Source organism: Salvelinus namaycush, chromosome 10, assembly GCF_016432855.1.
Source record: "Salvelinus namaycush isolate Seneca chromosome 10, SaNama_1.0, whole genome shotgun sequence".
NCBI lineage: Eukaryota > Metazoa > Chordata > Actinopteri > Salmoniformes > Salmonidae > Salvelinus > Salvelinus namaycush.
Window position 1 is genome coordinate 4,483,632 of NC_052316.1, and position 72,089 is coordinate 4,555,720.

Consider the following 72,089-nt stretch of genomic DNA (forward strand, 5'->3'; position numbering starts at 1 on the left):
AGTGAAGATCATTTTCTGAGTCAAAATGCCGAGATCTACCCAGATTCTTTTTACAACTTAAAAACATAAGCCTTTGCAAAATTAACCAATTAAAAGTAGTACTGTTGCAATGAGGTTTGTGCAGTAAGCTATAGTCCCAATACATTATCACCACATATTGGCTTTGCTTGAATTGCCCTGCCAATTAATTGTTGTTTGGGCAATGTTTTGAAATTATATTTCAACATTTGAGTTAGGCTATTTGATCACACCAGTAATAGATCCGCTGTTGTATTGCTTATGAGTCACAGCTGAGTGAGCATACATTTAAATAATTTGCTTTTTATTTTCCTGGGATGATGGTTGCTGTGTCTGATGGCCAGTTTCAGCGGAGGGAGAGAGCAGCAGACTGAGGGTCCGCCTCTCAACATCCCTCTGTTCTCCCTTTCCTTCACTGACACTGACCAAAAAGGGACACCGTCTTCCAGTTGATGGTGAAACTCTTGTCACACCGCAATTTCTGCCTCATGCACAAATTCATGTTGTTACTCCTATGAACAGAGAATGTAAATATTCCTCGATATTAAAAAAGACATATGCCGCTAATAATAACATCGCAAGCCTATCGATATACTCTCCTACTCATTCATTACTGCTGCAGTGCTTGTTGTAGCGCTGAGTGGAAATAGGAAGAATGCGCATTTTATGGCTTATGAAAGCATTGAATACAAAGTGTTGACAGTGCTGAGTAAGAACTTAAACATGAACTCACTCGTTGACAGTTTCTCTCTAGTCATGGTTTTAAAAAGTGTCACTTGTGCTCCCTCTCCGGCCTCTAGCTCAGCAGGCTGCTCGTTATGGCGCACACCTGCCACCATCGTTACATGCATCAGCGCATAATGACACTCACCTGGACTCCATCACCTCCTTGATTACCTGCCTTATTTATGTCACTCGCTTTGGTTCCTTCCCCGGGCGTTATTGTTTCTGTTTGTTGTCTTTGCGTTGTTCTTGTTTTGTATTATGTTTTCATTTATTTATTATATGATTCACTCCCTGAACTTGCTTCCCAGCGCACATGTTACAAAAAGTATACATTTTGCCGTAGCTTTGGCCAGTGGTAGGCCTATTGTGCACTCTCCAGAGTTTGTACCTTCAGACACATGAAATGGTTCAAAACGGCAGCTGAATCGGGTGCACCTACTGTACCACCAAGACGAATAACAAAAAAAAGGCTTTATCGTTGGGTTTTTTACAGAAATGTCGACTAGGAATGTGATCGACCGGTTGTTGACCACTGCTCTAGAAAGTTGAGTGAAGTTCAATATTGTGCTTCTCTCTGTGGGCTGATATTTATTCTGCACTGCTGTCCTGGGGAGCTGCAAGGCAGTCTCAGGTTACTGCGCAACCGCGCACACTTTAGTGAGGACAATGGTTGTAGGTAGAACCATGTACAGGAGGTTCTATGAAGAACCTTACATATACAAAGACCTAACCCTCAAAGAAGTTTCCCTATGGGGACAAACCAAAAAAACCTATATGGTTCTACTTAGTAGTGTATCTGTTCTTTTCCCAATATTGGTGTAGGCCTGAGAGCAATTTAAATTCAAACTGCAGCTATTTAGTGCATGAGTTGAGCCAGTACTCATCTGTTAAAGAATACTGGCTCTAAAATATGAACACCCGTACTGTAAAATGGGTATCTGCAGCTAAAATAAGCACCCACATTTATTTCATTCCACTTCAAGCACTGCTGTAATTTAACGTTATATAGAGAATCTCTATGAAAACATTGTATTGACAGGTTATTTTGTCAACACCCTAGAAACTGGATTGTTTAATGTAGCAGAAAAACATTAATCACCTTGGAAAATCCACAGTAAAACGATTTTGATATGAATGTTTTAATCAGTTAGATATTCCTCGCCAGAGAGCCATCTTTTGACAGTACATTGCAACGGTCAAAATGAACAACGTTACTAAAGCAGAATGAGATTTGTCTCTATCTTAAAAACAGATTGTTGTGTTTCCTAAATGCCAGCCAGGAGTAAGTCCACCAAATGCTGTGCTTCAGACGACGGCCCCGAGGGACCTGGACACACGCACACACACACATCTGTTGTGTGTAGTCCACACGCCAAGGGTCACTGTGGACCAAGTCTAACAGCATCTCCCTTCAGCTTTAAAGACCTATAGGTTTGGCCCCAAAGTCACATTGGGGACTGGCATGGCATCTGTCCCCAAACCATGAGCCAACGGCTGGGGTGAGGGAGGGAGGACCAGGTCCTGTAGCCCAGATAAAGACAGCCTCCCCTGTCCATGGCAGTAGGGGACTGGGGGGCATGGTGGACAGGCCTTTGGGTTCAGCTGAAGACTGCTGATAATAATCCACATGGGTGTGAAAAGCCTTAATCAGAATACCACATTGGGGTAAGGAAAGACCTGCAGGAGAACGAGGCCTAGGAAAACAAGATTAAAATGAGTCTGTGCTCAATGCTCAGGACTATAACGCATTACGGAAGCCATAATCCATCCTCCATTGCACTGCTGCTACTTCTACTACTGTATGTCATTACCATTTTTACACAGAGAAAATGTTATACGGCGAATGCACTAGCCTTCATGAGTACACTTCTGCTAAGTTTTCTACTAACGCTCATTGGTTTGCTGTAAACAAATCAAGCCATTCTCGTTCATTGAATTTAATATTGGATTTAATAATGTAGTGTTTATTTAATAGGATTTTAATCGAGCCAGTTTACTGTCTCAGCGAACAAGCACTCTGCTTTTCTTTCCTTATCATTCCACTTGTATAATCAACATTTTAATTCAACAATCAAAGGAGTTAAGGGTCACTTTATTACATGAACCAGTGAGGTGAATCACATAAATTCTGGGCTCATGGATAGTCCAGGGTACAGTGTATTATAATTAATAAAATGTGATATGCTGTACTGACTGTTCAATTTATATGGCAAATAATTGGATGTATACCTCACAGTTAGTACTTACAGGGGATTTATACATCAAATGATAGCTTATGTGTAATATGAAAAAGTAAATGAGGTAATCAATGTCGCTTATTGTAACATTTCATTGAATAACACAATAGCTGTGACAATATGAAACATTTAAAAACTGTGAAAGTATTAACCGTATGACGTACACAGTCAAGCTCAATGTCAGTTTACCAGTGATATACTGTATGCAGGTCAGCTGTGAGGCGTCAGCTGGAGTAGAGGAGGCTACACCTGTCAGTGCCCATGGGCCTCTTTCTTTCTCTCTGTCTCTCTCCCTCCCTCCATACATCCTGCTCTTTCTAGCTGGATGTGCAGCAACCCCTCACCCCAGATAGATCCAGGCTGCGTCAGCCAGTCCAGCTCAGCCATGCGCGTCCTACTCCGGGAATTCACTCCGGGAGCTTCCGTTACATCCCTCTCTCTCTGTCTCTCTGTCTGTTATTAACCTCCCACATTGCTGTGTCTCTTCCCTTTCTCTCTCACAGTGACTGCCCTCTCACTTTTTCTTTCCCTCCCTCCATCTCTTTATCATTCTCTCCTCATGCTCTCTTCCACTGGTCTCTCTGTATCTCTGTCTGTTGTCTCTTCCTCTCCTCTCTTTGCATCTACATTATCTCTCTACCCACTTCCCTCATTCTCTCTCTTTCTCCCTCATTCTTACCGAGCTCTCTCTCCGACCTTAGTCACCCCAATCCCTCTCAACAGTAGTCCAACAGGAGTGAGCGAATCCGGTGGTGACGATGAAAATGAGTTGGTTGCAGTAGGAATGTGTAGCCTTGGCTTGTTGATGGAAACCCTGCCATTAGGCCCTGGCCCAGAAAGGTTGAGAAACAGAGCGTAAACAATGGCTCTCCCAAAGGAGGCCACTCACTTCCTGGATGGGATGCGAGGCACACACACACACACACCGGCAAAAATCATCACATTCATCATCAGCTGTGTACACACACACACACATATTCTGTAGTAAGAATTCATTACATTTTGTGAAAAAATTGCCCTACCATCTAACCCTGCACCCATTAAAACCGCACCACCATTCCACTACATTGGCCCTATCTGATCCTACTCCAGGCCAGCAGACTGGGAGGACGGGACAACATCGTTCAAAACATCTTGTAACTCTTCTGCTGTAAAATCTCGTACACTCAAATAGTTTTCTGCAGCTGCCACCACATTATCTATCCTTTTATGATTTACCTTCAATTCCTGTGGTACAATTGACAACCATGGCCATAAATGCCACAAAAAAAAACTTACTGAAGCTCATGTTGTTCCTATCACTCTCTATTGGCCTTGGCCTAATCACAGAGATCCTCTCAGGATCTCTCACCCTGGACCCATCTTCCTCTACTACTCTCTCCACTGCCTCAGCAAATGACATCTTCTGCACTACTCTGATCGTGGCAACCTCAACTTCTCACTGGACACTTCTCACAGACAGTGTCTTCTCAGATGAAGCAGATGCTAAGCTACAGGACTGTTTTGCTAGCACTAACTGGAATATGTTCAGGGATTCTTCCGATGGCAGTGAGGACTACACATCAGTCACTGGCTTCATCAATAAGTGCATCAATAACATCGTCCCCACAGTGACTGTACGTACATACCACAACCAGAAGCCAAGGATTACAGGCAACATCCACACTGAGCTAAAGGGTAGAGCTGCCGCTTCCAAGGAACGGACTCTAACCCAGAAGCCTATAAGATATCCCGCTATGCCCTCTGATGAACCATCAAACAGGCAAAGCGTCAATACAGGACTAAGATCGAATCGTACTACAACGGCTCCGACGCTCGTCAGATGTGGCAGGGCTTGCAAACTATTACAGACTACAAAGGGAAGCACAGCCGAGAGCTGCCCAGTGACACGAGCCTACCAGATGAGCTAAATTACTTATATTCTAACTTCGAGGCAAGTAACATTGAAACATGCATGAGACCATCAGCTGCTCCAGACGACTGTGTGATCACGCTCTTCGCAGCCAATGTGAGTAAGACCTTTAAACAGGTCAACATTCACAAGGCCGGAGATCCAGACGGATTACCAGGACGTGTACTCCAAGCATGCGCTGACCAACTGGCAAGTGTCTTCATTGACATTTTCAACCTCTCCCTGTCTGAGTCTGTAATACCAACATGTTTTAAGCAGACCACCATAGTGCCTGTGCCCAAGAACACTAAGGTAACCTGCCTAAATAACTACCGACCTGTAGCACTCACGTCTGTAGCCAGGATGTGCTTTGAAAGTCTGGTCATGGCTCACATCAACACCATGATCACAGAAACCGTAGACCCACTCAAGTTTACATACCGCCCCAACAGATCCACAGATGATGCAATCTCTATTGCACTCCACACTGCCATTTCACACCTGGACAAAAGGAACACCTATGTGAGAATGCTATTCATTGACTACAGCTCAGCATTCAACACCATAGTGCCCTCAAAGCTCGTCAGTAAACTAAGGATCCTGGGACTAAACACCTCCCTCTGCAACTGGATCCTGGACTTCCTGACGGGCCGCCCCCAGGTGGTAAGGGTTAGTAACAACACATTCGCCACGCTATTCCTCAACACGGATGCCCCTCAGGGGTGCGTGCTCCTGTACTCCCTGTTCACTCATGACTGCACGGCCATGCACAACTCCAACACCATCATTAAGTTTGCCGATGACACAACAGTGGTAGGCTTGGTCACCAACAATGACGAGATTGCATATAGGGAGGAGGTCAGAGACCTGGCCGTGTGATGCCACCAGGACAACAACCTCTTCCTCAACGTGATCAATACAAAGGAGATGATTGTGGTCTACAGTAATGGAGGACCGAGCATGCCCCCATTCTCATCGATGGGGCTGTGGTGGAGCAGGGTGAGAGTTTCAAGTTTCTTGGTCTCCACATCACCAACAAACTAACATGGTCCAAGCACACCAAGACAGTTGTGAAGAGGGCATGACACAACCTATTCCCCCTCAGTAGACTGAAAAGATTCGCATGGGTCCTCGGATCCTCAAAAGGTTTACAGCTGCACCATTGAGAGCATCCTGACGAGTTGCATCATTGCCTGGTATGGCAACTGCTCGGCCTCCGACCGCAAGGCACTACAGAGGGTAATCCATACGGCCCAGTACATCATGGGGCCAAGCTTCCTGCCATCCAGGACCTCTGTACCAGGCAGTTTCAGAGGAAGGCCCTAAAAATTGTCTAGCAGCTTCATTAAATAGTACCTGCAAAACACCAGTCTCAACGTCAACAGTGAAGAGGCGACTCCGGGATGCTGGCCTTCTTGGCAGAGTTGCAAAGAAAAAGCCATATCTCAAACTGGCCAATAAAAAGAAAAGTTTAAGATGGTCAAAAGAACACAGACACTGGGCAGAGGAACTCTGCCTAGAAGGCCAGCATCCCGGAGTCGCTTCTTCAATGTTGACGTTGAGACTGGTGTTTTGCGCATACTATTTAATGAAGCTGCCATTTGAGGACTTGTGAGGCATCTGTTTCTCAAACTAGACACTCTAATGTACTTGTCCTCTTGCTCAGTTGTGCACCGGGGCCTCCTACTCCTCTTTTTATTCTGGTTAGAGCCAGTTTGCGTTGTTCTGTGAAGGGAGTAGTAAACAGCGTTGTACGAGATCTTCAGTTTCTTGGCAATTTCTCGCATGGAATAGTCTTCATTTCTCAGAACAAGAATAGACTGACGAGTTTTAGGAGAAAGTTATTTGTTTCTGGCCATTTTGAGCCTGTAATCGAACACGCAAATGCTGATGTTCCAGATACTCAACTAGTCTAAAGAAGGCCAGTTTTATTGCTTCTTTAAATCAGAAAAAAGTTTTCAGCTGTGCTAACATAATTTCAAAAGGGTTTTCTCATGAACAATTAGCCTTTTAAAATTATAAACTTGGACTAGCTAACACAATGTGCCATTGGAACACAGGTTTGATGGTTGCTGATAATGGGCCTCTGTACGCCTATGTAGATATTGCATAACATTTCCATTTACAATAGTCATTTACAACAGTAACAATGTCTACTCTGTATTTCTGATCAATTTGATGTTATTTTAATAGACAATTTTTTTTGCTTTTCTTCTTTCAAATACAAGGACTTTTCTAAGTGACCCGAAACTTTTGAACTGTAGTGTATATATTACCTCAATTAACTCTGTACAGGTACCCCTTGTATATAGCCTCGCTATTGTTGTTTTACTGCTGCTCTTTAATTATTTGTTACTTTTATTTCTTTTTTTGTTGTATTTTTCTTAACTGCACTGTTGGTTAAGGGCTTGTAAGTAAGCATTTCACTGTAAGGTCTACACGTGTTTTATTCGGCTCATGTGACAAATATCATTGTATTTGATTTGATTCTCAGTTTCACCACGCTCTCCACCGGGTCTGTGTCGCACCAAACGGCAGGCATCATAGTCACCGAGAATCTTCAACTTCCGTTGATCCTCCTTAACACTTAACGCTACTCCAGTTATCACTCTTTTCAACGGCTCCCTGATCCGGAGAGGAAAGAAAGTCACAGCTATTGTCCCCATGCCTCTGGGTGGCAGAAATGTAAAAAATCTACACGATTGCACTTCATTTGACTTTCAACGACCCAACATTCGCCAAACTCTTGTCCCATTCAACCTGACACCACATATGGATCTGCCAAATATCTTACTCTCACTGGGCCAGAATCATCTTTGTCAACATCAGGACGATGCTCAAAATCGGCGGTCTTCACCACACCTGCCATTGTAATTAATTCATCCTCACTCTTGCCACCTTCAGTTTTCTTCTGTAGCTCTTCCAAAAGTTCTGTGTGATCCACCACTCCATATTCACTTAAAACATGTTCCACTTTTCATAAGAAAATCCTGTCTGCCATCTTTTCCTTCATCAGATCTTCCAGAGGGATTGTGCATTCCCCCATTCCATATTTACTTATAATATGTTCCACTATATTATGTAAAATTCACTGAACAGTTTACTTTGAAGCAGTGTGCCAATGCAGGTATCACTTTATCAGAAGCACTTGATCAATGACGTCCGAAGCTTTGTTTCGTTGAACAACCACCTGATTAGTTTGGTATTGGTTTCGGTCGAAGACAAAATGTTACCCCGCTCTACGGCGTGCACGACATCATCTATAATAATTTGGCTGTTCTACATTTTTTTGACCAGTAGGTGCCACTAGTGTAGAATGTGTCGATCAAAGCCTTGCGTAATGAACCTATTTTACAACAGAATTGGCTGGAAATGCTCAATGCTTCATTTCCCCCATCACTATTTCACTTTTCTCCTTTTTTTCCTGTCCACCATCTTACCCCCACCTCATAGCCACAACACAACATTCTTTAAGCTATAGGGAACACAATATGGTCTATACTGTACTTGGCATGTAGAGTTGAATACGGAAGTTTACATACACCTTTGCCAAAAACATTTAAACTAATTTTTTCACAATTCCTGACATTTAATCTCAGTAAAAATTGCCTGTCTTAGGTCAATTAGGATCACCACTTTAATTTAAGAATGTGAAATGTCAGAATAATAGTAGAGAGAATGATTATATTTCAGATTTTATTTCTTTCATCACATTCCCAGTGGGTCAGAAGTTTACATACACTCAATTAGTATTTGGTAGCATAGCCTTTAAATTGTTTTACTTGGGTCAAATGTTTCAGGTAGCCTTCCACAAGCTTCCCATAATAAGTTGGGTGAATTATGGCCCATTCCTCCTGACAGAGCTGGTGTCAGGTTTGTAGGCCTCCTTGCTCGCACATGCTTTTTCAGGTCTTCCGACAAATTTTCCATAGGGTTGAGGTCAGGTCTTCGTGATGGCCACTCCAATACCTTGACTTTGTTGTCCTTAAGCCATTTTGCCACAACTTTGGAAGTATGCTTGGGGTCATTGTTCTTTTGGAAGACCCATTTGTGACCAAGCTTTAGGTTCCTGACTGCTGTCTTAATTAAGATGTTGCTTCAATATATCCACATAATTTTCCTTCTCATGATGCCATCTATTTTGTGAAGTGCACCAGTCCCTTCTGCAGCAAAGCACCCCCACAACATGATGCTGCCACCCCCGTGCTTCACGGTTGGGATGGTGCTCTTCGGCTTGCAAGCCTTCCCCTTTCCTCTCCAAACATAACGATGGTCATTATGGCCAAACAGTTCTATTTTTGTTTCATCAGACCAGAGGACATTTCTCCAAAAAGAACGATCTTTGTCCCCATGTGCAGTTGCAAACCGTAGTCTGGCTTTTTTATGGCGGTTTTGGAGCAGTGGCATCTTCCTTTCTGAGCGGCCTTTCAGGTTATGTTGATATAGGACTCATTTTACTGTGGATATATATACTTTTGTATCCGTTTCCTCCAGCATCTTCACAAGGTCCATTGCTGTTGTTCTGGGATTGATTTGCAATTTTCGCACCAAAGTACATTCACCTTTAGGAGACAGAACGCGTCTCCATTCTGAGCGGTATGACGGCTGCATGGTCCCATGGTGTTTATACTTGTGTACTATTGTTTGTACAGATGAACGTGGTACCTTTAGGCTTTTGGAAATTGCTCCCAAGGATGTCTGGGCTGATTTATTTTGATTTCCCCATGATGTCTTAGTGTATATAATCTTCTGACCCACTGGAATTGTGATACAGTGAATTATAAGTGAAATAATCTGTTTGTAAACGATTGTTGGAAAAATGTATTGTGTCATGCACAAAGTAGATGTCCTAACCGACTTGCCAAAACTATAGTTTGTTAACAAGCGAGTTTTAATGACTCCAACCTAAGTGTATGTAAACTTCCGACCTCAACTGCAGGGTTCTCAAATATGCGTGGCACAAATTGCAACACGGGGAAGGGGAATGGGCAGGTTATATGCAAATGAAATAATGTAGTATTTGCTGTTTTTTTTAAGTGGAGCGTTTTTGTGGATTGTAGTGTTTTTGCGGATCGTAGTGTTGATGCGGACATTACCTTTGTATTTACTACAGTGTTTTTGGGGGATAATACTGTAGTATTCTACAGTATACTACCACATTCTACAATAAGTACCACACGTGATCGAGGGACACTACATTCTCCAGTTTACTATAACATTCTATAGTAAATAGTACATTTTCATATGGGTAGGCCTACACAATACACATTTATTTTTCATGGGTATTTTTTGTTGTGGGGTAAGTAGACACAAGTCAGATGTGGGGTAAGTAGACTTATTGCTCCACATATTATATCAGTAGTATGATTTTTTTATTTTATCTAACCAGGCAAGTCAGTTAAAGAGCAAATTCTTATTTACAATGACGGCCTACCGGGGAACAGTGGGTTAACTGCCTTGTTCAGGGGCAGAACGACAGATTTTTACCTTGTCAGCTCGGGGATGCCATCCAGCTACCTTTCGGTTACTTGCCCAACGCTCTAACCAATGTGTTTATTAAATGTGCCTGCATCGTAAATATTGAACTTTTAGGGGAAGGATGTTTTAGTCAGTTATATAAAGGCATGCTATTGTTGTGACACAATTACTATCATTGGCTTAGTTGCCCTCAAAGTATTTGTCATTTCATAACAGTTTTATGAAAACACTATACTGTTTTGCAGCATAGTGAAAAGCCTGGCTTGTATAGTGGTCAGTTAATTCTGCCGCTCGAAATAGAAACTCAAGAAGCACACTGCTGTGCATCTTGAAATATGACCATAACTAAACCTTTAACAGACGGTTTAAATTTACCATTTGGGATCCACAGCAACCCTGTATCCGGCCATTGTTAGCCAGGATATTTCAACCAGCTCTCCCTGGGTGGAACGTTACCTCAATGTCACCTCAACAACCACGTTGAGCCTAAACACTTCCAAAAGACGCAGCGAGGGCCACATTCATAATTCTCCGACACAATTATGAAAATATCACATTTTAAAAACTGCAAAAACGCCTTTCTATCCTTTCCTAAATCAAATAGGCCTGACTCAAGCTATTTCAAAAATTGCAAACAGTAGCCTACACAGTAATAAGGCTAGCACAGTTAGTGTTGTGCAATAGCCGTGGCGAAATCCTCACATCTTTCCAAAATGGGAATCGTAATATCTCCACCTTGCAGGCAGCAGCCGGAGGAAGGCTTAGCACTCGCTGCTTTTTTCTGCAGGAGGCTGTGAAGTGAAGTCTGATGGTGTCAGGGCTTTTTCTCTCCACCGAGGGAGTCGAGTATAGCGGGTGAGCCTGTCTGTGTGTGTTTGTGTGTATCCTTAAAAAGGGAACACTGTGAGACACTGATAAGAGCCTGAAAGCAGATATATACACACTGGCGTGAACAGCTAGCGGATGCAGACAGACAGAGACAGTAAACACATCACATGCATTAACCTTCTAGGATTTGCCCGTCTCAGGTGTAAGTGACAGCAACTGGAATTCATTAGCATGTTAGGTAGGTACATTTAAATCATAATGCAGAATTCTGTATCGTTAGCGGTAGCCATGCTATGCAAAGCTAACAGCTCCATGTTAGAAGTGCAAATACTTCTGTTGCTGCTTTAACCAGATTCTAGGTTAATTTCTTTCCCTTACAAATTGGATTGACCCCCTATCTCAGTGACAAAAAACTACTGGTTTGAGTAATAAACAGTGTGTGTGTTTATTTTGTGTTGAGTGCAGTCTGCAATTGCAGAACAAGCATTTACCTCTTTCCCCCAGAAGACCCTGCAATTTACTTTTCTGGTTTGATAACACCATGAATACCAATGCTACAATGCATATGTTCTTCCTCTGCATAGTTTTCCCCCTCCCTTTTTCTCCCCCCTGCTCAAATACAAAGTTGCCAGTCGTTGCCATGACTACAGTTGGAGTTCATAAATTCAGCTGCAGAGGGACTATTCATTCTCTGTAAATTATCTTTTTTTTGGGAGAGAGGATAAAGGATTTGGAAAGAGGGTGGAAGGAGGGGCTATAGACACTTACCTCTCTGTGCCCTGCTAAAACAGATGGTGGATATGAGAGAGAGAGCAAAAGAGAGAGAGAGAGACTGTGCGTATGGTGGCATCATAGCTGGGCCAACATAAGATGACAAATTGAACAAAGTGATGACGTACAGACAGACTGCAGACAAGGGAAGCTACCATTCTGTTTGTGTCACGGTCATTTAGCCAATCATATGCAAACCAAGTGTAAATGGCAAACATTCTTCACAAAATAAATATCGAATTCTGTGATTGACACTATCATCTGTTATCACTATCAGTTCTGTAAGCAGTTCAGTGAGGGAACACATCATGCGACATCCTGCACACAATCGAAAATGGTTTGCAACATATGAATGTTTTGCAATGAAACTTAGTGCTTCTTATTGGTCCAGATAGTCACTCCAAATTAGTCCCTACTGAACTCGACCAGGGTTGGATAATAATAGGACATCATAGCAGCAAAGCCTCCCTCACCAAACTTTGCTTAGGCTACTTCAGGACAAATGCTATGTCAGAAATATTAATAATCCATAAACCATTATTAATCACGTGGTCCCCAACAAATATCCCAAAACGAGGGCCCTGTGGGGGCACATTACTATTTATTAATTTTCCCTCCATTTTCAGATGTCATAACAGACAGACAGGTAATCGAAGCAATTACCAATCAAATCCACCTAACAATATCCTGTGCCAGGAAATGACAGCCCAGTTTCTCACTAGAGAATGGTGTACCGGTCTGTGCAGGCCTGGGTAGGGGGCGGTGGCTGGATGCTCTAACACACCACCCTGGCACACTCTCTCAAATACACTGGTGCACTCTTCTACACCCAAACCATTTGACATCTAAATAATTAATCAAATAGCTACCCGGACTATCTGCATTGACCCTCTTTGCACTAACTCTTTTGACTCATCACATATGCTGCTGCTACTGTTTAGTATCTTTTGCCTATTCACTTTACCCCACCTATATGTACATATCTACCTCAAATACCTCGTACCCCTGCACATCGAATAGGTACTGTTACCCTATGTGTATATAGCCAAGTTATTGTTACTCATGGTGTATTTATTCCTTGTGTTATAATTTGTTCTATATTTTTCTCTGCATTGTTGGGAAGGGCCAATAAGTAAGCATTTCAATTTTAGTCTACCTGTTGTTTACGAAGCTTGCGACAAATAAAATTGTATTTGAATCACTGGCCCCTCACACACACTAGAAGCAGGCACATTTATTACAGAGGCACACACACATACGCACACGCATGCCCGCACACACGCATGGACACACACCCACACTTGAACTCACTCACTCAATCTCTTTCTCACACATACACACACCAGCCCCTCTCAATCCGTGGGCTGGAAGAATGGAGCTAGTGTGCAGCAAGGCAGCCAGTAGCAGACATGAGGGCAGGGTGGGGGTCTACAGAGGTGGGGCACAGGGAGGGTACGAAGGGGGGGGGGGACATCGGTGGAGTTCGGGGGACTGAGGTTAGACAGGGTCTGTACATTTGAAATACATTAAAGTAAACAAGTGGTAAAAACTTGAATCTTGAAGATTCTCTTGAAGTCAAGGCTTTGGGGTATACAGTGAAGAAAGGCCTCCATTCTTTCAGTAAATATAGAATACTGTATTAATCTCTAACCCATCATAGCTGTAACTCTGCACTGTAAAACCTTTCCGGTTGTTTTACGGTAACTTACAGGAATCCATTTGCCTGTAATTGACTGTAAGAAAAGGTATAGTATGTTACCATACCGTATCCAATACTGTTACTGTACGCTTTTGGTAACACTTTACTTGACATTGTCATGACTCTCTCTCCTTGGGGAGGATCAAAGGTGCGAGATCAGCTTGGCACATGGCTGACAGATAGCCAGACCCCAATCCTCTCTCCCCAGGGGGGGGGGGGGGGGGGGGGAGTTGAGACGTTTTTTTGACTTAGCAGCCGGTCATAAATAGTTTGCAGAAACTTTCTCTTTCTTGCCCTGCAGTATTGGAAGACAGAAACTCCTTTGTTACAGAGAAACTTTTGCCCGCCAAAAACTCTTAACGGCCAAAGAATGAACTTTGGAACAAAATTCATGAAATAGGAATGTTATTAATGGTCCCTGGGGATCTAAAGAATAATCCTGTCATATGGTTTATTATTTTGTGATGTCATTGAGGATGGTATGACAAAGTAACTGTAACTCTGAAAGTGTATGCGTCCTATGTATCAAGTTTACATGAAAATGTGGTATGAAATATATTGTATGTCACGCCTGCTTCCGCTTCCCCTCTCTGGCGCTCGAGGGCGCCAGGCTGCCCTTCATTACGCACACCTGTCACCATCATTATGTGCATCAGCGTTCGTTGGACTCACCTGGACTCCGTTACTCTATTGATTGCCCCTCTATATCTGTCTGCTCTTCAGTTTGTTCCCGGTGTCAGCATTATTGTTGTTTTGTTTTCCCCTGTCCAGACTCTGTCCGTATTCTGTTCCTCTCTGTGTTTCATTAAATGTTCACTCCCTGTACTTGCTTCTCGTCTCCATCGGCTGTCCTAACATTATATTATTAAATAAGATAGCAATGTGATTTTAGCCTACTAAATGAGATACAACACCGTTCAAACGTTTGGGGTCATTTAGAAATGTCCTTGTTTTCCATGAAAACATACATAAAAATAATTACAAACTGAATAGGAAATATAGTCAAGACGTTGAAAAGGTTATAAATTATGATATTTAATTGAAAAAAATTGTGTCCTTCAAACTTTGCATTCGTCAAAGAATCCTCAATTTGCAGTAATTACAGCCTTGCAGACCTTTGGCATTCTAGTTGTTAATTTGTTGAGGTAATCTGAAGAGATTTCACCCCATGCTTCCTGAAGCACCTCCCACTGTAACGGCAGCCTTCCTCCTCTTCGTCTGAAGAGGAGGTATAGCAGGGATCGGACCAAGACGCAGCGTAGCTCGTGTTCAACATGTTTAATACAGACGATAAACGTGAACACTTAACAAATACAAAATAACAAAATGTGGCAAACCGATACAGTCCTAGCTGGTGCAGAGAAAACACAGAGACAGGAAACCACCACCCACAAATCCCCAACACAAAACAAGCCACCTATATATGATTCCCAATCAGGGACAACGATTGACAGCTGCCTCTGATTGAGAACCATATTAGGCCGAACACAGAAACAGACAAACTAGACACACAACATAGAATGCCCACCCAGCTCACGTCCTGACCAACACTAAAACAAGCACAACACACAAGAACTATGGTCACAACGTGACAGTACCCCCCTCCTGAGGTGCGGACTCCGAACGCACCCCTAAAACTCAAGGGGAGGGTCTGGGTGGGCATCTGTCCGCGGTGGCGGCTCTGGCGCAGGACGAGGCCACCACTCCACCATTGTCTTTGTCCCCGTCCTTTGAGTGGCGACCCTCGCCCCCGACCTTGGCCTAGGAATCCTCACCAAGGTCCCCACTAAATTGAGGAGACAGCTCAGGACAGAGAGGTAGCTCAAGACAGAGAGGTAGCTCAGGACAGAGAGGTAGCTCAGGACAGAGAGGTAGCTCAGGACAGAGAGGTAGCTCAGGACAGAGCGGTAGCTCAGGACAGAGAGGTAGCTCAGGACAGAGGGGCAGCTCCGGACTGAAGGGCAGCTCCGGACTAATGGCAGCTCCGGACTGAGGGGCAGCTCATGACTGGAGGGCAGCTCATGACTGGAGGGCAGCTCATGACTGGAGGGCAGCTCATGACTGGAAGGCAGCTCATGACTGGAAAGCAGCTCATGACTGGAGGGCAGCTCATGACTGGAGGGCAGCTCATGACTGGCGGGCAGCTCATGACTGGTGGGCGGCTCTGGCAGCTCCTGACCTGCTGGCGGCTCTGGCTGCTCCTGACTGGCTGGCGGCTCTGGCGGCTCCTGACTGGCTGGCGGCTCTGGCGGCTCCTGACTGGCTGGCGGCTCTGGCGGCTCCTGACTGACGGACGGCTCTAGCGGCTCCTGACTGACGGATGGCTCTAACGGCTCGGGACAGACGGGCGGCTCTGACGGCTCGGGACAGACGGATGGCTCAGATGGCGCTGGGCAGACGGATGGCTCAGATGGCGCTGGGCAGACGGATGGCTCAGATGGCGCTGGGCAGACGGATGGCTCAGATGGCGCTGGGCAGACGGATGGCTCAGATGGCGCTGGGCAGACGGACGGCTCAGATGGCGCTGGGCAGACGGACGGCTCAGATGGCGCTGGGCAGGCAGGCAGTTCAGACGGCACTGGGCAGGCAGGCAGCTCAGACTGCGCTGGGCAGGCAGCCGACTCTGACCTGCTGAGGCGCACAGTAGGCCTGGTGCGTGGTACCGGCACTGGAGGTACTGAGCTGGAGACACGCACCATAGGGAGAGAGCGTGGAGGAGGAACAGAGTTCTGGAGACGCACAGGAAGCCTGGTGCGTGGTGTAGGCACTGGTGGTACTGGGCTGGGGCGGGAAGGTGGCGCCGGATATACCGGACCGTGAAGGCGTACAGGAGCTCTTAAGCACCGAGCCTGCCCAACCTTACCTGGTTTAATGCTCCCCGTAGCCAGGCCAGTGCGGCGAGGTGGAATAGCCCGCACTGGGCTGTGCTGGCGAACCGGGGACACCATACGTAAGGCTGGTGCCATGTACACCGGCCCGAGGAGACGCACTGGAGACCAGATGTGTTGAGCCGGCTTCATGGCACCTGGCTCGATGCCCACTCTAGCCCGGCCGATACGTGGACCTGGAATGTACCGCACCGGGCTAAGCACACGTACAGGAGACTCCGTGCGCTCTTCCGCACAACACAGTGTCTGCCCGTACTCTCGCTCTCCACGGTAAGCCCGGGAAGTTGGCGCAGGTCTCCTACCTGACTTCGCCACACTCCCCTTTAGCCACCCCCCCAAGAAATTTTTGGGTGAGCCTCTCGGGCTTCCAGCCGCTCTGCCTTGCTAGCGCCTCATAATGCCGCCTCTCCGCTTTTGCTGCCTCCAGCTCCGCTTTGGGGCGGCGACACTCCTCTGGCTCTGCCCAGGGTCCTTTACCGTCCAGAATCTCCTCCCATGTCCATTCCTCCTGGTACCGCTGCTGCTGTCGCTGCTGCCCGTTGCTACGCTGCTTGGTCCGAGTTTGGTGGGTGGTTCTGTAACGGCAGCCTTCCTCCTCTTCGTCTGAAGAGGAGGTATAGCAGGGATCGGACCAAGACGCAGCGTAGCTCGTGTTCAACATGTTTAATACAGACGATAAACTTGAACACTTAACAAATACAAAATAACAAAATGTGGCAAACCGATACAGTCCTAGCTGGTTCAGAGAAAACACAGAGACAGGAAACCACCACCCACAAATCCCAACACAAAACAAGCCACCTATATATGATTCCCAATCAGGGACAACGATTGACAGCTGCCTCTGATTGAGAACCATATTAGGCCGAACACAGAAACAGACAAACTAGACACACAACATAGAATGCCCACCCAGCTCACGTCCTGACCAACACTAAAACAAGCACAACACACAAGAACTATGGTCAGAACGTGACACCCACAAGTTGGATTGGCTTGAAGGGCACTAATTACGTATCATACGGTCAAGCTGCTCCCACAACAGCTCAAAAAGGTTGAGATCCGGTGACTGTGCTGGCCACTCCATTACAGACAGAATACCAGCTGACAGCTTCTTCCCTAATTAGTTATTGGAGCTGTGGTTTGTGTCATTGTCCTGTTGTAGGAGGAAATTGGCTCCAATTAAGTATGCACAGAGTATGGCATAGCATTGCAAAATTGAGTGATAGCCTTCCTTCTTCAAGATCCCTTTTACCCTGTACAAATCTCCCACTTAACCACCACCAAAGCACCCCCAGACCATCACATTGCCTCCACCATGCTTGACAGATGGCGTCAAGCACTCCTCCAGCATCTTTTAATTTTTTCTGGTTCTCACAAATGTTCTTCTTTGTGATCCGAACACCTCAAACTTAGATTCGTCTGTCCATAACATTTTTTTCCAATCTTCCTCAGTCCAGTGTCTGTGTTATTTTGCCCATCTTAATCTTTTCTTTTTATTGGCTAGTCTGAGATTTGTCTTTTTCTTTGCAACTCTGCCTAGAAGGCCAACATCCCGGAGTCGCCTATTCAATGTTGACGTTGAGACTGGTGTTTTGCAGGTACTATTTAATGAAGCTCCCAGTTGAGGACTTGTGAGGCATCTGTTTCTCAAACTAGACACTCTAATGTACTTGTCCTCTTGCTCAGTTCTTCACCAGGGCCTCCCACTCCTCTTTATATTCTGGTTAGAGCCAGTTTGCGCTATTCTGTGAAGGGAGTAGTGCACAGCGTTGTACGAGATCTTCAGTTTCTTGGCAATTTCTCGCATGGAATAGTCTTCATTTCTCAGAACAAGAATATACTGACACGTTTTTTGTTTCTGGCCATTTTGAGCCTGTAATCGAACCCACACATGTTAATACTCCAGATAATCAACTAGTCTAAAGAAGGCCAGTTTTATTGCTTCTTTAAATCAGGACAACAGTTTTCAGCTGTGCTAACATAATTGCAAAAGGGTTTTCTGATGATCAATTAGCCTTTAAAAATGATATACTTGGATTAGTTAACACAACATGCCATTGGAACACAGGTTTGATGGTTGCTGATAATGTAGATATTCTGTCATGCCCTGATCTGTTTCACCTGTCCTTGTGGTTGTCTCCACCCCCCTCTAGGGGTCGCTTATTATCCCCGGTGTATTTATCCCTGTGTTTCCTGTCTCTCTGTGCCAGTTCGTTTTGTTTTGCCAACCAGTGGGTTTTCCTAGCTCCTATTTCCCAGTCTCTGTTTTTTCCTAGCCCTCCTGGTTTTGATCCTTGCCTGTCCTTACGCCGAACCCGCCTGCCTGACCTCGAGCCTGCCTATCGCCTGGCACTGTTTAGACTCTGACCTGGTTTATGAACTCTCACCTGTCCCCAACCTGCCTTTTTCCTACCCCTTTTCTTATAATAAATATCGGCGCTCAACCATCCACCTCCTGTGTCTGCATTTGGGTCTCGCCTTGTATATTCCATAAAAAAATCAACCGTTTCCAGCTACAATAGTCATTTACAACATTAACAATGCCTACACTGTATTTCTGATCAATTTGATGTTATTTTAATGGACAAAAACAAGGACATTTCTAAGTGACCCCAAACTTTTGAACAGTAGTGTAATTCTTTTTCATATAAACTTGTGCCCAGTCAGTAGCCACGCCCAAGTGAGCTCAGAGTTCCTGTCAGCATGACGGAACGCCCCTTTGGCCAGACTGCTTAAAACTTCTTGTCAATATGGGGGCGCTATTTTCACAAATCGCCTCGTACTCTATTCTAGATCGTACAATATGCATATTATTATTACTATTGGATAGAAAACACTCAAGTTTCTAAAACCGTTTGAATTATATCTGTGAGTAAAATAGAACTCATTTTGCAGCAAACTTCCATACAGGAAGTGAAAAATCTGAAATCGAGGCTCTGTTCCAGGGCCTTCCTATTCATTTGCTTGAAATCTATGGATATACATGCACTTCATACGCCTTCCACTAGATGTCAACAGGCAGTGGGAGGTGGAATGGGGTGTCTAGCTTGATCTGAGGTCGAACAAGAGCTCTTGGAATGACGTGACCACAATTTCCTTTGTCTACCAAGGCGCGGGAAGGACATCAGCATTGGCTTCTGAAAAGCGTTCGGTATAGACGGCTAATATCTCCGGCTTTGATTTTATTTGATACATGTGACCATATCATCGTAAAGTATGTTTTTTCAATATAGTTTAATAGGGTTATTGAAATTTTTTCGGGAGTTTTGCCGTGTTCCGTTCTCTGACTTTGTTGACGATGGAGAGATCCGTGGCACTTGGCTAGTGCGCGTGCTAAATGAAGAGGGAAAGTTGCCGTTCTAAATCCAAACAACGATTGTTCTGGACAAAGGACACCTTGTCCAACATTCTGATGAAAGATCAGCAAAAGTAAGAAACATTTTATGATGCTATTTCATATATCTGTCGTACATGTGAACTAGTCGTCGGCGCCCAACGTTTGGGTACTCTACCTATACCGAAGCTGCATATCGTAATGAAGTTATTTTTAGAATTCTAACACTGCGATTTCATTAAGAACTAATGGATCTATCATTTCCTATACAACATGTATTTTTTAGTTATGTTTATGAATAGCTATTTGGTCAGAATATGTGTGTCAGAAAAAGTGTCAGGAAAAATCCGGACGTAGTGGGAAAAAGTAGCTAAGTTAGCACAATGTGTAACCATTGATTTCAGCTCTAAATATGCAAATTTTCGAACAAAACATAAGTGTATGTATAACCTGATGTTATAGGACTGTCATCTGAGGAAGAAAATCAAGGTTAGTCAAAAATTATATATCTTTTGCTTGTTTGTTACGATCGCTTACTTTTGCTACTGGGAAATTGCTTGTGTTTTTGGCTATTGTGGTAAGCTAATATAACGCTATATTGTGTTTTCGCTGTAAAACACTTGATAAATCGGAAATATTGTCTGGAATCACAAGATGCCTGTCTTTCAATTGCTGTACACTATGTATTTTTCAGAAATGTTTTATGATGAGTATTTAGTTATTTGGCGTTGGTGTCTGTAATTATTCTGTCTGCTTTCGGTGCAATTTCTGATTGTAGCTGCAATGTAAACTATGATTTATACCTTAAATATGCACATTTTTCTAACAAAACATATGCTATACAATAAATATGTTATCAGACTGTCATCTGATGAAGTTGTTTCTTGGTTAGTGGCTATTTATATCTTTATTTGGTCGAATTTGTGATAGCTACTGATGGAGTAAAAAACTGGTGGAGTAAAAAAAGTGGTGTCTTTTGCTAACGTGTTTAGCTAATAGATTTACATATTGTGTCTTCCCTGTAAAACATTTAAAAAATCGGACATGTTGGCTGGATTCACAAGATGTGTACCTTTCATATGCTGTATTGGACTTGTTAATGTGTGAAAGTTAAATATTTAAAAAAAATATATTTTGAATTTCGCGCCCTGCACTTGAGCTGGCTGTTGTCATAAGTGTACCGACGTCGGGCTTGCAGCCAGAAGAAGTTAACAAACCTCCAAACGAGCTTCAATGCCATATAACCCTCCTTCCATGGCCACCAACTGCTTTTAAATGCTAGTAAAATTAAATGCATGCTCTTCAACCGATTGCTGCCTGCACCCGCCCGCCCGACTAGCATCACAAGTTCTGACTTAGAATATGTGGACAACTACAAATAGCTAGGTGTCTGGTTAGACTGTAAACTCTTCTTCCAGACTCACATTAAGCATCTCCAATCCAAAATTAAATCTAGAATTGGCTTCCTATTATGCAACAAAGCCTCCTTCACTCATGCTGTCAAACATACCCTCGTAAAACTGACTATCCTGACAATCCTGGACTTCGGCGATGTCATTTACAAAATAGTCTCCAGCACTCTACTCAGCAAATTGGATGTAGTCTATCACAGTGCCATCCGTTTTTTCACCAAAGCCCCATATACTACCCACCACTGCGACCTGTATGCTCTCGTTGGCTGGCCCTCGCTACATATTTGTCGCCAAACCCACTAGCTCCAGGTCATCTTTGCTAGGTAATGCCCCGCCTTATCTCAGCTCACTGGTCACCATTGCAACACCCACCCGTAGCACGTGCTCCAGCAGGTATATTTCACTGGTCATCCCCAAAGCCAACACCTACTTTGGCCACCTTTCCTTCCAGTTCTCTGCTGCCAATGACTGGAATGAATTGCAAAAATCACTGAAGCTGGAGACTTATATCTCCCGCTCTAACTTTAAGCCTCAGCTGTCAGAGCAGCTTACTGATCCCTATACCTGTACACAGCCCATCTGTAAATAGCACAACCAACTACCTCATCCCCATATTGCTATTTTATTGTTGCTCTTTTGCACCCCAGTATCTCTACTTGCACATCATCATCTGCACATCTATCAATGCTAAATTGTAATTATTTCGCCTCTATGGCCTATTTATTGCCTTACCTCCCTAATCTTACTACATTTGCATACAATGTACATAGACTTTTCTATTATGTTATTGACTGTACACTTGTTTATCCGATGTGTAACTCTGTGTTGTTGTTTTTGTTGCACTGCTTTGCTTTATCTTGGCCAGGTCGCAGTTGTAAATGAGAACTTGTTCTCACCTGGCCTACCTGGTTAAATAAAGGTGAAATAATAATACGTTTTTCTTTTTAACTCAACCCAATTGATATGGTTTGGGACGAGTTTGACCGCAGAGTGAAGGAAAAGCAGACAACAAGTGCTCAGCATATGTGGGAATTCCTTCAAGAAAGCTGGTTTAGATTATGCCAAGAGTGTGCAAAACTGTCATCAATGCTATAGGTGGCTACTTTGAAGAATGTCATATAAAATATATTTGTTTAACACTTTTTTGGTTACTACATGATTCCATGTGTGTTATTTCATAGTTTTGATGTCTTCACTAATATTCTACAATGTAGAAAATAGTAAAAAAATAAAGAAAAACCCTTGAATGAATAGGTGTGTTCAAACTTTTGACTGGTACTGTATTTGCTGCTACTTCACCCAGTTCCGTTTTAAAAGTCTCCCTGCCTAACTGTTTTACATTCTCTGAGACGATCCAGAAATGTTTCCTTGGACAAATATTTCCAGATTGTAATATAACAGTCACACATGTAGTCTCTCATTCTGCATCAACACATTTTGCACAAGGCAAAAGAGTAGGCAAGGTATGATTCAATTAGCTCATTAGGTGCAGCGGGATCCGAGGTGGAGTGGTGCACTCAGCCACCTCTCACAATGGTGACTGTTTAGTGAAGTTAGATCAAAGCTGATCCATGATCACATAGTGATTCATTTGTATTCTACATAACAGAAACAAGTATAATAGCATAGTATAACGATACTGTTACAGCAAAACACCACCTAATCTTTTATGAGATTTTAGGATGGTTAGCTGAATAGTCACACTTTTTTTCTCATTCGCCCAAATCTAAACCGTGAGTGCCACTAGGCAGAATGTGCTTGGATTGAAACAAAATACATAGGCTATAGTTTGTTCACACCATCTGCTCTAATTTGTTCACAAAACAGTAATTCAGTAAGATCTAAATGAAAATTCCCATGAATCTGATTGAGATCAAATGATTGGCATACCAGATGCAGTTTGGACATTTCACCGGAAAAATGTAAATAATTCTCATAAACATTGACAGTGATGATGGACTAATTTGAAATGATGTATGCCTAACTTGGTGTTTGAGGTTATTAAAATTGAAAATGTTCTTGAGACAATATGTGTGATCATAGGCATACGTGTCAATTGGAGGATGCACTTTATGCATATTCTATAATGACATTCAATAGGCAAAATATGTCGGTGCTGCCAAAAATGTTTTTCATGTAGGCGACACTGTTCCACTAAATCAACCTGTTGTCCCGAATTTGGGCATTTCAAATGTGGTCACCTTACTAACAGGGGGCACAAATGTAGCCTCTTACAAGTCTCGGTCAAAATATGTTAACTTCTTGTCAATAGGGGGGCGCCATTTCGACTTTGTAAAAATTCGTTCCCAAATTAAACTGCCTCGTACTCAATTCTTGCTCGTACAATATGCATATTATTATTACTATTGGATAGAAAACACTCTCTAGTTTCTAAAACCGTTTGAATTATTTCTCTGAGTGAAACAGAACTCATTCTGCAGCACATTTCCTGTCAGGAAGTGAGATTTCTGAAATCGAGGTCTCTGTTCTGGGGTCAGTTTATAAATTCCCATGTAAGCTATGGGGCTACATGCACTGCATACGCCTTCCTCTAGATGTCAGTAAGCGGTGAGAATTTGAATGGAGTGGATTGCACCATCTGGGGCCCTATATAAGACCGTGGAACGGAAGTACCGTTCTTTTCAACGGGGCGCCTGGCGCAAGAGGGACATCACAATGCGTCCTGCAAAGCTTTCGTTTTAGCAGTTCTATATCTCCGGTCATGTTTTTATTCGTTATAGTTGTTAAAGACATCATAAGGTAGTTAATTTAAACCGACTTATAGCAGTTTATATCAGTTTATTGCGATTTTCTGGGATTTCTTTGTGACGCGCTATCAGGAGTTGGACACCGTTCCGGCACATAGCTAACGTTAGCGGCTATTTCGACAGGAGAAGGGGACATCTTTCAACCAAAAGACGATTGTTCTGGAGAAAGGACACCTTGCCCAAGATTCTGATGGAAGCTCAGCAAATAGTAAGCAGTCTTTATGCTGTTAATTCGTATTTATGTTGACAAATGTCAAATAATAATTCCGCCATGAATTTCGGTGTGGTCTCGCTTTAGCGCACGCTGTATTGCGCAGTAACGTTAATTTTAAAAATCTAACACAGCGATTGCATTAAGAACTAATTTATCTTTCATTTGCTGTCCAATCTGTATTTTTTAGTCAAGTTTATGATTACTTATCGATTAGAATAGGTGCCTTTCCCAAGATTTCTCCTGACATTTTCTTTGCAGCTTGGCTACTTTTCTCATTGTATAACCACGATTTGTGCCGCTAAATATGCACATTTTCGAACAAACTCTATATGCATTGTGTAATATGATGTTATAGGACTGTCATCTGAAGAATTCTGAGCAGGTCAGTGAAAAAATGTATATCTTTTGCTGGGTTATACGTTATCGCTATTTTTGGCTTGAATCAATACTGTTGTGTGGTTTGCTATTGTGGTAAGCTAATATAATGCTATATTGTGTTTTCGCTGTAAAACACTTAAAAAATCTGAAATATTGGCTGGATTCACAAGATCTGTGTCTTTCATTTGCTGTACGCTGTGTATTTTTCAGAAATGTTTTATGATGAGTAATTAGGTAATACACGTTGCTCTCTGTAGTTATTCTAGTCGCTTTGGTGAGAGTTGTGATGGTGGCTGCAATGGTAAACTATGATTTATACCTGAAATATGCACATTTTTCTAACAAAACATATGCTATACAATAAATATGTTATCAGACTGTCATCTGATGAAGTTGTTTCTTGGTTAGTGGCTATTTATATCTTTATTTGGTCGAATTTGTGATAGCTACTGATGGAGTAAAAAACTGGTGGAGTAAAAAAAGTGGTGTCTTTTGCTAACGTGGTTAGCTAATAGATTTACATATTGTGTCTTCCCTGTAAAACATTTTAAAAATCAGAAATGATGGCTGGATTCACAAGATGTGTATCTTTCATCTGGTGTCTTGGACTTGTGATTTAATGATATTTAGATGCTAGTATTTACTTGTGACGCTATGCTAGGCTATGCTAGTCAGCTTTTTTACTGATGGGGGTGCTCCCGGATCCGGGTTTGGGAGGAATTAGAGGTTAATGAGCCAGAAACAACAATACCATGCAGCCATGACGCTTCAAAAAATACGGTAAGGTACTGTATTCTGTGGGGTAAAATTACAGTACTTTTCGAAAAACAGCAATTCTTTCCCTGCCCACAACATTTTCCCACAATGCACCATCATTTACAGTATGTTGCAGTATAATGCTTCACATTCTTTTACTGATGAATGTAAAAATGTACAGTATAAATCACAGCTTTCCATTACACTGTGATATTCAGTGTAATTAATTTACATTTTGTACACGTTTGTTTGGTTTACTCAAATTATTTGAAAAAGTCGCAAGTTGCCAATCACACAATGATGTGTGGTTACAGTAATGTACTGTTAAACCAAAGTTTTTTCGGAGTGTACGGTATCATTTACTGTTTATGCCTAAAATCACCCAGAGTGCATTGCCATTTAATAGGGATGAAACGATTCCTCGATACTCATCGGTCCCGATTCAAATGTTTAAGATAGGAGTACATCGATCCGCGGACCCCAAACCGATCCAAATGTAGCATGCATTGGTCAGAAAGTCGATTAGAACGTTACGAATTGCCGGTTCATTAAAATGTTTTGCTCATGTTACATTCTTTTTGCCTTCCAAAAGTATTCAGACACTTTGACTTTTTCCACATTTTGTGACGTTACAGCCTTATTCTAAAATGTATTAAATCGTTTTTTTCCTCATCAATCTACACACAATACCCCAAGATGACAACAGGTTTTTAGAAAAAACTGGTTTTTAGAAATGTTTCCTAATTTTAAGAATAAAGGGAAAAAACGGAATTATCACATTTACATAAGAATTCAGACCCTTTACTCAGTACTTTGTTGAAGAACCTTTGACAGCGATTACAGCCGCGAGTCTTCTTGGGTATGACGCTACAAGCTTGGCACATCTGTATTTGGGGAGTTTCTCCCATTCTTCTCTGCAGATCCTCTCAAGCTCTGTCAGGTTGGATGGGGAGCGTAGCTGCACAGCTATTTTCAGGTATTTCCAGAGATGCTCGATCGGGTTAAAGTCCAGGCTCTGGCTGGGCAACTCAAGGACATTCAGAGACTTGTCTTGGCTGTGTGCTTAGAGTCGTTGTCCTGTTGGGAGGTGAACCTTCGCCCCAGTTTGAGGTCCTGAGCAGGTTTTCATCAAGGATCTCTTTGCTCCATTCATCTTTCCCTCGATTCTGACTAGTCTCCCAGTCGCTGAAAACATCCCCACAGCATGATGCTGCCACCACCATGCTTCACCATAAGGATGGTGCTAGGTTTCCTCTAGGCGTGATCATTGGCGTTCAGGCCAAAGAGTTCAATCTTGGTTTCATCAGACCAGAGAATCTTGTTTCTCATGGTTGAGAGTCTTTAGCTGACTTTTGGCAAACTCCAAGCGGGCTATCATGTGCCTTTTACTGAGGAGTGGCTTCCATCTGCCCATTACCATAAAGGCCTGATTGGTGGAGTATTGCAGAGATGGTTGTCCTCTGTCAGAGTGACCATCGGGTTCTTGGTCACCTCTCTGACCAAGGCCCTTCTCCCCCGATTGCTCAGTTTGATGGAGACCACTGTGTTCCCTGGGGACCTTCAATGCTGCAAACATTTTTTGGTACCCTTCCCCAGATCTGTGCCTCAACAGAAGCCTGTCTCGGCGCTCTACGGGCAATTTATTGGACCTCATGGCTTTGTTTTTGCTCTGACATGCACTGTCAACTGTGGGACCTTATACAGGCAGGCGTGTGCCTTTCCAAATCAGGTCCAATCAATTGAATTTACCACAGGTGGACTCTAATCAAGTTGTAGAAACATCTGAAGGATGATCAATGGAAACAGGATGCACCTGAGGTCAATTTTGAGTCTCAAAGCAAAGGGTCTGAATACTTATGTAAATAAGGTATTTCTCTTTTTAATTTATAATCACGGGGTATTGTGTCTAAATTGTTTGGAAACGGAAGTGGGCCTCCCAAGCTGGCCATCGTATTTTAGAGAAAGAAGGAGCTGAGTTAACTGTGCTGCATTCATGAACGATTGGCGATGGCACTGATTTACTCCACAGTACTTTAAAGGTGTGGAGTGAGAAGGTGGGCGACACAAAGTTCACTGATAGAGTAGATTAGCTGATTTGTGCGCCAGACGGCAACATTTTGATAAGGCATCTCGCTTATTTGGATTAATTGGAACAATAACAGAGATGTCAGATCTATAAGCCAATCCTTGTGATCACTATGGCTGAATATTTTTATCGAGAAGCATTTTCATGAGGTTTCGCGCAAACACTGGACCTGAAAGAAAGGGTTCCCCTTCTTTTCATCTAAAGTGTGTATCATCATGGTGTGGCAAAAGCAGTGGTGAAAATATAAATTTTAGGAGTCTTTCAAAACGTTTGCAAATGTGCATACAGTGAACTTTTTCTAACCAAACTCGATCTCTTCTCTCCTTAGTGAAAATGACTCGACACATGAGCTCACTTCCAGTTTCGCTCAGCCTCATAAGGCCATAACTTACAAAAGCTATAAATTGCAAGCTATCAATCCTGTGCCGAAGTGCCACAGAAGACTGAGCTGGTGGTGCTTTGACCTTCATAAGTTCGTATCACTTGGGGGAGAGGACTGGAGAGTTCTTGGAGAGTTCCCATGCCTTGTACACATCTGGCGCTTCAGCCACGAGACACACGTTTGGCTCCAGACCCCTCTCCCTACCTCCTTCCACTCCTCCCTCCCTTCCACGCTAAAAAGTGTCTGTGTGTTTTTCGTTTGTGATGCTATCGGTTCTGCCTGCTGGCTTGGCACCTGCAAGTTGCAAGCATGTAGCCCCTATCCAACCAGGCAGCAAGGCTGAGCTGAGGAGGAGGAGGAGGTGGAAGTGGTTAGAAACCGTTAAAGCTGTGGTCGAGAAGGTGTAGGCCTCTGTGGGGGATGGTGGGAAACAGTCGTTAGGGAGGGGGGTGGTTGGGAGATTCATCACCCAGCACAGATAGAAGATAGGAGGAAGAGAAAGAGAGAGGTACATAGACACTGTAGATACAGTAAGAGAAAAAAAAAAAAAAGAGAAAGAGAGAAATAGAGATAGTAGACTTTTATTTGAACCCACTCTCTTTTCTGTCAGCTGTTGTGGAAAAGCAGTTTGAATGCCCCTGACACAGTTCTGTGTACAACGTTTCACTGAAACAAATGTAGTTTACGAATATTCAATCAGGAAGGCTGGTCTGAGTGATCATTTAACTTCATGCAGTAAGCATAAAATAATGTATTTTGTTTCCTATTATACTGGCATAATGGGAATGAATACAAAGGTTTCATCATCAGCATAGGGTCTTGTTTCTTCTCTTTCCTATTAGCCATTGGCTGAATGTCATTCACCTATTTACCTTTTAGCCTACAGATGTAGGATCTTAATTTAATCACCCTGTTGCATGAGAACTTGTAGGACATGTTTTACTTGGAGTGTATTTGAGGTTTAAAAAGGCTTGTCACGTTCCTGACCTTATTTCCTTTGTTTAGTCTTTGTTTAGTTGGTCAGGACGTGAGCTGGGTGGGTATATTCTAGGTTTTGAGTCTCATTGGTTTAGGTGTGTCTGATTGGCCTGATATGGTTCTCAATCAGAGGCAGGTGTTTTACGTTGTCTCTGATTGGGAACCATATTTAGGTAGGCTGTGTTCACTGTTTGTTTGTGGGTGATTGTTCCTGTTCATTGCGTTCTTTGTTTTCATTAGGTTCACATGTTCAGGTCTGTAGCGTCATTGGTTTCATTTCTGTTTATTGTTTTGTTCGTGTTTAATAAGTGTTCCAATAAATATGGAAACGTACCACGCTGCGATTTGGTCCTCCTCTCTTCCATCCAACGACGAAAGCCGTTACAGAATCACCCACCAAAACCGGACCAAGCAGCGTGGTAAAAGGCAGCAGCAGCGATCGCAGGGCTATACAACCTGGGAGGAAATAGAGCACTGGTCGATCGATCCAGAGAGAGTGCCGGAGCCCGCCTGGGATTCAATGGAACAGTGCGAGGAGGGATACAGGAGAATGGAGGAACGGAGACGTTATCAAGGTACGCGGCTAGCACGGAAGCCTGAGAAGCAGCCCCAAAAATGTCTTGGGGGGGCTAAAGGGGAGTGTGGCGAAGTCAGGTAGGAGACCTGCGCCAACTCCTCGTGCTTACCGTGGAGAGCGAGAGTACGGGCAGACACCGTGTTATGCGGAAAAGCGCACGGTGTCTCCTGTACGTGTGCTTAGCCCGGTGCGGTACATTCCAGCTCCACGTATCGGCCGGGCTAGAGTGGGCATCGACCCAGGTGCCATGAAGCCGGCTCAATGTATCTTGTCTCCAGTACGTCTCCTTGGGCCGGTGTACATGGCACCAGCCTTACGCATGGTGTCCCCGGTTCGCCAGTACAGCCCAGTGCGGGTTATTCCACCTCCCCGCACTGGTCGGGCTATGGGGAGCATTCAACCAGGTAAGGTTGGGCAGGCTCGGTGCTCAAGGGAGCCAGTACGCCTGCAAGGTCCGGTATATCCGGCGCCACCTCCCCGCCCCAGCCCAGTACCACCAGTGCCTACACCACGCACCAGGCTTCCTGTGCGTCTCCAGAGCCCTGTTCCTCCTCCACTCACTCTCCCTGTGGTGCGTGTCTCCAGCCCAGTACCTCCAGTTCCGGCACCACGCTCTAGGCCTACTGTGCGCCTCAGCCGGCCAGAGTCTGCCGTCTACCCAGGTCCGCCTGCACTGCCCGTCTGCCCAGTGCCGCCTGCACTGGCCGTCTGCCCAGAGCCGCCTGCACTGCACATCTGCCCAGTGCCGCCTGCACTGCCCGTCTGCCCAGTGCCGTCTGCGCTATCCGTCTGCCCAGCGCCATCTGAACTGCCCGTCTGTCCTGAGCCTTCAAAGCCGCCCGTCTGTCCTGAGCCTTCAGAGCCGCCCGTCTGTCCTGAGCCTTCAGAGCCGTCCGTCAGTCAGGAGCCGCTAGAGCCGTCCGCCAGACAGGAGCCGCTAGAGCCGCCCGCCAGACAGGAGCAGCCAGAGCCGCCCGCCAGACAGGAGCAGCCAGAGCCACCCGCCAGACAGGAGCAGCCAGAGCCGCCCGCCAGACAGGAGCAGCCAGAGCCGCCCGCCAGACAGGAGCAGCCAGAGCCGCCCGCCAGACAGGAGCAGCCAGAGCCGCCCGCCAGACAGGAGCAGCCAGAGCCGCCCGCCAGACAGAAGCAGCCAGAGCCGCCCGCCAGCCATGACCTGCCAGAGCCGTCAGCCAGCCATGACCTGCCAGTGCCGTCAGCCAGCCGTGACCTGCCAGTGCCGTCAGCCAGCCGTGACCTGCCAGTGCCGTCAGCCAGCCGTGACCTGCCAGTGCCGTCAGCCAGCCGTGACCTGCCAGTGCCGTCAGCCAGCCGTGACCTGCCAGAGCCGTCACTCAGTCCGGAGCTGCCCCTCAGTCCGGAGCTGCCCCTCAGTCCGGAGCTGCCCCTCAGTCCGGAGCTGCCCCTCAGTCCGGTGCTGCCCCTCAGTCCGGTGCTGCCCCTCAGTCCGGTGCTGCCCCTTAATCCAGTGGGGTTAATATGGTGGGTAGCAAATTAGGAGGAGGCCACGGAAGCGGGGATTAACTATGGTGGGGTGGGGACCACGTCCAGAGCCCGAGCCGCCACCGTGGACAGATGCCCACCCAAACCCTCCCCTATAGGTTCAGGTTTTGCGGCCGGAGTCCGCACCTTGGGGGGGGGGGGGGGGTACTGTCACGTGGGTACTGTCCTGACCTTATTTCCTTTGTTTTGTCTTTGTTTAGTTGGTCAGGACGTGAGCTGGGTGGGCATTCTATGTAATGTGTTTCTATGTTGGGTTCATTTTCAATTAGCCTGATATGGTTCTCAATCAGGGGCAGGTGTTTTACGTTTCCTCTGATTGAGAACCATATTAAGGTAGGCTGTTCGCACTGTTTGTTTGCGGGTGATTGTTCCTGTGTCAGTGTTTGTGCCACACGGGACTGTTTCGTTCGTTCGTTCGTGTGTACGTTCCTGTTCGTTGCGTTCTTGTTTTATGTTCTCAAGTACAGGTCTGTTCACGTCGTTTTGTTATTTTGTATTTTGTCAAGTGTTCTTCGTGTTCGTCTTTCTTTAAATAAATCATTATGTATTCAACCCACGCTGCATATTGGTCCGATCCTTGCTCATCCTCAGACGAGGAGGAGGACGAGCGTTACAAACACCATCCCAGCCGTGAACTACGGGGGGTGGCAGCATCATGTTGTGGGGGTGCTTGCTGCAGGAGGGACTGGTACACTTCACAAAATAGATGGCTTCATGAGGAAGTAAAATGATATGGCTATATTGAAGCAACATCTCAAGACATCAGTCAGGAAGTTAAAGCTTGCTCGCAAATGGGTCTTCCAAAAGGACAATGACCCCAAGCATACTTCCAAAGTTATGGCAAAATGGCTTAAGGACAACAAAGTCAAGGTATTGGAGTGGCCATCACAAAGCCCTGACCTCAATCCTATAGAACATTTGTGAGCAGAACTGAAAAAGCCTGTGTGAGCAAGGAGGCCTACAAACCTGCCTCAGTTACATCAGCTCTGTCAGGAGGAATGGTCCAAAATTCACCCAACTTATTGTGGGAAGCTTGTGGAAGGCTACCCGAAACATTTGACTCAGGTTACACAATTTAAAGGCAATGCTACCAAATACTAATTGAGTGTATGTAAACTTCTGACCCACTGGGAATGTGATGATAGAAATAGAGCTGAAATAAATTATTCTCTCAACTATTATTCTGACATTTGACATTCTTAAAATAAAGTGGTCATCCTAACTGACCTAAAACAGGGCATTTTTACTAGGATTGTCAGAAATTGTTTAAAAAAACTGAGTTTAACCATTTCCAGCCATGTAGCCAATGCTCCACGTGGTATAGTCCTGTCCTTTGGTGGAGTTGTAGTTTCAACCACTTCACACACCAGCGTCACCCGGCATGTTTTGGTCTCAGAAATTCAAACATTTGCAACCACAGCTCACGCTGGGGTTTTGCTTAGTCCTAACTATTCGCAACCACAGCTCATGCTGGGGGTTTGCTTAGTCTGAAGTGAATTTCATCAGGATTGGGTTTTATACATAATCTTAGAAAATAGGGTGTAACGGCAGACTTCCTCCTCTTCGTCTGAAGAGGAGGTGTAGCAGGGATCGGACCAAGACGCAGCGTAGCTCGTGTTCAACATGTTTTAATAAACAAGACGAAAACGTGAACACTTACAAAATACAAAAATAACAAACGTGGCAAACCGAAACAGTCCTCTCTGGTGAAACGAACACAAAGACAGGAAACAACCACCCACAAACCCCAACACAAAACAAGCCACCTAAATATGATTCCCAATCAGAGACAACACAAAACACCTGCCTCTGATTGAGAACCATATTAGGCCAAACATGGAAACAGACAAACTAGACACACAACATAGAATGCCCACCCAGCTCACGTCCTGACCAACACTAAAACAAGTAAAACACACAAGAACTATGGTCAGAACGTGATAGTACCCCCCTCCTGAGGTGCGGACTCCGAACGCACCACCTAAAACTCTAGGGGAGGGTCTGGGTGGGCATCTGTCTGCGGTGGCGGCTCCGGCGCTGGACGAGGATCCCACTCCACCATTGTCTTTGTCCCCCTCCTTAGCATCCTTTGAGTGGCGACCCTCGCCGCCGACCTTGGCCTAGGAACCTTCACAAAGGTCCCCACTAGACTGAGGAAACTCCTCCAGACTGAGGGACAGCTCGTGACAGAGAGGTAGCTTATGACAGAGAGGTAGCTTAAGACAGAGGGGCAGCTCCGGACTGAAGGGCAGCTCCGGACAGAGAGGCAGCTCCGGACTGAATGGCAGCTCCGGACTGAAGGGCAGCTCCGGACTGAAGGGCAGCTCCGGACTGCAGGGCAGCTCCGGACTGCAGGGCAGCTCATGACTGGAGGGCAGCTCATGACTGGAGGGCAGCTCATGACTGGAGTGCAGCTCATGACTGGAGGGCAACTGGAGACATGCACCACTAGGCGAGTGCGGGGAGCAGGAACAGGGCACACTGGACTCTCAAGGCGCACTATAGGCCTGGTGTGTGGTGCCGGAACTGGTGGTACCGGGCTGTAGCTACGCACCTCAAGGCTAGTGCGGGGAGAAACAACAGTGCGTACAGGGCTCTGGATACGCACAGTAGGCTTGGTGCGTGGTGCCGGAACTGGTGGTACCGGGCTGGAGACACGCACCACAGGGAGAGTGCGTGGAGGAGGAACAGAGTTCTGGAGACGCACAGGAAGCCTGGTGCGTGGTGTTGGCACTGGTGGTACTGGACTGGAGCGAGGAGGTGGCACCGGATATACCGGACCGTGAAGGCGTACTGGCTCCCTTGAGCACCGAGCCTGTCCAACCTTACCTGGTTGAATGCTCCCCGTAGCCCGACCAGTGCGGAGAGGTGGAATAACCCGCACTGGGCTGTGCTGGCGAACCGGGGACACCATGCGTAAGGCTGGTGCCATGTACACCGGCCCGAGGAGACGCACTGGAGACCAGATGCGTTGAGCCGGCTTCATGGCACCTGGCTCAATGCTCAATCTAGCCCGGCCGATACGTGGAGCTGGGATGTACCGCACCGGGCTATGCACCCGTACAGGAGACACCGTGCGCTCTTCCGCATAACACGGTGTCTGCCCGTACTCTCGCTCTCCACGGTAAGCACAGGAAGTGGGCGCAGGTCTCCTACCTGACTTCGCCACACTCCCCTTTAGCCCCCCCCCCCCCCCCCCCCCCCCCCCAAGAAATGTTTGGGGTTTCATCTCGGGCTTCCAGCCACGCTTCCGTGCTGCCTCCTCATACCACCGCTCCTCGGCTTTAGCTGCCTCCAGCTCTTCACGAGAGCGGCGATATTCTCCAATCTTAGCCCAGTGTCCCTTACCCTCCAGAATTTCCTCCCATGTCCAGGAGTCCTGTGTAATGGGCCGCTGTTGCTGCTGTCGCTGCTGCCCGTTACTACGCTGCTTGGTCCGAGTTTGGTGGGTGGTTCTGTAACGGCAGCCTTCCTCCTCTTCGTCTGAAGAGGAAACCGAAACAGTCCTCTCTGGTGAAACGAACACAAAGACAGGAAACAACCACCCACAAACCCCAACACAAAACAAGCCACCTAAATATGATTCCCAATCAGAGCCAACACAAAACACCTGCCTCTGATTGAGAACCATATTAGGCCAAACATAGAAACAGACAAACTAGACACACAACATAGAATGCCCACCCAGCTCACGTCCTGACCAACACTAAAACACACAAGAACTATGGTCAGAACGTGACATAGGGGTCCATGACGCTTAATGTGATGTCTGGGCTCACGGGGGTGTGGCCACTGACTAGTTCATCTTTATATGAAAATCCATACTCTTATTTAGAACGTTAATATCACATTACATCTTTTCAGAAATACCTGACCTTTGGTCACACCTAGGATAAGAACACTGTGCAGTAACACTATCAAACACTCCAACAATGTTGAATTACAGCCTGTAAATAGTTTTCTTCAATCTAGCTATCTTATTTTTTAGTTTTGATGACTGATGATTGAATATATGCTACAATAATCAAAATAATTTCTTACAATTCTTTAATTCAAGTCTTGTGAATTTCCCCCATACTAACAGTATATTAGATGTTTTTTTTGTGTTATGTGGAAACTATTTGCTAGTCATGGAAATAATGAACATCTACAGTATGCATTCATTAAGTTCCATTTATGAAAGTAGTAGCTTAATTACTTGTGATTGTGGTGTTAATATATGTGTGAAAATCTAAAGAAAGTAGCGTACACAGAAACTATGGTGAAAGTAATAGCAATTTAAATGGTAACAGAGCCTTGCTTCAGAATACAGTGTCAAGGCCCCGTAGGTACACTGAAACTATGGAAAGGGGATACCTAGTCAGTTAACCCTTCTGAATCAGAGAGATGCGTGGAGCTGCCTTAATTGACGTCATCGGCGCCCGGAGACCAGTTGTTGGTGGTTAACTGCCTTGCTCAAGGGCAGAATGGCAGATTTTTTCACCTTCCCAGCACAGGGATTCAAATCAGGGACCCTTTGGTTACTGGCCCAATGCTCTTAACTGCTAGGATACCTGCTGCACACACTACACAAGAAATAACAGTAAGGTACACAGAAACTATGGTGAAAGTAAAAGTCATTTACACGGTAACGGGAACAGAGCATTGCTGTAGAATACAGTTAAGGTCCAGTAGGTACACTGAAACTATAGTGAAACTACACATGAAGTAAAAGGTAAGGTACATAATATTGACTTAAATACAGTGCCGAAATAACTGGGTTATGACAGGAAAGTAATCGGAAACAAGATGGAAATAAGACAGAAACAAGACGGCAATGACAAGGTTACTACCCAGCTACAAGCAAATCATGCAGCCCATCATGACAGCTAATAAAAACACAACTGATGGTTAATCTGTTCACGTATAAATTCCAAATATCTCTAACGGTCACCCCCGGGGTGAGTTGTTTATGCTGGGGGCTGCCATCTAATTATCTATAGGCTATGTTTTACCTTGTGAATTTCAAATGATTTTTTAGCAAGTTGTATTTTTTAACAACAGTTTGAATTGAGGTGTGTTCCGCCGCCTCATTAATTCACATAGAAGGGGCCCATTTCACTGTTGCGGCCAATTTTTGTTTGAGGCTTTACTGAGCCGGACAAACTTCTCTCTTCACAAGAGCCCAAGCACTTCCGCAGTGTTGACCCAGATCAAGTATGCAGACATTTGCGCAGTCTTGCACAACACTTTTCCCCCTGGAACATTTTCTGGCTGGCGCGCGCATTGCCTTCATTGTTGCATAACGCACGTCCAATGAGGAGGCTGCCAAGGACGGAGCCACCAATTGACAGGGACCAGCACCAGGCGCACCACCACCGCCGCTGCCGCTGCCTCCGCCACCAGAAACCATGACCCGCCTGGAATTCAGCAGGGCAGTTCTCCAGAGAGGTATGGGCTTTGTGCCGTCTGACTTAAACTGCCTGATGAAACACCCAGGGCCACAAGAGTCATTCGAAGCTTTTATCAAGATCCCCCAGTTACTAGAACAGTTTTGGTCAAAAATCTGAAGTTGCAAAGATTCAGTCCTGTTTAATACATTTAGAGCATATCCCCTTCCAATACAGAATCCAAGATAGTAACGGTACAACTTCACAATGAATGCATTCAGGACTATGACATACAAGTTTGGTTAAGCAGGTTTGCCACCTTCAAGTCAACAGCTGGAAGAGTCCTGGATGAAGACAGCGTCTGGACTGGGGCTCGAAAATGACTGGTTCATTTAAGACCGGACCCATCCGGAGGGGGCGGAGTCCAACACCTTTCCAGCACCATCACGCTGGGGAAAAACAGGGGTTCAGTCCACTACTCTTGAATGCTCAAACTGTGCAGGAGCTGCGGTCAGTTGGGCCATCTGGACGCAGCCTGTACAGTAAGGTCTGTAAAGACCACCATCCCTACGGGGCCAATTTCACACCATAGGTATTGAATTCAAAATAAAATACATTGTATACATGAAAATAAATAAAGTTGGAAATGTAAAAAGAATAGTGAAATAATGCATGTTGAGATAAAAAAAAAAAAAAATTGTAGAATTGTAAACAAAAAGAATATCAAAAGCAAAACCAAAAAAACTTGAAAATAAATAATTGTAAAGGGAGAGCAAAACTCTATGACAAATGATTGAAAAAATGATTGAAAACGAATTCCAATATTGTTTAGATGTTAATTAAACTTTTCCAACAACCAACCCTATTGAATTAATTTCACCTACACTCTTGCCTGCAGCTAATACCTTTTGTTAAGTTACTCTGATCGTTGCTTTCGATGTCTGTTTCTTTGCTTTCACTGCCAGTTTTTTTTTTGCGAGTTTTGGCATTTTTTTCTTCCATGAAGGCAGGGTAATTCATATGTTTACCTAATTACACTGAACAAAAATATAAAACGCAACATGCAACAATTTCAAAGATTCTACTGAGTTACAGTTCATGTAAGGAAATCAATTGAAATAAATTAGGCCTTAATCTATGGATTTCAAATGACTGGGAATACTGACACGCAGCTGTTGGTCACAGATACCTTTAATTTTTTTTAAAAGTAGGGCCGTGGAGCAGAAAACCAATCAGTATCTAGTGTGACCACCATTTGCAGCGTGACATCTCCTTAGCTGTGGAATGTTGTCCCTCTCCTCTTCAATGGCTATGCGAAGTTGATTGATATTGGTGGGAACTGGAACACGCTGTCGTCCACGTCGATCCAGAGCATCCAAAACATGCTCAATGGGTGACATGTCTGGTAAGCAGGGGCTTATCTGCTTTTTTGTGCATCTAAAGCTCATTTCCTGCATTTTTACACAATCCAATATGTCATCTCTATTCAGAACAAAAAGTTATCGAAAATGCCCACATTAATCAAGCTAGGTCAGGCCCCGTGTGGCTCAGTTGGTAGAGCATGGCGCTTGCAACGCCAGGGTTGTGGGTTCGATTCCCACGGGGGGCCAGTACAAAAAAAAAAAATATGAATGTATGTAATTGTAAGTCGCTCTGGATAAGAGCGTCTGCTAAATGACTTAAATGTAAATGTAAATGTAGGTAAGAGATCATTATTAAATATGTTGAAGTGATTAATAACACTGAACTAGATCAAAGGTAATTCAATAATAAATATTGTATTGCACCTTTAACCAATAGGCTAACAAAAAAAACTTTTGATTATCTTAATTAAGACATCCTCTATATCAAATTTCAGCCAGACCAATCAGCAAGCCTGAGCTACCTGCACACCCGACCCCCCACAAGTCTAGTCAATAACTCAACTCTCTCTCAACTCAATTTCCTTCCCAGTTCCCACCTTAGATGTTTTTAATTCCCAAGGGAGAGTTTTGGGAACCAAAAAACCCCCACATACACCTCAAATAAACAAAATCAAATCCTCCATATACTGTACAGTGCCTTGCAAAATGATTAATCCCCCTTGGCCTTTTTCCCATTTTCCCATTTTCCCATCATCATTTTTCAGGGACTGGGAAACTGGACAGAATTTAAGGAATGATGGATGGTGCTAAATACAGGGAAATTCTTGAGGGAAACCTGTTTCAGTCTTCCAGAGATTTGAGATTGGGATGGAGGTTCACCTTCCAGCAGGGCAATGACCCTAAACATACTGCTAAAGCAACTGTCACGGCCGTTGTAAGGAGGAGACCAAGGCGCAGCGTGGTATGCGTACATTCTTATTTATTTTAACGAATGAACACTGAACAAAATAACAAAACGAACCGTGAAGCTATATGGATAGTGCAGACAGGCAACTAAACATAGAACAAGAACCCACGAACACCAAAGGGAAAATGGCTACCTAAATATAATCCCCAATCAGAGACAACGATAAACAGCTGCCTCTGATTGGGAACCATATCAAGCCACCATAGACATACAAATCACCTAGACCTACCAGCACCCTATACAGTATAAAAACTAAGGTACCCACCCTAGTCAAACCCTGACCGAACCAAAATAAAAAGAGAACAGATATCTCAGGTCAGGGTGTGACAGTACCCCCCCCCCCCCCAAAGGTGCAGACTCCCGGCCGCAAACCTGAAACTATATGGGAGGGTCCGGGTGGGCATCTACCCTCGGTGGCGGCTCCGGTTCTGGACGCAGCCCCCCCTCTTTACGCTGATCCCTCCGCCTTTGTAGAACCGGACTGTGGCCCGTCGCCGGAAGCTCCGGACTGTGGCCCGTCGCCGGAAGCTCCGGTCTATGGAAGCGCACTGGAAGCCTGATGCATGGTGCCGGAACTGGTGGTACCGGGCTGAGGACACGCACCTCAGGGCGAGTGCGGAGAGGAGGCACAGGACGTACTGGACTGTGGAGGCGCATTGGAGGTCTGATGCGTGGTGCCGGCACTGGTGGTACCGGGCTGAGGACACGCACCTCAGGGCGAGTGTAGAGAGGAGGCACAGGACGTACTGGACTGTGGAGGCGCACTGGAGACCTAGAGCGTATAGCTGGCACAATGCGTCCTGGCTGGATGCTCACTTGAGCCCGGCAAGTGCAAAGAGCTGGAATAGAGCGCACCGTGCTATGAATGCGAACTGGAGACACCGTGTGCATCACTGTGTAACACGGTGTCTGACCAGTCACACGCTCCCCAGCACGCAGCGCTCTCCATGCTAGCACCTCTCTCCGGAATCTTGCGTCGAACTCCTCTTCCGACTCCCTGACTAGCTCTATGTCCCCCCCCCCCCCCATCTCGTTGGTATTTCTGCTCGTAATATCGCCGTTCCGCTCTTGCTGCCTCTATTTCCACCTTCGGAAGGCGATACTCCCCATCCTGCATCATCCTGCATCCGGAACCTCCTGAGACGGTCTACAGCCTGGAACCTCCTGAGATGGTCTACGGTCCGGAACCTCCAGAGAAGGTCTACGGTCCGGAACCTCCAGAGAAGGTCTACGGTCCGGAACCTCCTGAGACGGTCTACGGTCCGGAACCTCCTGAGACGGTCTACGGTCCGGAACCTCCTGAGACAGTCTACGGTCCGGAACCTCCTGAGACGGTCTACGGTCCGGAACCTCCTGAGACGGTCTGTGGTCCGGAGCCTCCAGCGACGGTCGGCGGTCCGGAGCCTCCAGCGACGGTCGGCGGTCCGAAGCCTTCAGTAGGGGTTCTCAGTCCAGAGCCTCCTGCGACGATCCACGGTCCGGTTCCTCCGGCAACGATCCACGATCCGGAGCCTCTGGCGACAACCCACGGTCCGGAGCTTCCAGCGATGCGCCCCGCACAGGAGCCGCCCACGCCCCCGACGCCCTACGTCATCCATCATAGATGCCCACCTGGACCCTCCCCTATTGAGTCAGGTTTTGCGGTCGGAGTCCGCACCTTTTGGGGGGGGGGGGGGGGGGGGTACTGTCACGCCCTGACCAAATCATCAGCCAGAGCGTGTGCTCCAAGAGCAAAACGAGATGGATGGGGCTAAAGCTTAAGAGTGTGTGACCTATGCTGAATTGGTGTAGACAAAGAGGAGTACTTCACTAGATACCAAAATATTCAAAGGTGATTTTCTCAAAAGTGAGTTTACATGTTGATCAACTTTCAAAGCAGAATTACTTTCCCATTGTTCCTCAAATGCAGTGTATGATATACCATGTTGTAGCTCTGAGTCTCTACTTTTATCCAATGTAAAAAACACAATTTCACATTTTGCTACATAAGACCGATTCCAGGTGGCAAGTCAAATTGATCAAATATTTTTATCTGGACAATTTGTTTACCTGGAATTGTTCCTTATTGTAGGCTACTACCACTTTTAGTCTTAATCTTTACTACACTACTCACTGTTTAGCACATTACCTCACATGTGGATCCTTTAAAGACATGGGTGGGGCTGGCTTAAAACCTCTCTGGGATAGGCGGGACGCTTCCATCCCATTTGGTCAATAGCCAGGGAAAATGCAGAGCGCCAAATTTTAAAAAATGATATAAAATCAAACTTTCATTAAATCACACATGTAAGATACCAAATTAAAGCTACACTCGTTGTGAATCCAGCCACCATGTCAGATTTCAAAAAGGCTTTTCAGCGAAAGCATAAGATGCTATTATCTGATGATAGCACAACAGTAAACAAAGAGAGTGTAGCATATTTCAACCCTGCAGGCGCAACCAAAACGCAGAAATAAAATATAAAATCATGCCTTACCTTTGACGAGATTCTTTTGTAGGCACTCCAATATGTCCCATAAACATCACAAATGGTCCTTTTGTTCGATTAATTCCGTCCATATATATCCAAAATGTCCATTTATTTGGCGCGTTTGATCCAGAAAAAAACAGCTTCCAATTAGCGCAACGTCACTACAAAATATCTCAAAAGTTACGTGTAAACTTTTCCAAAACATTTCAAACTACTTTTGTAATACAACTTTAGGTATTTTTAAACGTTAATAATCGATCAAATTGAAGACGGGTCTATCTGTTTTCAATACAGGAGGACAACAAACTAACGCTACTTTTCTAGTCTTGCGCAACTCTCAAACAGTACACATAACGTTACACTGATTCCAGATGGCCGTACTTCTTCATTGCACAAAGGAATAACCTCAACCAATTTCCAAAGACTGGTGACATCCAGTGGAAGCGGTAGGAACTGCAAACAGGTTGATTAGAAATCTAGTATCCCAATGAAATATCATTGAACAGACAGTGACCTAAAAATAAAAAAGTCCTTGGGGTTTTGCCTGCTACATAAGTTCTGTTATACTCACAGACATGATTCAAACAGTTTTAGAAACTTCAGAGTGTTTTCTATCCAAATCTACTAATAATATGCATATCTTATATTCTGGGGATGAGTAAAAGGAAGTTGAAAATGGGCACGCTATTTATCCAAAAGTGAAAATGCTGCCCCCTATCCTAGAGAAGTTAAGAGGGTGTGAACAATGCTAAATGGATGTAGACAAAGGAAAGCTCTCCAGTACGTACCAAAACATTCAACGGCCCTTTCCTCAAAAGTAATTTTACAAGTTTATCAACTTTTAAGCAGAATTGTTCCTCAAAAATGCAGTGTATGATATACCATTTTGTAGCTCTGAGTCTCTACTTTTTACCAATGTAAAAAACCCAATTTCAAACATAAGACCGAATCCAGGTGTTGAGTCACATATGCAAATGCATCTCCTTTTGTGTTTAACTTCTTATGGCTGAAGGGGCAGTATTGAGTAGCTTGGATGAAAGGTGCCCATATCAAACGGCCTGCTCCTCAGTCATAGTTGCTAATATTTGCATATTATTATTAGTATTGGATAGAAAACACTCTAAAGTTTCTAAAACTGTTTGAATTATGTCTGTGAGATTAACAGAACTCATATTGGCAAGCAAAATCCTGAGTTGAAATCAACACAGGAAGTCAGAAATCTGAGCTTGTATGTATTCACCAGAGTCCCTAAAGAAATCCCCTTGAGCTATTAATTATGTTGCACTGCCTAGGGGTTCCACTAGATGTCAACCATCAATAGAAATTATAATGAGACTTCTATGATGTTGTGGGAGAGAATGATAGCAGAATCAGTCAGGTGTCCATCAAGCAGCCATTTTCTGATCATGCTTTTTCCTCATGGAAGTCACTTACGTTCCATTGCTCACGAAGACAAGAAGGAATACTCCGGTTGGAACTTTATTGAAGCTATATGTTAAAAACATCCTAATGATTGATTGTGTACTTAGTTTGAAATGTTTCTTCGACCGGTAATATCACTTTTTGAAGTTTTTGTCCGATATAACGCTGACCAGAATTAGCGTTTGGATATGTAAACGAGACGCGCTAACAAAAGAAGGTATTTGGACATAAATATCGGATTTTTTCGAACAAAACAAACATTTATTGTGGACCTGGGATTCCTGGTGTGCTTTCTGATGTAGATCATCAAAAGGTAAGGGAATATTTATGATATATTTTCTTGTTTATGTTGATGCCATCTTTGCGGCTGTGGTGTTTTACTTTTGAGCCTCGTCTCAGATTATAGCGTGGGTTTCTTTTTCCGTAAAGTTTTTTTTAAATCTGACACAGCGGTTGCATTAAGGAGAGGTATATCTATAATTACATGTGTATAACTTGTATTATCTATATTTATGATGAGTATTTCTGTTGAAACGATGTGGCTATGCAAAGTCTTGATGTTTTTGCAACTAGTGAATCTAGTCAAATGTAAACTCAGATTTTTTTATATAAATATGAGTTTAATCAAACAAAACATGCATGTATTGTGTAACATGAAGTCCTATGAGTGTCATCTGATGAAAATAATCGAAGGTTAGTGATTAATTTTATCTCAATACTTTTTTTTGTGAAGCTATCTTTAGCTGGAAAAAATGGCTGTGATTATTGTGGTTTTGTGGTGACCTAACATAATCGTTTGTAGTGCTTTCGCTGAAAAGCCTATTTGAAATCGGACACTTTGGTGGGATTAACAACAAGATTACCTTTAAAATGATATAAGACACATGAATGTCTGAGGAATTTTAATTATGAGATTTCTGTTTTTTGAATTTGGCGCCCTGCACTTCGACTGGCTGTTGTCATATCGATCCCGTTAACGGGATTGCAGCCATAAGAAGTTTTTAACACCTCCAGCAGAGGAATGACATTTCTGAGTGCATGTAATTCAGTTTCACTGGCATATAGTACGTTCTATGGATGGTCTTAAGCTGCAGTAATTTATGTCTGAGAGGATATGAACATGACTGGGCATTCAAGCATATCTGTATCTATTCAACATCATCAATAGCTTCTACCAGGTCTTCCTCACGTTTTTGTTTTACATGTTTTGTGTCATCGGGAAAAGTCTCTATCAACCCTCAACTTTGGAGGTTTGTCAGACATCCTTAAATTAGCATCTGGCTTGTCCAGTGTTTGCTGCACAGAGATAATAAAGTGTTGCATCTGCAAAATTCACCTCAACTCTGTCACAGACTGGCTTACCCTGGCTGCCTGACCCTGCTGAGACCCCTGTCACCATCTGATCCTCCTAAGCATGGCACAGAATTACACTGGTGTACATTTATACATTATATTACCGAAGAATAGAAGCAATGGTTCAATAATTGAAATTACAATTATTCCCAGATCCCAGACTGTAGCTTTACGCTTAAGATGCTGTCCTGTAGCTACTGTAGGTCTACCAATCAATTCAAGATGAAACTTTGTATCATTCACTGACATTGTTAATATACTGCAAAATTCACCTGGACTCTTCCCTGGCTGGGACACCTGTCACCATCTGATCCTGCTAAAACATGATGAGCATAGTGTTGTGTACTGACTGTGCACTAGAGGGCTGCATTCCTGTGGGATGCCTTTGGGAGCTGCGGGTCCTGACAGAGATTATCGTGGGGTGGTCAACATTTTTCAATCTGCGGGTTGGAACGGGCGGTCAGACAGCCAGGGAAGACTATCTTTGGGTTGAAAATAATTTTGCTGTCCCACAGATTATTTGGAAAGGGTCCTCTTTCTGCTTTGTATGCGTTAGCCTACCTATTATATTAAAAGCACATAGTTCTTGCATTATTCATACCCTCAGAATACGCTGCTTCAACTTCAGTAGCCTACCTCTGCTAGTTGGGCGTGAGAGTTTAAGTGAGGCTAGAATGTGTTGTCTTCTTGAAATAGAGTAGGCTGCCTACATGGGCGGAGAATCACGTGGCAGTTAATTTAAATATGAAATGAAGTTAAATATAATTAGACTGTAGTTTACTACTGTGTCTATGAATAAATATTAATTATGGAAAGAAGTGGAGGGCGCTTAACCAACGTGAGTCAAAGTGCGATCAAAAAATGTAATCATCATATGTTATGCTGAGTGAGCGTTGCGCCTTTTCATTTCCTATAATTATTGATTAACCATTTATTTGTCTCTTCCTGAAAATCGTCCTCCTAAAAACTAGGCTGTATCCTATGGGCCTAAGCAAAACATAACAAGTGTCCCTGTCATCATTGTTGCTGCTTCAAGTTCAGTAGCCATATTTGCGATCAGGTGCGGGTGTGGTCTCAATCAAAGAGAGTAAGCTATAGCCTATGAATGGGCGGAGAAGCACGGGGCAGTTATCATTCCAAGGAAATGTACTTCCTAAATAGGCCTATGATTAGTTTACTACATTATAGTTTACTATATAGTTTACTACATTGCCTAGAAATATATATTGATCACCAATATTTCTCCGTCTGAAAATCTTCCCACTCCTAAAAGCTATAAAAATAGCTCAAGAGAAAGTGCAAGTCTCTCCAACTCTGCTCTCGTCAAAGTACATATAGCATATTGGCTGATGTAGCCCGGTAATACAGATAGCCTAATTTAATGGCCATGTGAGAATCTCTGGAAATTTTACCTATTTCTTAAGTTATTTTTGTGCATTTGATATTGCCTATTGGGCAAAAAAATTGCTGGGATAATGGCTGGCAAGTGAGCTGCATCACATAGGCCTAAAATAACATTGTTGGACTGTTGTTGGGTTTGGGACCAGTTCTTGCGGTAGCAGGTTGAAGTCGGACAGAAAGCCAGTTGGTGCGGTATGAAAAGCTGCAGGTTAGGGCGGGAGTGGTATGAAGAAATAGGTACCTTGCAGATCTCTACTGTGCACTATGACAGTGAAGCCTGTAACGTTAGAGCTGTTTATTACTGTGTCAGTGTGAAAAGTAGGGAATCTGACAGATCGATAATGGTACATGCCATACTGACTAATAAAAACTCATTGCACTGAAAAAGTTTCAGAATATCAGTCTTCATCGTTTGATTCAGGTCTAGTGTGATTGAGACAAAAATTATAGCTGACGTTAGCCAACTTTTGCCAGCTCTTTCTCCAAAGGTAAATCAACTGGCAAATGCTAGCCAAGTTCCATTTACTTCTGTTAATTAAAAATGGGACAAAACAAAGGCTACAAAACATTTCCTTGCAAACAGCTGTTAGATAGCAATATGAGGTGGTTATTATTACTACTATCTGACAAATAGCTAGCTAGAGGCTAGAACTGACCTGGCTATGGTAGCTACCACCTAAGCGTAGCTAATTAATTCACCTCAGTCGAGAAGGGATGAAACATTAGCTAATGTTACATGTCAGTTACAATATTAGCTCAGCAATGCGAATAAACACTAGTTTAGTTTTTTTCTGTTAAGTTAAACAGCAGTTACCTTGCTAGCTACATCAGTCAACTAAAGAGTAGCCAGTTTCTGCTCTGCTTGCTTTTACAAATTGGTGAAAGAATGCAACAAATACACACTGAACTATGCTCAACTCTCCTGTGCTAAGCAAATCAAGCTTTATTTATACAGCACATTTTAGACATGGAGTGCAATGTGCTTCACAGGAAAAATATACAAATATAAAAGCTGAAGAATTTATTACACAACAAATAAGATAAAAAAAATAAAGAATGACACAAACTGAACTAAAAAGCCAGCCTTCCAGAAGCTTTGACTTCACACAGCCTGACAGCACGCTCGGTGTCCACGCCGGTCCTCAATCCAGCCGACTGCTCTGAGGTGTCCGCATGGTCCTAAAGTACACCGTTGCCACTTTTTGTATCAGATTGCAATGATAAAATGTCCCCCCGTGAATGTTGCTCCCTTGCTGGTGAGTATGCAGGTCATAGAACTGGGACATTTTCAGCTTCCAGGAATTGTGTACAGATACTTGCAGCATTATCATGCTGAAACATGAGGTGATGGCAGCGGATGAATGGCACGACAATGGGCCTCAGGATCTCGTCATGGTATCTCTGTGCATTGAAATTGCTAGCGATAAAATGCACTTGTGTTCATTGTCCGTAGCTTATGCCTGCCCATACCATAACCCCACGGCCACCATGGGGCACTCTGTTCACAACGTTTACATTAGACAACCGCTCGCCCACACAACGCCATACACGCTGTCTGCCATCTGCCCGGTACAGTTGAAACCAGGATTCGTCTGTGAAGAGCACACTTCTCCAGTGTGCCAGTGGCCATCGAAGGTGAACATTTTCCCACTGAATGCGGTTACGACATCGAGCTGCAATCAAGTCATGACCCTAGTGAGGACGACGAGCATGCAGATGAGCTTCCCTGAGACGGTTTCTGACAGTTTGTGAAAAAACAATTAGCTTGTGCAAACCCACAGTTTCATCAGCTGTCCAAGTGGCTGATCTCAGACGATCCCGCAGGTGAAGTAACCAGATGTGGAGGTCCTGGGCTGGCGTGGTTACACGTGGTCTGCTGTTGTGAGGCCAGTTGGACTTACTGCCAAATTCTCTAAAATGATGTTGGAGGCAGCTTATGGTAGAGGAATGTACATTAAATTCTCTGGCAACAGCTCTGTTGGACATTACTGCACATTTTAGAGTGGTCTTATTTTCCCCAGCACAAGGTGCACATGTGTAATTATCATGCTGTTGGATGGACTATCTTGGCAAAAGAGAAATGCTCACAAACAGGGATGTAAAAAAAATTGTGCACAACATTTTAGGGAAATAACCATTTTGTGCATATGGAACATTTCGGGGATCATTTATTTTTGTTCGGTGTAGTTACATGGTTTGTCATTACATATATTAGACAGATACACTTCTCATATCTGTTCATTATTGACCTGTGACAATTTTGAAGTACGTTAGCTTAGTTGGCTGTCTTAGTTGCCGGACTAGCTAGCCAAATGGAATGAATCGCAAGACTGCATGCCTTTACAGCTAGCCACTGCCAGCTGTAGTGAAAGGTTTATCCGTATGTTTGCCCAGAGTGTGTGTGTGGGTGGGGGGGGGGGGGGGGGGGATGTATGTGTGCGTGAGAGAATGAGAAAAAAAATCAAATTCTGGCTATTCCCATAACAATACCTGAACCCTAGACCCTATATCTTGCCTGATACCAGCTGGTTAGTTGAGATAATTTCAAATTACAATTTTCATATGCCCTCACAGGCGAAGGAGAGGCACATTATGGAGAGGCTCCTGTACAGATTGCAAAAGGCCATGCAACACTGGACCAAGTTTGGAAAACCCTGACAAAGTGAGTGTGTAGTCATTACTCAAACCCACGTGTTAAAATCATTCCATGGAATTGAAACTCATTCCACTGTCTGTGGGTTTTCGCTCCTCCCTTGTAATTGAATGAAGAATTAAGGTCACTGATTAGTAAGGAACTGGTTGTCACCTGGTTGTCTAGATCTTGATTGAAAGTTGAAACTAAAAACCAGCAGATACTACCCCCTTCATGGAATGAGTATGACACCCCTGCTCAAACCAATAGAGTTACTTTGACCCTGTAGGGGTCCAGAAACTTGCAAAATTAGAGTAAATTGAATTTCTGGAAAACCTGGGAAATGTGCAATCCTTTTGCAATCAGTCACATTATGCTATTGATGTTACGTTTGACACCAGAGCTCCAAGGCATGCGTCGAAATCGTTAAGCAGCCAACTTCGAAGCAGTGTGCCGATGTGTGTACCACTTTATCAGAAGTACGTCGTTCACATGCTTTTTCGAACCGTGTGTTGCAAAATGCGAGATCACACTGATTTTGGCGTGGTTCTGGTACTCTCATTGTAACTATTCTGCTACCCAGTGCAATCTGTAATTAGCTAAAAAACAATGACAAGAAGTGTATACAATTCATTATCATTAACATACAATAGAATATGTTCAATCTAAAAAGAAAGTTAATACACATTTGGCTCACACAAATGTGTTGTTTCTTCTCCGTCTTATCTTCCCAGCAGATTCATAAATGCAGCTCTTCGTGCCGAAATGAGGGCTGTTTTTATTCAGTTGGGTACATTGCAGGCTGACTTGAACTCTCCCAGGCAGAGGCAGTGTCACAAGAATGCAGTGAAGCCTGCTTGATGTGTGTATAGCTCGGCTCTCCTCCCTTCGGGTGTACCGCGCATCCATGGCGTATGGTCGACATGCTCACTCGAGCGTGAGGCAATGCAGCCTCAAACTAGCCACTCTTCAACTTTAGACTTTGTCATTTATCCCCACAGATTTATACTGCAAAACATCATGTAGTGTTTGTACACTGAAAGATTCAACTGTATAGTGCTTGTGTCTTGTTTATTTTGGATCTCTCATGTAGTACTCGTTAGGTATGATTAGCCTAGCAACTGTTGTTCAATGTTTATTTTTATTTTATACAATTAGACATCAATATTATATTCCTTATTTTCTTAAGACATGATGGAGATGGCAACATGTTAAGATACATTGAGAAATCCCTCAGTGATAATGAGTTTCCTTGACTCAAGGATTTTCATACCGTCAACACATTTTTGTGAGAAGAGTGAAACACAAAATCAGACCTGGCAAAATATCAATAAATTACAAGTATTTTGCATTAAAAAAACGTGATATTGCTCTCCTTTTTTGCTACTGATTAAATACCACAAAATATGTGCAGGATTTCAAATGAATAAACCAATGTGGATCTCACTTTTTTTGTTAAATATATAAATATCTGCATTTAATGATCACACATACACAATATTGTCTATGCACTGTGTTCGGATCAAATGTATATATTTGTATCATATATACAACAACAAATATTACACGTCTCTCTTTGGTAAATGGCATTATAAAGTAGGCAAAGAAAACCACACTGTATTGCCAGGCTGATGCCAGATCCAATCACATCCAACCATTGACAGACAGCATTGACATTTCCTCTATCAAAAGTCATTCTGCTTGACTGCACGGACCTTTCAAAATGCCCTTTCCTTTAAGTATGTGTAATGGAGGTAGTTCGAAACCACGCTCACCTGATGAATAACCTTGTCTGATGAGTAACCTAGAGGCTTGCATAGTTAGGCTAAATGCCTAGGCTTTAGCTCAGAGGACTAATACAGTCTTGTGACATGCAGGAAACGCTGATTTGAACCCTGGTCAGTCATACACATTCTCAGTAATTAGAGCATTGTTATAGTGCCAGTGGTATTGAATAGCTAAAAATATCAAAAGTCACCTCAGCACAGGGCAGAAATGGACATGGTATTTTATGCCTTGTGTAGGTGGCACAGCCTCATTTGATCTGAGTTGTGTTTTGCCCTGACAGTGACAAGCCACTGATTTAATACATCTTAATAATGGAGGTTTACTCATTCCTTTCAGCTGACTTGCTAGGTTTCAAATGCATGATTCATAGAATAATTGCCACAGCCAATTATGTTCATGTATCACAAATGATGAGCTCTGGTAATGGCAAGAATAAGAACAAAAAGTTCTGCGGTCATGATTATACAAAAGAGTACACGTTTGCGTCAATGCTCTACATACCAATAATCTCAAATAACTCTAAAATACAACCTAATTTAGGTTAAATATCACTTTTTTATTCATTTATTTTTGATAAAAAACATGTTTTCATACATTTAGTTGATAGATATTTAATGCATGTTAACTGAAAACCCGACACTCAAAAAATGCTGGGTTAAAACAACCCAATTTGAGTTAATTGGGATTACCAAAATTGGGTTGTTGAGAGAATGTTCTATCAAATATTTACTGTAAATATTTGACAGAACACACACTGGGCTATTTTGACACAGCAAGTTGAGTTGTTGGGATTACCAAAACATGGGTCAATTTAACCATTGATGGGGTTTTATTCTTTTTCATGCTGGGTTGATAGAGCAGCTGGATATTTTTTTAATGTAATCCATTGGTTATTTTGAGAAGGCGTGGCTTGGTAGGGGCGTGGCTTTATGGAAGTTATTTTTGGCCACCCATGAGTGTCACGTTCTGACCTTTATTTCCTTTGTTTTGTCTTTATTTAGTATAGTCAGGTCGTGAGTTTGGGTGGGTTATCTATGTTTTGTGTTTCTATGTTGGGTTTGTCGTTTGGCCTGATATGGTTCTCAATCAGAGGCAGGTGTTTGTCATTGTCTCTGATTGGGAACCATATTTAGGTAGCCTGTTTTGTCTTTTGGTTTGTGGGTGTTTCTCTTCCGTGTCAGTGTTTGTCGCCACACGGTACTGTTTCGTTTGTTCATCGTTTATTGTTTTGTTTAGCGTTCTGAGTTTGTATTAAATGTCATCATGAACACTTACCACGCTGCGCTTTGGTCCGATCCTTCTACCACCACAGATGATCGTTACAATGAGATTAAGTGTCATTATACATTACGCTTTTTACTTATTCTTGATTTTTTTCTTTGCACATGACATTCTATGGTATGTACTGCCTGACGGGGCAGAGGCTCCTAAATGGCATAAACTGCTCATCGACAGTAACATTGGACCCAGGGTTGTAATACAGGGGAAGGTGGTCGACCCACTGATTGCAGCTAGCTTGTCTCCCGAGTGGGTCTGGTGTCTCGGTTATCGAAGAGGATAATCCTGGAAATAATGTGGAAGTTTTCCATAGATGTTGTTGCACGGAAAAGTTCTCTGCCATTTTCTGCATCCCACAAGGATTCTGTGGACTCCCCATTGGATCTGAAAACACCAGCAAGGATAAGAACCCCAAAGTATGCATGTAAATGAGTTTGGTCCATCTCCTTCTATCTCTCTCCAGAAACACACCAAATTAGTGCAGTGCAGAATGATTTTCTGGATGGTGTCTGGAATAAACAGTTCAAAAGAAGACTTTATGTCCTGAACATGAGTAACCACCATCCGCGTCGACCCTGGATGCATCCTCATCACATTGGCAGCCATGCGGGGTGGTTCATTCCTTGGGCAAGAAAGACCATTAAATGTCACAATTTTTTGACATCCATATTTCTCCTCCTGCAGGCTGCTGATGAGCTGGTTGCTGACGGGCTGGTCCAGAGGCTGGTTGCTGACGGGCAGGTCCAGAGGCTGGCTGCTGACGGGCTGGTCCTGGGTCTGGCTGAGGGTCAATCTCATCCTTTTCTTCCAACTCACTGTCAAACTCCGAATTGACAGAGACATGATCTTCATATTCGGAAAATTCTTAATCTTCCAAAGTGGAAGACGCTCCTTCCACACTAGATTCTCTCTCTGCAAAAATTATTTCTAAGGCCCTCTGAGCAGAGATGATTTTTCCATACTGATTGATTGTGGTAAGGAGCCACACAAGCAAAGCTGTTTATTTGTTGTGTCCCTCTCCCAATTTGCACCTGGCTGGGTGGGAAAATACATATTTTTTTTTACAATGTATCGAAATAATGTATTGTAATAACATTGCGCAGCTTCCCGCAAGACATTGTGTAGTTTCACACACTACAAAGGGTAAAGATTGCAAGAAAAGTGGGAGACAGGCAGGGAGACAGACAGGTTCTTGGTGCTATGTTGAAACAGCAGGCCCAGGGAGGAAGAAGCCAGAGTGAAGGCAAACAGCTAACCTTTTTGTTTAATTTTTACTTGTTTTGACCTACACACACACTTTTCCACACTTTTATTACCCTCGGGTCCAGTGGACCCGAACACCACATATGTAATATAAGGGGGTTCACAGTGTGCATGAAATGAAAATGTGTAATTTTACATGTTCTTCACAGAAAATGAGTCCAGGCCAATGAGTCTCAGGTTGAATTTTGTATTTATTTTAGTAAACATTAAAAATGGGTCCCATAGACCCGAACACCACAGAAGGGTTAATCCATTACAGTTTAAACCCTGTCTATGCGTGGGGGGAGGGGTTCTACTGAACTATATGGAATTGTTTTAATGTCGTACCAAGGATTATTTTGCTACTTTATTTAGAATTTTAAGACCCCTTGAAGTATCCCCCCAAAAATTTTGATTAAAAAAAATGTATTTGGCCTTACTGCTATTACCGCATACAAATACATTGAATAACCAATTCACTACATGGAACAACAAATAGTCCCCCCCATGTAGATTGATGAGGGAAAAACGATTTAATCCATTTAAAAATAAGTCTGTATAGCGTAACTAAACATGGAAAGAGTCAAGGGGTCTGAATACATTCCAAATGCACTGTATTTGATATCATTCCATCTATTCCACTCCAGCCATTACCACGAGCCCATCCTCCCCAATTAAAGTGCCACCAATCTCCTGTGCAACAAGACCATAGTGCTTGTCTACAGAGCAGCAAGGGGAACTGTCCCTCCCTACCTTCAGGCTATGCTCAAATTCTACATCTCAACCCGAGCACTCCATTCTGCCACATCTGGTCTCTTGGCCATCCCACATCTACAGGAGGTCATCTCCCGCTCAGCCCAGTCAGTGTTTAACTGTCCAGGTAACCCAATGGTGGAGCCAGCTTCCCCCTGATACTAGGACAACAGAGTCCTTGCCCATCTTCTGAAATCGAGTACTCTTCAAATAGTATCTTTAAGAAGACATTTCAGTCTTAACCCCCCCAAAAATACCTATGCACTTGTCTTTTCCTACTAGCACTGACTTTGCCGATAACTTCTTTATTGAAGAAAATGTACTTACTGTGATATGTGGTTATCTCTCCTAGCTATCTTAAGATGAATGCACTAACTTTAAGTCGCTCTGGATAAGAGCATCTGCTAAATGGCTCAAATGTAAACGTAATTCCTTACCTTACCAGTCAGGGTTGAGATCACTCCTTGTCCATAGACTGCTTCCAGGAAATGGAAACAAATATTTATTGTAAAATCACCGAACTAGCCCTTTAAACTTAGGTCATATTACATGAAAGGGTGTATTCATTGTTTAGGTGATCATTATAAGGATTTTAAGAATGTCAAATGTCAGAATAATAGTTTAGAGAAGTATTTATTTCAGCTTTTGATTTCTTTCATCACAATCCCAGTGGGTCAGAAGTTTACATACACCCAATTAGTGTTTGTTAGCATTGCCTTTAAATTGTTTAACTTGGGTCAAACGTTTCGGGTAGCCTTCCACACAATAAGTTGGGTGAATTTTGGACCTTTCCTCCTGACAGAGCTGGTGTAACTAAGTCAGGTTTGTAGGCCTCCGTGCTCGCACACGATTTTCAGTTCTGCCCACAAATTTTCTATAGGATTGACGTCAGGGCTTTGTGATGGCCACTCCAATACCTTGACTTTGTTGTCCTTAAGCCATTTTGCCACAACTTTGGAAGTATGCTTGAGGTCATTGTCCACTTGGAAGACCCATTTGCGACCAGGCTTCAACTTCCTGACTGATGTCTTGAAATGTTGCTTCAATATATCCACATAATTTTCCTTTCTCATTAACTTCTTTGGGCTGCAAGCCCGAAGCCGGGCACAATATGATAACAGCCACTTCAAGTGCAGGGCGCGAAATTCAAAATATATTTTTTAGAAATATTTAACTTTCACACATTAACAAGTCCAATACAGCATTTGAAAGATAAACATCTTGTGAATCCAGCCAACATGTCCGATTTTTAAAATGTTTTACAGCGAAAACAGCACGTACATTTATGTTAGCTCACCACCAAATACAAAAAAGGACAGACATTTTTCACAGCACAGGTAGCATGCACAAAACCAACCTAACTAACCAAGAACCAACCAAACTAACCAAGAAACAACTTCATCAGATGACAGTCTTATAACATGTCATTCAATAAATCTATGTTTTGTTCGAAAAATGTGCATATTTGAGCTATAAATCAGTTTTACATTGCAGCTACCATCACAGCTACCGTCAGAAATAGCACCGAAGCAGCCAGAGTAATTACAGACACCAACGTCAAATACCTAAATACTCATCATAAAACATTTCTGAAAAATACATGGTGTACAGCAAATGAAAGACAGGCATCTTGTGATTCCAGCCAATATTTCCGATTTCTTAAGTGTTTTACAGCGAAAACACAATATAGCATTATATTAGCTTACCACAATAGCCAGAAACACAAGCCATTTACCAGCAGCAAAAGTTAGCGATCATAACAAACCAGCAAAAGATATATAATTTTTGACTAACCTTGATAAGCTTCATCAGATGACAGTCCTATAACATCAGGTTATACATACACTTATGTTTTGTTCGAAAATGTGCATATTTAGAGCTGAAATCAGTGGTTATACATTGTGCTAACGTAGCATCTATTTCCCACAACGTCCGGATATTTTTCTGACACTCACATATTCTGACCAAATAACTATTCATAAACATTACTAAAAAATACATGTTGTATAGGAAATGATAGATACACTAGTTCTTAAAACTTCTTCTCAATAGCGGGTGCTGTTTGCACTTTGTAATAATTTCGTTCCCAAATTAAACTGCCTCGTACTCAATTCTTGCTCGTACAATATGCATATTATTATTACTATTGGATAGAAAACACTCTCTAGTTTCTAAAACCGTTTGAATTATATCTGTGAGTAAAACAGAACTCGAGTTGGAGCCTTTTTCCTATGAGGATGTGAGAATGCTGAATTCTGCAAGCTGTTCCCAGGTCAGTTTATTAATTTGCCTGTCTTCTATTGGTTGAGATGCACTGCATACGTCTTCCCCTGGGTGTCAGCGAATAGTGAGAATTGAAATGGAGTTGCTAGGCAGAACTGAGAGGTTATAAATGGCCTGGGAACCTAGGGTCCGGCCTTTGTTCACTTCGCTCTGACGCAGGAAGGACCTCTGGCTGTGGCTCTAGAAAGCTCCGGTTATAGGCCTTAGATATATCCGGCTCTGTTTCTATTAGAAATAGGTGTTAAAGACATCATAATGTTGTTATATTAAACCAAGTTATATCAGTCTATATCGGTATATTGCGATTTTTGGATATATATTTGTCCTGCGTTTTAGTGAGTCGGACACGTCTTTGCCACATGGCTAATGTTTACTGCTAAATCGAACGTTGAAGAGGACAATCTACAACCAAGCAACGATTATTTTGGACTAAGGACACCTTGCCCAAGATTCTGATGGGAGTTCATCAAAAAGTAAGAAGTATTTATGATGTTAATTCGTTGTTCTGTTGAAAAATGTGAAACCACTATTCTGCCATGAACCTAGGTGCGGTCTCGCTTTAACGCACGCTGTATGTTGTAGTAACGTTAATTTTAAAAATCTAACACAGCGATTGCATTAAGAACTAATGTATCTTTCATTTGCTGTCCAACCTGTATTTTTTAGTCAAGTTTATGATTAGTTATCGATTAGAATAGGTGCCTCTCCCAAGATTTCTCCCGACATTTTGTTTGCATTTTGGCTACTATTCATATTGTATAACCACGATTTGTGCCGCTAAATATGCACATTTTCGAACAAACTCTATATGTATTGTGTAATATGATGTTATAGGACTGTCATCTGAAGACGTTTGAGAAGGTTAGTGAAAAAATTTATATCTTTTGCTGGTTTATTCGTTATCGCTATTTTTGGCTTGAATCAATGCTGTTGTGTGGTTGGCTATTGTAGTAAGCTAATACAATGCTATATTGTGTTTTCGCTGTAAAACACTTAAAAAATCTGAAATATTGGCTGGATTCACAAGATGTTTGTCTTTCATTTGCTGTACGCTGTGTATTTTTCAGAAATTTTTTATGATGAGTATTTAGGTAATTCACGTTGCTCTCTGTAGTTATTCTAGTCGCTTTGGTGAGAGTTGTGATGGTGGCTGCAATGGTAAACTATGATTTATACCTGAAATATGCACATTTTTCTAACAAAACATATGCTATACAATAAATATGTTATCAGACTGTCATCTGATGAAGTTGTTTCTTGGTTAGTGGCTATTTATATCTTTATTTGGTCGAATTTGTGATAGCTACCTATGCAGGAAAAAAATGGTGGTGTAAAAAAAGTTGTGTCTTTTGCTAACGTGGTTAGCTAATAGATTTACATATTGTGTCTTCCCTGTAAAACATTTTAAAAATCAGAAATGATGGCTGGATTCACAAGATGTGTATCTTTCATCTGGTGTCTTGGACTTGTGATTTAATGATATTTAGATGCTAGTATTTACTTGTGACGCTATGCTAGGCTATGCTAGTCAGCTTTTTTACTGATGGGGGTGCTCCCGGATCCGGGATTGTGTGGAAGTAGAGGTTAATGCAATCGCCGTGTTAGAATTCTAAAAATAACTTCATTACGACATGCAGTTTACGTTATGGCGAGAGCGTGCCCAAAATCTGGGCGCAAACTACTAGTTCACATGTTCGACAGATATATGAAATAGCATCATAAAATGGGTCCTACTTTTGATGATCTTCCATCAGAATGTTGTACAAGGTGTCCTTTGTCCAGAACAATCGTTGTTTGGATTTAGAATGTCCTCTTCTCCAGTCAATTAGCACGGAAAGCTAGCAAAGTGGCACGAAGCTCTCCTTCCTGAACATATGCAGACAAAGCAACACGCCTAACGTCCCGAAAAAATGTCAATAATCTAATAAAACTATATTGAAAAAAACATACTTTACGATGATATTGTCACATGTATCAAATAAAATCAAAGCCGGAGATATTAGTCGTCTATAACGACAGCTTTACAGAAGGCAATACCAGGTCACTTCTTGCGCGTTCCAGAAAACAGGAAATTGGGGTCACGTCATGCCAAGAGCTTTTATTCGACCTCAGATCATGTTATACACTCCATTTCTTCTCTCACTGCCTGTTGACATCTAGTGGAAGGCGTATGAAGTGCATGTATACTAATAAATATCAAGCTCATTTATAGGCAGGCCCTAGAACAGAGCATCGATTTCAGATTTTCCACTTCCTGTCAGGAAGTTTGCTGCAAAATGAGTTCTGTTTTACTCACAGATATAATTCAAACGGTTTTAGAAACTAGAGAGTGTTTTCTATCCAATAGTAATAATAATATGCATATTGTACGAGCAAGAATTGAGTACGAGGCCGTTTGAAATGGGCACCTTTTATCCAGGCTACTCAATACTGCCCCTGCAGCCCAAAGAGGTTAATATGGTTCTCAATCAGAGGAAACGTAAAACACCTGCCCCTGATTGAGAACCATATCAGGCTAATTGAAAATGAACCCAACATAGAAACACATAACATAGAATGCCCACCCAGCTCACGTCCTGACCAACTAAACAAAGACAAAACAAAGGAAATACGGTCAGGAACGTGACAGTGTTCTTCGACTTGCAAGCCTTCCCCTTTTCCCTCCAAACATAACGATGGTCATTATGGCCAAACAGTTCTATTTTTGTTTCCTCAGACCAGAGGGCATTTCTCCAAAAAGTACGATCTTTGTCCCCATGTGCAGTTGCAAACCATAGTCTGTCTTTTTTATGGCAGTTTTGGAGCAGTGGCTTCTTCCTTGCTGAGCGGCCTTTCAGGTTATGTCGATATAGGACTCGTTTTACTGTGGATATAGATACTCTTGTACCTGTTTCTTCCAGCGTCTTCACAAGGTCCTTTGCTGTTGTTCTGGGATTGATTTGCACTTTTCGCACCAACGTACGTTCATCTCTAGGAGACAGAACGCATCTCCTTCCTGAGCGGTATGATGGCTGCATGGTCCCATGGTGTTTATACTTGCGTGATATTGTTTGTACAGATGAACGTGGAACCTTCAGGCGTTTGTAAATTGCTCCCAGGGATGAACCAGACTTGCGGAGCTCTACCATTTTTTTCTGAGGTCTTGGCTGATTTTGCTTGACATCATCGGAAAATCAAAAGAAGAGGCACTGAGTTTGAAGGTAGGCCTTGAAATACATCCACAGGTACACCTCCAATTGACTCAAATTATGCCAATTAACCTATCAGAAGCCTCTAAAGCCATGACATAATTTTCGGGAATTTTCCAAGCTGTTTAAAGACACAGTCAACTTAGTGTATGTATACTTCCAACCCCCTAGAATTGTCATACAATGATTTATAAGTGAAATAATCTGTCTGTAAACAATTGTTGGAAAAATTGTTGCACCAAGTAGATGTCTTAATAAACTATAGTTTTGGCAAGTCGGTTAACAAGAAATTTGTGGAGTGGTTGAAAAACGGGTTTTAATGACTCCAACCTAAGTGTATGTAAACTTCAGACTTCAACTGTATATGCAGATGATACAGTTTTATACTCAGCTGGCCCCTCCACCTGGATTTTGTGTTAAATGCTCTACAACAAAGCTTTCTCTACCCTTAACCTTGTTCTGAACACCTCCAGTACAAAGGTAATGTGGTTTGGTAAGAAGTCTTCCCCTCTCCCCACAGATGATTACAGATGATTACTACCTCTGAGGGTTTGGATCTTGAGGTAGTGACCTCATACAAGTACTTGGGACTATGGCTAGACGGTACACTGTCCTTCTCAACACATATCAAAGTTGCAGGCTAAAGTTAAGTCTAGACTTGGTTTCCTCTATCGTAATCGCTCCTCTTTCACCCCAGCTGCCAAACTAACCCTGATTCAGATGACCATGCTACCCATGCTAGATTACGGAGACATCATTTATAGATTGGCAGGTAAGGGTGCTCTTGAGCAGCTAGATGTTCTTTACCATTCAGCCATCAGATTTGCCAAAATGCTCCTTATAGGACACATCACTGCACACTATACACCTCTGTAATTTGGTAATCTCTGTATACCCATCGCAAGACACACTGGTTGATGCTTATTAACTTCTTATGGCTGCAGCCCGGCGTCGGTACACTTATGACAACAGCCAGCTCAAGTGCAGGGCGCGAAATTCAAAATATATTTTTTTTAAATATTTAACTTTCACACATTAACAAGTCCAATACAGCATATGAAAGGTACACATCTTGTGAATCCAGCCAACATGTCCGATTTTTAAAATGTTTTACAGCGAAAACACCACGTATATTTATGTTAGCTCACCACCAAATACAAAAAAGGACAGACATTTTTCACAGCACAGGTAGCATGCACAAAGCCAACCTAACTAACCAAGAACCAACCAAACTAACCAAGAAACAACTTCATCAGATGACAGTCTTATAACATGTTATACAATAAATCTATGTTTTGTTCGAAAAATGTGCATATTTGAGGTATAAATCAGTTTTACATTGCAGCTACCATCACAGCTACCGTCACAAATAGGACCGAAGCAGCCAGAGTAATTACAGACACCAACGTCAAATACCTAAATACTCATCATAAAACATTTCTGAAAAATCGATGGTGTACAGCAAATTAAAGACAAACATCTTGTGAATCCAGCCAATATTTCCGATTTTTTAAGTGTTTTACAGCGAAAACACAATATAGCATTATATTAGCTTACTACAATAGCCTACCACACTACCGCGTTCTGACCAAATAACTATACATAAACGTTACTAAAAAATACATGTTGTATAGGAAATGATAGATACACTAGTTCTTAATGCAATCGCCGTGTTAGAATTCTAAAAATAACTTCATTACGACATCCAGCTTAGTTATAGCGAGAGAGTGCCCAAACTCTGGGCGCAAACTACTAGTACAACATGTTCAACAGATATATGAAATAGCATCATAAAATGGGTCCTACTTTTGATGATCTTTCATCAGAATGTTGTACAAGGGGTCCTTTGTCCAGAACAATTGTTGTTTGGATTTAGAATGTCCTCTTCTCCAGTCAATTAGCACGGAAAGCTAGCAAAGTGGCGCGAAGCTCTCCTTCCTGAACAAAGGCACACAACGCAACACGCCTAACGTGTTGCAATAATCTAATAAAACTATATTGAAAAAACATACTTTACGATGATATTGTCACATGTATCAAATAAAATCAAAGCCGGAGATATTAGTCGTCTATAACGACAGCTTATCAGAAGGCAAAACCAGGTCCCTTCACGCGCTCTCCAGAAAACAGGAAACTGGTGACACGTCATACAAAGAGCTTTTATTCGACCCCAGATCAAGTTATACACTCCATTTCTTCTCTCACTGCCTGTCGACATCTAGTGGAAGACGTATGAAGTGCATGTATTCTAATAAATATCAAGGACATTTATAGGCAGGCCCTAGAACAGAGCATCGATTTCAGATTTTCCACTTCCTGTCAGGAAGTTTGCTGCAAAATGAGTTCTGTTTTACTCACAGATATAATTCAAACGGTTTTAGAAACTAGAGAGTGTTTTCTATCCAATAGTAATAATAATATGCATATTGTACGAGCAAGAATTGAGTACGAGGCCGTTTGAAATGGGCACCTTTTATCCAGGCTACTCAATAGCCCAAAGAGGTTAAGCCATCAATTTTGTGAAGTGCACCAGTCCCTCCTGCAGCAAAGCACCCCCCACAATATGATGCTGCCACCCCCGTGCTTCACGGTTGGGATGGTGTTCTTCGGCTTGCAAGCCTCCCCCTTTTTTCCTCCAAACATAACGATGATCATTATGGCCAAACAGTTTTATTTTTGTTTCATTAGACCAGAGGACATTTCTCAAAAAAATACGATCTTTGTCCCCCTGTGCAGTTGCAATCCGCAGTCTGTCTTCTTTATGGCAGTTTTGGAGCAGTGGCTTCTTCCTTGCTGAGCGACCTTTCAGGTTATGTCGATATAGGACTCGTTTTACTGTGGATATAGATACTTTCCTCCAGCACCTTCACAAGGTCCTTTGCTGTTGTTCTGAGATTGATTTAATTTTTTCGCACCAAAGTACGTCCAGCTCTAGGAGACAACTCCTCTCCTTCCTGAGCGGTATGATGGTTGCGTGGTCCCATGGTGTTTATATTTGTGTACAATTGTTTGTACAGATGAACGTGGTACCTTCAGGCGTTTGGAAATGGCTCCCAAGGATGAACCAGACTTGTGGAGGTCTACCATTTTTTCTGAGGTCTTGGCTGATTTCTTTTGATTTTCCCATGATGTCAAGCAAAGATGCACTGACTTTGAAGGTAGGCCTTGAAATACGCCCACAGGTACACCTCAAATTGACTCAAATGATGTCAATTAGCCTATCAGAAGCTTCTAAAGCCATGACATAATTTTCTGGAATTTTCCAAGCTGTTTAAAGGCACAGTCAACTTAGTGTATGTAAACCTCTGACCCACTGGAATTGTGATACAGTGAATTATAAGTGAAATAATTTGTCTGTAAACAATTGTTGGAAAAATTACTTGTGTCATGTACATAGTAGATGTCTAACCGACTTCCCAACCTATAGTTTGTTGACAAGAAATTTGTGGAGTGTTTTAAAAACAAGTTTTAATTAATAACTCCAACCTAAATTTATATAAACTTCCGACTTCAACTGTATCTCAGGTGAATTTAATTTGTGCTAATTAGAAAGAAATGTCACAGTTCGAGGGGGGGTGAATGTTTATCCCATTGTCATCCTGAAAACTTCATCATGGTGAGACAAAGTGAAAATGTAGAGTTTCCATCAACCTCGCGCGCAATGTAGATATCAAAGAACACTTTAGTTCGCGGGGAGAGTAGTGGGTGAAACCATTCACTTCAGGAAAAGGTGTGATATAAATGATTTTTCCTTTCATTATGTGTTGTCGAATTCATCAAAATATTTGCTGCCATTGTAGGAAGGTTGGCAATACGAGAGGTCCATTGTATTATTTTCCTTGAAAGAACAACTAGTGGGTTTCGAGTGCTTCTCCCCCATTTGGAAAGTTGGTCTGCCTGCTCTTCTGTCTGAGAGAGATATTCTGAGAGCGGGTTCGTGTCTCATTCCTTTGTACATAAAAAACTGTTTAAAACTGTTCACCACATTAGTGTCTTTGGAAAACGGGTTAATATTCAATAGTGAATGTGACTATGTATATATTTATCTTACCGTTAATGTATTTAAGGCCTATTTCGGCAAGTTAACCGAGTTTTTGCTGGCTTAGCTAGCCATGTTAATGACGAGCTGACTAGCACCGTCAGTCAATGCAATGTAATGTCACGCTAGCTATTGCTAGCAGGTGATTTGCTAGCAGATGATTTATCGAAATATTAAGTGAATGTTTATTTTCTTACTACCTTTAAAAAGTTTATATGAAAAGGGTGGTACTTGTGCTCTGTATTTATGGATTAATATCACATGACATTGAGGGCATGTATCATTACAGTTGCTCCTGTCTAAAATATATATTGTGTCCTACCTAACCAGTGAACATGTGGCTGTGACCATCTTGTCAATGCCCGTCATCACTGTTTGATATCTTTTACTGCAGATAAAAACCAAGTCAACCTGAAGTGTGGGTGTCCGGGTGCCTTTCTTCTGGGGGGCTATGTGAAGTTGGTTACACTGGCACGTTTTTGCAAAAAGGTCAAATGTAGCTGATGTTTTTGTCAATAAATTGCAGTCACTAGGAAAAGATGAGTGTCACAAGGTTGTCAAGCATGTGCTGACCAACTGGCAAGTGTCTTCACTGACATTATCAACTTGTCCCTGACCGAGTCTGTAATACCAACGTTTCAAGCAGACCACCACAGTCCCTGTGTCCAAGAACACCAAGGTAACCTGCCTAAATGACTAAATACCTGTAGCACTCACGTTTGTAGCCATGAAGTGCTTAGAAAGGCTGGTCATGGCTAACATCAAAACCCTTATCACAGAAACCCTAGACCCACTCCAATTTGCATACCGCAATCAAGAACATAAAAATAATAAAGTATTTACAAGAGCTCTCTGCCTAGGCAAATGTAACAGTGTTGCCTCTTTCCCTTTCCTTGCCCCAACCTGGGTTTTGAACCAGGGACCCTCTGAACACAACAACTGTCACCCACAAAGCTTTATTACCTATCACTCCACTAAATTCACAGCCCTTGCAGAGCAAGGGATACAACTACTTCAAGGTCTCAGAGCAAGTGACATCACCGATTGAACACGACAACCACATAACTTGGCCCACACTATTACTGTACCTCTACCACAGAGGGAAAGGGGGAAGGAAAGTTTGCCTTCAGGCAAATTCTTCTAACTGTTATTTATTCCTTTTGAGAAGATAACTGTTTGTTTTTATATGTTTGTGTGTGGGTTCATGAGCACACCACTGACACACAGAAAGTTGTAATTAAGGCAGCTGGGCTCTGAAAAGATGAGTGTCACAGAGATGGATAAGCAGGAGTTGTGTGGATGATGTCGAATTGCACAAGCCCTAAAGCACCCGGGTCACGTGACGTGGGTTTAGTCATACAAGGAGCAGTCTAGCAGAGGAAACTGTTAGAGACCTCGGTAATGAGTTGAACAAGTAGGATGGCACTCATTATAACTATTTGGTACATTACTGCAGTTGTCTGAGGCAAAAAGGGTTCATTATTTTCTGCATTAGAAATGCAATGGGTAGACGCACAGAAATGATTTGTTTTCAAGTGCTCTAATGAATTTTAGTGGTCGAATGAATGACGCACAGAAAATTGACCACTGTATCATTCTCATGTTTTAGTCACTCTTGAATATCAGATATTTGTCAACAACACTGGTCGTTTGTGCCTTTCATCTATTCAGTATGTTGAAGCTGTCAAGAGAAACATGTTAAACACAATATGAAAGTCAAGAAAAAAATCCCAAGCTATGGTGTTAACATGATAGGATTTCACATGCGGATTCCAAAAATCACTTGCACTTCTCCTATTCCTCCTCCTCGTAGGAGTGTGTTTGGCTTTCATATTCTAACCATGACTAGTCTAACACCCTTACAACTTCTCATTCTTCCTCTCCAATACACCTTCCCACTCCAACCGCAACAGAGCCAACACTGATTAAACCAGAGAGGAAGAGAGGCGAAACGAGAAGGTTGTTTATAGCATTAAGCAGACCAAGCGATGAGTTTTTGTATGGGGGGGGGGCAATGAGAGAGTGCCGAATTTTGTCAAGATAAAAGTTAACTGCTGGGCCTCCCGAGTGGCGCAGGAGTCTAAGGCACTGCATCGCAGTGCTTGAGGCGTCACTACAGACCCGGGTTCGATTCTGGGCTGTGTCACAACCCGGCCGTGACCGGGAGTCCCATATGGTGGTGCACAATTTACCCACCAGCGTCGTCTGGGTTAGGGGAGGGTAAGGCCGGGGGGGGCTTTACTTGGCCCATTGCGATCTAGTGACTCCTCGTGGCTGGCCGGGCACCTGCAGGTCGTCAGTTGTAAGGGTTTTCCTCCGACACATTGGTGTGGCTAGCTTCCGGATTAAACGGGTGGGTGTTAAGAAGAGTGGTTTGGTGGGTTATGTTTCGGATGACGCATGAGGCTGTTGGGGAGTTGCAGCTATGAGACAAGATCAAAATTGGATATCACAAAATTGGGGAGAAAAAGGGGGTAAAAATACAAACAAGAAAAAATAGTTAACTGCCATTTCTATTGATGAGGCTTATTTGATTGAATAGAAGTTTCATAATGCTTAGGTTGTTACGAGTTTATTGATGTTTTCTACAAAAGATCATTGTCTAGAATGTTCCCACCTGATCTCGCCTTCTCCTGCCTACCTTTCGCCTTTGCGGAAATGTATGTCCATTGTTAGAGCGGTCAGTTGACCATCTTGTCAATATAATAGATCATCTTTGATTAAACTCTCCTCTGCGGCCAGAGGGGGTCACTGAATAGACTACAACTTCCTATAGTTTAAGGACAGTGATCTCTACGCCTCACTTCCTCCCATTGGGGAGAGCAGAGAAAAAAAGGGGAGGTGCCTCAAGGTGCCTACTCAAACACACAACCGCAATAAGAGGTTCTGTTGTAGGCCCACTTCCATTGTGGAATGAGGAGGAGTAGTGGATAGAAACCTCATAGCCATAAAATTCTCATGTTTAGAACCAACAGTCCCTTTCTGCGCTGGGCGTTGCCCCTAATTACGATGCTATTGAGACCCCTTGCCTGTAATTACGCACCAGCCCTCGTCCACATGGAGCTCAAAGAGGGCCTCCCCATTTTGCATGAGAATCATCCCAGCCACATTGTTAAAGTCAGTCTTTGTTTGGCTACATGAGGTGCAGAAGAAGAGAATGCTATTAACACTCCAAATTCAAAATGGATGAATCATTTATGTTGTAGTAATACGTTTTGTGAGGCACCTTTCTGAAACTCAAGGACATGGAAGATACAATTGCCTTCATATTGAATGCCTCAATTTTAAATGGACTCAATCATGTTTTTTGAAAACAATTATCCATTTTACAAATATTTCCTGGAAGATAAGGCTTTAAAATCTTTGCTTAATTGGTCAAACATTAACACAAATCTAATTACTGGTTCTAGGGCTCAAACCTGGGTAGAACCTTCACAAAACAAGTGATTTTTCATTTCATGAGTCACTAATGGAAGCTAAAGTTCGAAGTCAGTGGTTCTGCAGAATGCCAAACAAACTCAAAATCGAACCCCATTAACATACTTTTGTTACATCATGCTGTTGTTTTGCATCAGTGTCCCCACTCAAATACACCCAGTCGCATTTCGGAGACAGGTGGGTAGCCTCGACCCTATAACCCCACATTTTCAGATTTCCACTGCATCCTGTTCCCGACCACAGCTGAGATTAGCATCAGGATAGCCGCTAGCATGAGCCTAATTGTTACCAGCATTCTGCATGATCAAAAACACAACACAGGCATTGCAGAAAGTCTGACCTCCAATGACGTCATACCAAAGCAGGTGTGCCACAAAACATTTTTATTTTCTTATGCTCCGACTGCTAAACAAAGGTTGTGAATCAACCACCACAATCAATAGTTGGTACATGGACCCTCTTAAAGGGATAGTTCAGTAGTAGCTAGAAAGTGGATAGTTCGTAGTTTCACATATTTACATATCTGATTCCACTACAAGACCATGGTGCTTGCCTACGGAGCAGCAAGGGGAACTACCCCTTCCTACCTTCAGGCTATGCTCAAACTCTACATCCCAACTCGAGCACTCCATTCTGCCACCTCTGGTCTCTTCGCCATCCCACATCTACAGGAGGTCATCTCCCGCTCAGCCCAGTCAAAGCTTTTCTCTGGCCTGGTACCCCAATGGTGGAGCCAGCTTCCCCCCTGATGCTAGGACAGAATCTTCCATCTTCTGAAAATGTCTGAAACCCTACCTCTTTGAAGAGTGTCTTAAATAAGACATCTCAGTCTTACTCGCTTCGACTGTGTCTCACCTATGAATGCACTAGCTGTAAGTCACTCTGGATAATGACTAAAATGGAAATGGAAATGTAATTCCTTATCTTACCTTACCAGTCTGGATTGAGATACCTCCTTGTCCATAGACTGTAAAATCACTGAACTATGAATTTAAACTAAGGTCATAGTACCTGAAAGGGTGTATTCATTGTTTAGGAGTGTATCTTTAAAATACTGAAAAGGCTGGACAAGATGTTGTCACGCCCTGACCTTAGAGATCCTTATTTATTCTCTGTTTGGTTAGGTCAGGATGTGACTCGGGTGGGAGAATCTGTTTTCTATTTCTTTGTTGTTTTTGCCTAGTGTGGTTCCCAATCAGAGGCAGCTGTCTATCGTTGTCTCTGATTGGGGATCATATAATAGTTGTCATTTTCCGTTTTGGTTTTGTGAGGTGTTGTTTTCCGTTTAGTATCTGTGCCTGACGGAACTGTTCGCATTCGTTTTTGTATTCGTTATTTTTGTTTGAGTGATTCTTGACAAAAAAGATCATGAACACTTTCCACGCTGCGCTTTGGTCTCATTCCGACGACAGCCGTTACAGATGTAAAAAATAAAATATTTGAACAAATCTTTTAAAATTTGTGAAACATTCTATTTTCATCAAGGGGTACAAATTCAGGCTGCTGTATCAAAAATAATTGTCAGACAGCTCTCTCCAAAGAATAATAATGCAAATTATCAGAGAAAATATCCTTTATAATGTGTTACTAATTCCTACGGACCAAATGGGCCCTGTTCGGGACATCCACTGTGGAATATTGATCTCCCTCATCATTCAAACCAGGCCGTACTTCCTCCTCCCACCACCGGCCCCCACTTGCCCCTGTGGTGAAAGTGAGAGGGCCTCCTTACACCTCTTTTTGTCTCAGGCTAATTTCACTGTCTCATCCGGAGAAAAGGAGCCCTGTCATAATTGGACGCTGAAGCGTGAACCCTCATTATGTCCCTTTACACCAGCAAGGGCAGCTAGCATCCCACCAGAGAAAAACAAAATTTCACACATAAAGTTGTGAAATTATTTGGAGCATGTTATTCTCCCTCTCTCAATCAATAATACATTATGTTCATCCCATTACCAGCCTGAAAACTTCATCCTGGCACCTTTTTTGCAAACATTTAAAATGTCACAGAAGCTGATGTTTTCCTCAATACATTCCAGTCAAAAGGAAAATGTGTGTGTCACAGGGTTAATGTTTATCGCCATACATTGCGGTCAATGGGAAAACATTTGTAACAGGGTTGACGTTTTTCTCAATGCATTGTAGTCATGAGGAGAAGATGAGTGTCACAGGGTTGATGCTTATGAAATTACATAGCATTCAACGGGAAAAGGTAAGCTTCAACCAAATGAATCTTATGTCAATATTTGCAGTCAATGGGTAAAGATGAGTGTTACAGTGTTGTTGCCTAAATGAATACATTGCATTCAATTGGGAAAGATAAGCATCAAAATATGGACACACAGGGAAAGGCATCAGACATGACACCCTCTCTCTCTCTCTCTCTCTCTCTCTCCCCCTCGCTCCTTCTTCTTCTTCGGTATTATGGTGGTCTGCAAACAAATGTTATAGATGCATGCCGCCATCTACTGTGTTGGATGTGTATCAGCCTACTCTTTTGTAGTATGAATTTATTACACTTTGTGAAAAAAATGCCCTACCATCTAACCCTGCACCCATTATTTGAACATCACCACTATTCCACTGTGTTGGCCCTATCTTATCGTACTCTAGGCCAGCCGCCTGGGAGGACGGGACACTATCGTTCAAAACATCTTGTAACTCTTCTGCAGTAAAATCTCATACACCCATGTACTTCTCTGCAGCTGCCACCACAACATCTATCCGCTGCGATTTATGTTCCATTCCTGCGGTACAATTGACAACCACGTACACAGACAGGATATTGACGCATACATGTGCATCAAGGGTATTGGCGCATAAATCAATACATCCCATTGAAGGCAAAAGTTGGATATAGATGCAATGGGTAAATTGGTGAAAGATTCAGGCAGACAGACAGGCAGGCAAACAGACAGACATATACTAAGTGGACAAAACATTAGGAACACCTTCCTAATATTGCCTTCAGAGTTGCTTCAATTCGTCAGGGCATGGACTCTACAAGGGGTCGAAAGTGTTCCACGGGGATGCTGGCCACAGTTGTGTCAAGTTGGCTGGATGTCCTTTGGGTGGTGGACCATTCTTGATACACACAGGAAAACTGCAACGCTGCTTGGGTTCTTGACACACTCAAACCAGTGCACCTGGCACCTGCTACCATACTCTGTTCAAAGGCACTTAAATAATTTGTCTTGCCCAGTCACCCTCTGAATGGCACACACACAAAATCCATGTCTCAATTGTCTCAAGGTTTAAAATTCCTTCTTTAACTCTAGGATAGGGGGCAGCATTTTCACGTTTGGATGAAAAGCATACCCAAATTCAACTGCCAGCTACTCATCCCCAGAAGATAAGATATGCATATTATTAGTCGAGTTGGATAGAAAACACTCTGAAGTTTCTAAAACTGTTTGAACCATGTCTGTGAGTATAACAGAACTTATTTAGCAGGCGAAACCCCGAGGACAAACCATTCAGATTTTCTGTTTTTGAGGTCACTCTCTTTTCAATGAGATTTCATTGGGAATACAGATTTCTAATTGACCTTCTTGCAGTTCCTACCGCTTCCACTGGATGTCAACAGTCTTTAGAAATTGGTTGAGGGTTTTTCCTTTGTGTAATGAAGAAGTACGGCCATCTTTAATGAGGGTCACTTGTTGTGTACTGCTTGTTAGAGGCGCGTGACCAGAAAGCTAGCTACAGTTTGTTTTAATCCTGTATTGAACACAGATCATCCCGTCTTCAATTTTATCTATTATTTACGTCGAAAAATAACTAAAGTTGTATTACAAAAGTAGTTTGAAATGTTTTAGCAAAGTTTACAGGTAACCTTTGAGATATTTTGTAGTCACGTTGCTCAAGTTGGAACCGGTGCTTTTCTGGATCAAACGCGCCAAATAAATGGACATTTTGGATATATATCGACGGAATTAATCGAACAAAAGGACCATTTGTGATGTTTATGGGACATATTGGAGTGCCAACAACAGAAGCTCGTCAAAGTTAAGGCATGAATTATATTTTTATTTCTGAGTTTTGTGTCGCGCCAGCAGGGTTGAAATATGCTTCTCTCTCTTTGTTTACTATGGTGCTATCCTCAGATAATAGCATCGTTTGCTTTCGCCGAAAAGCCTATTTGAATTCTGACATGTTGGCTGGATTCACAACCAGTGTAGCTTTAATTTTGTATCTTTCATGTGTGATTTAATGAAAGTTAGATTTTTATAGTAATTTATTTGAATTTGGCGCTCTGCATTTTCTCTGGCTTTTGGCCAAGTGAGACAGTAGCGTCCCACCTAAACTCAGATTTCTTGATATAAATATGAACTTTACCGAACAAAACATACATGTATTGTGTAACATAAAGTCCTATGAGTGTCATCTGATGAAGATCATCAAAGGTTAGTGATTAATTTTATCTCTATTTCTGCTTTTTGTTACACCTCTCTTTGGCTGGAAAATTGGCTGTGTTCTTCTGTGACTTGGCTCTGACCTAACATAATCATTTGGTGTGCTTTTGTCATAAGGCCTATTTGAATTCTGACAAGTTGGCTGGATTCACAACAAGTGTAGCTTTAATTTGGTATCTTTCATGTGTGATTTCATGAGTTTGATTTTTATAGTAATTTATTTGAATTTGGCGCTCTGCATTTTTACTGGCTTTTGGCCAAGTGGGACGTTAGCGTCCCACATATCCCAGAGAAGTTAACCTGTCTTCTCCCTTTCATCTACACTGATTGAAGTGGATATAATAGGTGACGTTAATAAGGGATCATAGCTTTCACCTGGATTCACCTGTTCAGTCTGTCATGGAAAGAACAGGTGTTTTATACACTCAGTGTATAAACTCACAGACAGACATGGGAGGCAAGCAGGCAGGCAAGCAGGCAGACAAACTCTAAACTCAACCCTAAACCTGACAATATCAACATACAGCTGGCTGGTTATACGATGTACCGGCGGGATAGAACAGCGGCGTCTGGTAAGACAAGGGGGGGCGGACTATGTATTTTTGTAAATATCAGCTGTTGCACTATATCTAAGGAAGTCTCGAGCTATTGATCGCCTGAGGTTGAGTATATCATGATAAGCTGTAGACCACGCTACCTACCGAGAGAGTTCTCATCTGTATTCTTCGTATCTGTTTTACATACCACCTCAGTCAGAGGTTGGCACTAAGATAGCATTGAATGAGCTGTATTCCGCCCTAAGCAAAGAACAAAATGCTCACCCAGAGGCGGCGCTCCTAGTAGCCGGGAAACAAATCAGTTTTACCAAATTTCTATCAGCATGTTAAATGTGCAACCAGAGGGAAAAGAACTCTGGACCACCTATACTCCACACACAGAGAAGCATACAAAGCTCTCCCTCGACTTCCATTTGGCAAATCTGACCATAATTCCATCCTCCTGATTCCTGCTTACAAGCACAAATTAAAGCAGGAAGCACCAGAGACTAGATCAATAAAAAAGTGGTCAGATGAAGCAGATGCTAGGCTACAGGACTGTTTTGCTAGCACAGACTGGAATATGTTCCGAGATTCCTCCAATGGCATTGAGGAGTACACCACATCTGTCATTGGCTTCATCAATAAGTGCATCGATGACATCGTCCCCACAGTAACCGCACGTACATACCCCAACCAGAAGCCATGGATTACAAGCAGCATTCGCACTGAGCTAAAGGATAGAGCTGCCGCTTTCAAGGAAGGGGACTCTAACCCGGAAGCTTATAAGAAATCCCACTATGCCCTCCAACGAACCATCAAACAGGCAAAGCATCAATACAGGACTAAGATCGAGTCATACTACACCGGCTCTGACGCTCATCAGATGTGGCAGGGCTTGCAAACCATTACAGACTACAAAGGGAAGCATAGCCGAGAGCTGCCCAGTGACACGAGCGTACCAGACGAGCTAAACTAATTCTATGCTCGCTTCGAGGCAAATAACACTGAAACATGCATGAGAGCACCAGCTGTACCGGAAGACTGTGTGATCACGCTCTCAGCAGCCGATGTGAGTAAGACCTTTTAGACAGGTCAACATTCAAAAGGTTAATCTAGAAGAAAAAGAAACGCACACCTATTTAGGCGAGGTGCTGGCTAGCGGAGTAGAAAACTTGAAAATAAAGGAGAGCCGCAAACTCTAG

General features: G+C 43.1%; 1 non-coding gene across 1 annotated transcript; it reads left to right on the top strand.

The window, feature by feature from the left end:
* The first annotated feature begins 37,851 nt into the window (after nt 1–37,851).
* On the top strand, nt 37,852–37,927 carry trnaa-ugc. The gene has a single exon. It is a non-coding gene; the product is annotated as a tRNA-Ala (tRNA).
* The last annotated feature ends 34,162 nt before the right edge of the window (nt 37,928–72,089 follow it).